Source organism: Gossypium raimondii, chromosome 1 (genome assembly GCF_025698545.1).
Source record: "Gossypium raimondii isolate GPD5lz chromosome 1, ASM2569854v1, whole genome shotgun sequence".
Lineage (NCBI taxonomy): Eukaryota > Viridiplantae > Streptophyta > Magnoliopsida > Malvales > Malvaceae > Gossypium > Gossypium raimondii.
The window spans coordinates 25692946-25765034 of NC_068565.1; the positions used below are offsets into that span (position 1 = coordinate 25692946).

The 72089-nt window shown below is 34.7% G+C and overlaps 1 protein-coding gene and 2 non-coding genes across 3 annotated transcripts; 1 reads left to right on the forward strand and 2 right to left on the reverse strand.

The window, feature by feature from the left end:
* Positions 1-17748: 17748 nt before the first annotated feature.
* Positions 17749-17855, reverse strand: LOC128033635 (small nucleolar RNA R71). The gene has a single exon (XR_008189626.1). It is a non-coding gene; the product is annotated as a small nucleolar RNA R71 (small nucleolar RNA).
* Positions 17856-21583: 3728 nt separating this feature from the next.
* LOC105786926 (uncharacterized) lies at positions 21584-22057 on the forward strand. Its single transcript, XM_012613394.1, has 2 exons — positions 21584-21817; positions 21872-22057. The coding sequence occupies exons 1-2, from the start codon at positions 21584-21586 to the stop codon at positions 22055-22057; spliced, it is 420 nt and encodes a 139-aa protein (XP_012468848.1).
* A 28546-nt stretch (positions 22058-50603) lies between these two features.
* Positions 50604-50710, reverse strand: LOC128032700 (small nucleolar RNA R71). The gene has a single exon (XR_008188977.1). It is a non-coding gene; the product is annotated as a small nucleolar RNA R71 (small nucleolar RNA).
* Between the last annotated feature and the right edge of the window lie 21379 nt (positions 50711-72089).

Here is a 72089-nt window from a genome sequence, read left to right on the forward strand (position 1 = left end):
GAGAAGGCTTAATTCCATGGGATGCTAAAAAAATCAACGAGCTGTATAACACTAATATGGATGTAGATGAACACTCCAAGTTTATTGAGGATATCACAGATGAAAAAGGGGACCTGTTGGTGAAGGATTTATGTGTCGAAGAAGCATTGTGGACGACTTCTCATCAAAAGAACTATATGATGCACCGCCGCTTCCTAACACTGCAAAGTCAAATCTGGGTTCATTTTGTCAACTGCAGGCTACTGCCCTTTACTCACAGCACCACAGTCAACCTTGATAGAATGTGCCTGATACATTCAATTGTCAAAGGTAGAAAAATTAATGTCGGCACAATACTCCTCTAGGAAATTATTGATTGCGCCACAAGGCAAACTGGAATTTTGGTTTTCCCATCATTGGTGATGCTACTGTGCTAGCTGAAAGATCATGCCCTGGGATGATGAAGAGGTATTGGAAAATAAAGGTCTTATCAATGAAGCATCTATTGAAAAAATGACTCGTGGCAAAGATACGCCGACAATGAAGAAGGCAGAGACAAGTAAGACAAGGAAGGTTAAAACCAAAACAAAAAGTAAGGGAACAAACTTGACTATAGAAACATCATTGCTACACAAAATGAAGGATATCGAGAAGTTGGCCAATTTTATCAACAATATTCAGATCAGGCTTATCGCTACAATAGAGGATATGGACAGATCACAAAATTTATTCTACGCTTATACTAGGGCCTATAACTACTCTATTGTAGCCATATTACGTCAGTTAAGCCCGACCCCACTCCTAGAATTTCCAGTGTTCCCACCTATTATCCGAGAGTATGAACCCCCTTCCGAGAGAGATGACCTAGGGGATCGAGACAGATCGTTGGAATCCCATGTCTTTGATGTTGAGAAAGAAGATGACTTAAGGGACGATGAGGAGTGTATGCAAAGGATTGATAGCTTGATCGAGGGTGACATCATTATTGGTCAAGAGGCATCTGCTATTGAGGAGGAAGTCGTTGTGGAAGAGGAAGATATCCGTGTTAAAGTTGTGAATGAGAAGGCTGAGGAAGAAAATATTGAGACAGAAGTTGCTAAGAAAGAATCTGTTGAGGACATTGTCAATGGATCCGAGTTTGTGGATGCAACTAATGATAATTTGGAGCGAGATGGAGCTAGACCGGTGGAAGCTACAGAGGTAACAAGTGAGAAGCACCAAAATTCATTGGCTATAGTGGTCTATACCGGACCACTCAAGGTGACCCATCCTAAATAAGAAGCAACCGATGATGTCGGGGTAGTGCTAGAAACTGAGGAGCGATTCGAAGACCATGCGAAGCCCAAAAAAGAAAAAGAGAAAGCGCTCCAAATACAAAAGGCGTAAGAAGGAGGAGAAAAAAGAGGAGGAAGAAGAAACATCATGCAGCCCCATTAATTGCCGACGAAAATTGAGTTAGCTTATTTTAAGTTTTAGTTGTAGCATTCATGCATTGCATGTAGTTGTAATTTTCATTTTGTTAGTGAACATTGTCATTGCATTTTTATTGTCATCGCATTTTCATGTTCGCGTATTGGGGATAATGCAAACTTTAAGTTTGGGGGAATGCATATGGGGTTTGGAAATACACCCACATTTCAAAATTTTTTGAAGCATTAAGGTTTATTTGTGGCTAATGCAAATGTGTTTGAAAATTTTTGTTACATTTGATGCTTAATTCTTAAATCATGTGAACTATTGGAACGACAAAAATGTGCAAGTGTACACAGTCGCAACAAGTAATAAAGTGACAAGTAAATTTCGAGTTATCGTACCTACAATGACTGTAAAAAGGAATATTTATGAAATTAATGTTAAAACACTTTGCTGATTGAAAATATTTTGCTTTAAAGATGATTAAAAACTAAGGGTTAAAAACGAAGTAAAAAAATTTAAAAATAAAAAGTTCTAATGCACGATTTCAAATAAGGTTTAATCAAGATGATATAATTGTGTTGGATTAATTACATTCCTTTAACTTATAATTATTAGACTTATGTTTATACTTTCTACGAACAAATTCAAGGCAACTCGGTAATTTGCTAACTATTGCTTATACATACTTATTAAATTAATCAATATCTTGAACATTTTCAATGTCAATCCAAACGATTAATCAATCTTCACAAGTATATAAAATATCAAGTGAGGTAACAGAGTATTTCTACCTTGAAATAGTTTAATCACATTAATCTTGCAAGTTATGCAAGACATATGTATCACCAAATACAATGATAAATTAACTTCACTACCTTAGAAGAATAAATATGCATTGATTAAGTATTGTGTTGATTAATTAAAATTTCAATACGATTTAATAATTAATTCATTAGTTATCTAACAATTAATATTGCAAGAATAACTTAGGCATGATTTTACTTAATCAAGCATCTTATCGAGGCCTATAACAGCACAAACACAATTTCAATAATTCAAGCAGGCAAAATATAATCAACTCAACACGGATTAAATTCAAGCTAGATTGATTAAAATAGGCATTTCAATAGCATAAATATTCATAAACATGTTTGTCAAGACAACAACAAAATTTAAAGAGATAGGGAACAAGAAGCAAATCTGGTGTTTCTCCGTGGCTTGACTAATTTCTCCGTTCTTCATTCTCCGTTGTCCTCGACTATCAAGGTGGCTTACGAACAGTTTAATTGCTGCTCAACAAGGGCTGATGAGGACCTCTTTCCCAAGAGAAGAAATTGTCACTTGAACAAAAGGGAAAATGGGAAGGAAAAGTTGAGAAAAGTGAGAGAGGAGAAGAGAGAAATGAGAGTGTGAGGGATGATTTGAATGATCAACAAGGGGTGGATTTTTAGCTGATTGTGGCTGCTAAAAATAGAAAAATTCATCAGCCAAAGAGACCCGCCTTGGCTGGCCATACACATGGCAAAGTTGAGAGATTCAACTTTGCTAAAAATAGCCTAGGGGAAATCCATAAAGCCACATTTTTTGGAGGGTTTGAATGCAAGGTTGAAAGTTCTTTAAGGGCTTCTTTGCAAGCTTATTTAGTCAGCTAAAATGATGATTTGGGTCAGCATATGGACGGTTCTAGGCAGCCCAATTGGTGGCTGGTTCGGTTCACTAGATTCGATTCAACCAATGCGGTTCAACTAGACCCTTTTTTCCATAATTAATTAATAATAATTTATTTAGCCCAAATTAAATTGGGAATAAATTAAAATTAATTCTATTATGAATTAACACACATTTTTGGACCATCTTAGACTGGAAATAAATTTACCTCGATGCTTCAAATTGTTTTTCAGTTTTATTCTTCGAGCATTGTCTGCCGAGCCAATTTTCGCCTTTTGTGAGAATCTGTCGAAAATAGTCAAAATTAATCAAAATTAATTAAAATTCATCATGTTCATATTTTTAACATAATTTAATTATTTTATAATATTTAATTATTTTTCGACAAGAATTTAACCGAAATAGCATGATTTTAAGTTAAAAATGGCATGTAAAAACACATAAATTTTCATGTTTCCAAATATCAATGAATGAGTCGAATAAATTTGACTGAATGTTGCATGTTCAATTCTTTGATAAATGGTTTAGGTTGCATTAGTAATGGATGACTAGTAGCATTCCTTGAATCTTGAATAAATCTGTTTTTTACAGTTACTCATATGTATATATAGTTATGAATAAGAGACACTCCAAAGTCGGTGAATTGTGAAATCTTAAAGAGGGAACACTCCAATGCAGGCGTTAGAAAAATGAATCTGGGCAAAGGCTGTCGCTGGACGAGTGTGTGCTGGTGCAATTACGTACTCCATGGGGGTTTGTTGCACTACATCGTTACTTCTCAGGAACAAGGGTACATTAATTCAACGATATCCCTTGTTCACAAAAAAAGAGACGTATATTGTAAAATAAATTTTGTATTGGTAGATAGAATTTAGGATTTGAAACATGATGCTGCTTTTGATGAAGATGCAATCTTGTTCATTCATACTTATGTATTCTCGATGCAATATTCTGTCATCTAAATGTGAATCATTCATTGGAATTTTAGGTGATTCAAGTTGCTAGAAAGATCACTTGCCTTAGTGAATTGTTGTGTACCCTTGCTAGTTTCTATTTTAGTTGAGGACAAGTAAAAACTCAAGTTTAGGGGTGTGATAGTACTAGGAAGAACACATGTTTTCTCCCTACTTATTGGTTAATTTGTTCCCATTTAGTTATCTTTAGCACATATTTTAGCATTTTCAGTTCAGTAATTTATATTTTATAACTTAGTGGATCATAGCTTATTTATCCTTAATTTTGTCATGTTTTGATACTAATGTTGCTACATGAGTATTTTCAGATTACACCCAAAATTGTTGTCGTACCTCACAATTGTCTGGATAAGAACAAAACTGCGTGAACTGTCCAGTCTGATACAACTAACCTGTACGTACAGAGGTAGCATGATTCTGATGAAAGGACACCTGGGCTATTTTGGAAAAAATATTCACATAAAAAGAAAGGGAGAGAGCTTTTGGGTATTATCATCTTCTTTAACCTATCCCTTGAAGCTTTCGGCTATGGTAGCTTAAGCTTCGACAGGTGAATCAACCTAAAAAGGATGCAGTAGCTCTTAACGAAGAGCCCTGAGTACGACACAAGAGGGAATAGATAGATTCAAGTTGATTTGTCTAGGAATAGTATTCTCCGCTTGTTTCATTTACTTTTCTTTTCTAAACGCTGGTGATTACTTTTTATTTCATGTTAGCATGGAAATACACATGCTTCTGGGTTAAATGTTATTTTATTCAATCTTACTTCTACTATTTAATCTTTGGGTTTGAATGTCTTTAGTATAGAAGTGTTATTGCAGACACTGAAACTGGAAGGTGTAGTGACAGTTCAAGCTAACAAGCATGACAACGGAGTTGCTTGAGGATTATAGGAATTTAATCCACTTGTTGTTAATAGTGTTCCATTGCCATCATTGGAAGGTGTGGCTAATGTGCATCTTTAAGTCTTTAATTAAATATAGAAGTTAAGCTTGGTAAGATATTCATTGCAATTTAATGCATCGACAATCACCTATCCTTTTATACCTTGTGAGCACTGAGCAGTCTATCGAATATTCACGTTGGGGATCCTAGTTTATCGGTATCATATTTTATCTTATTGTTTTCAAGTTATTGCTTTGACAACTACATTCACAATTTATCTCATTCCTATCTATTTATTGCACTGACAGTGATAGACAAAAGACAACCATCCTCGTGAGATCGATATCCAACAGACTCATATCTATCTACTATACTTGCATCAATAGTGTACGCTTGCACATTATTGCTATGACATTAAACAGCCGATCAGGTATAAAGTATGAATGCACATCATTTGTTGAAAGTATTACTGCTGAGGGTTTAAAGCAGGTATTGGAAGATCTATATATTGAGGGAACACGATGGACTATTTTCAGCCAAGAATGTTATATTGTCGATAGGGCTTTGTTGAAGCCCATTGGGAAAATTTGGTATCATTTTCTGAGAAGCCGACTAATGTCGTCTATGTACAATACCACTATTTTGAAAGAAAGAATGCTTTTTCTGCATTCTATTATAAAAGGGAGGAAGGTTAATGTTGGAAGGATCATTTTTCCAAACGTTCATCAATGTGCTAAGAAGAATGCGTTTAGCTTAAACTTCCCCTCACTGATTACTGCCCTATGTCGAATTGTCGAAGTCCCTCTCAATATGGAGGAGGATATCACCCCCTAAAAAGGATGGACTAACGAGGACCATCTTTGCCAATATCCAAGGCACTGATGTCACTAGGGCAACATAGTAGAGTTATGCCACCACTTCCTCTGATGCGCATACTCTAACGATAGCACCTCCAATTTCTCGTAACTCTCTTAAACAACAAATAGTGCACTCCCTAAAGCACATATAGTAAAAAGATGTCCCCTTTTTAAATCTAGTAGTTTTGTTTGGCTAAGGAGCTGGCATAAGCCCAGCAACAGCATCCTTGTAAAAGAATTTTACGAAGTAAATGCCAAAATTTCCTATCTTCCAAACCATCTTCCTACCATTTGATGATGCTACCGAGGCACCCACTCAAGTGCTACTAAAGTGCCCAATTAACTTGCTGCTGTGGCACCTACTCAAACTAATGCTGAAGAGCTCGAGAAGACAACATCCCTATCTCCTGAGAAGGAAGAAGAAGGAGAAAAAGATGATACTGCAACCACTACCACCAGCACCAAGGCTAAGGAACCTGCTTAACTGTCGCCACCAGCTCCCGTCATTACACAGGACTGTGACATTTATTTTTTGATCAATGAACTCACAGAAATTGACAAGGAAAGGGAAGAAACAACCCCAAAAAAGAGGAAGTGGCAATACAAGGTCAGTGCCCGAAAATCCACTCGTCGGACTAAATGAAGTATCTAGATGCTCGTCCAAGCCAACTAAGTTATTCTCTCTTTCATGCATTTTGCATTTCATTTCTTTTGTTGTAGCATTTGTTAAAAAAAATTATTTTGGTTTTTCTCTTATATATTTAGTCATGCATTGAGGACAATGCATCATTTAGGTTTGGGCGTGTGTTGTGCATTTAGGTTGCATTTTTCATTTGTATATATGATTGTTTTAGTATAATCATTTTACTTTAGTTGAATCTGCTTTGCCACGACAATGTAACTATTACGTATTGTTTGCCTATGAGGAGTAAAATTTATACTTATGATGTTTGATGATGAGCTTAGATTCTTCAATACACCTAGAACATGTGACAGTGGATTAGGTGAATTTAGCTTAGGATTGGTTGCTTGAAAATTAATTTCTAAAAATGAGATGTTCAATACGCAGTTTTTTTCGGGTTGTAGTAGGTATTTTTTAAATGAACTTAGGGAATTTTAAAACCAAATTCAGTAATTTTGCCTTGGCATTATTAAATTAAGGATGGTGGGCACTCTAATGTTTAGAATTTTCAAATAAGTCAACACCATTTTGTTTGCTCCATCATGTTGTTGACTAGAAAGGTTAGTTTAAGTAAGTGTGTGTAATAGAAAGTAAATAAATTAGGGGCACTCCACTATAGTTACAAGCTGAATAGATAAAGAGGTATTTGTTTGCTCCATCCATCTTCTAAGTCAAAAGCCTTAGCTTCTTCAAAAGTGATTTCTGTTTAAATTGTTACATGATAGAGTACTAGATAATTCGGTGTATGCTCCAATGTGATTATCAAGTGAAAGAATTTTGTGACATGCTAAATCCCCTAATATACTAATATATATTCAACTCAAAAAAAATAACGAATGTAAGTACGTTTATACAAGTATGCTTAGAGCAAGAATGACTTGAGTTTAGGTAACAAATGAACTGAGTAAGGAAAGAGATATTTGCTATGGCCAGAACATACATCAAACTTAGAAAATCTTGTTTTCGGGGAGAAATTTTATGCACTACCTTTTTTGAATCAAACCTTTGAAACAAAAGTAAATTTTTAAATGAGAAAAGATTGTAGGAAACACAAAAATATATAGACTTTTTAGCACATTTTGAGCTCTAATTCATGCAGTTTTGTAGTAAATTTTGTCAAAATTCACACTTTAATTATTAAATAATTAATTTTCACTTAAATTACTAACTTTTTGAATTTTAATTGTTTTTATAATAAATTTTCACAAATTTGGTTTATTTTTGACAGTTTTGCACAAAAGGTGAAAATTGGCTCGGCAGACACCTCGAAAGGCTTGAACCGTTGGGGAATTTTTGCTCAAGTGAACCAAGAGTAAGGCTGAATATTTTTCCAGCCAAGGATGGTCCAAATTATGATTATTTTTTGTGCTTTATATTTAATTTTTATCCAAAGTTAATTGGGTTAAAAATTAATATAAAGCCTGAAGGAGAAAGTGACCCAGTCTACTAAGCATATCAGATTGATCCAAAAAGAAAATTGGCAGGCTAAAATCATCTAACAAGCTGACCCAGTCACCTTAATTTTTTTGGTTTTTATGTTTGCAAAACATCCCTCAAAGTTTCCTTAAACTCCACTCAAGCCCCTCCACTTTTTGTGCCTTTGAAGATTTGCCCCAAGCTAAATTTAGCAAAGTTTGAAACATTCAAATTTAGTAGCCATTCACACCTATAAATACCCACCTTTTCTACCTCATTCAACACACCATTCATTTCCCACACCATCACTCTCTTTCACTTGTTTTTCTCTCTTCCATTCCCATCTTTGTTTTGCAATTTCCCTTTCCAATTTCCCTCTTGAAAAAAAGAGCCTTCTTCCACCTTGGAATAGCAACATTCAATTATTCATAGAGGCCTTGGTTCAACAGAAGGAGCAGAGAAGAAGAGGATCGCACTAGTCTAACTTCAAAGAAACACTGGATTTGCTTCCTAGTTCCATTCTCTTTAATTTTCTTATTTATGTTGTGATTATGAATATGAATGATTGTTGTGTTGTTATTCTTGTTCTAATTAAAATGACTGAAGTTTAATTCTGTTAGAATGAATGCATTTTGTCCCTTAAATTATTAAAATCATGTTTGTGTTGTTATAGGCCTTCGTAAATTTTTTAATTAAAGAAAACCTTGTTTATGTATACTTTCACCACAAAATGTAAGGTAATAAATGAATTAATTATTAAATATATTGAAATTGTAATTAATTGACAAACTATTTAATTGGTACATGTCTAATTTTCTAAGGTAGTGAGGTTAAATTAGTCACGGTATTAAATGATACATTAGTCTTTCATAATTTTCAAAGACTATTGTGATTAAACTATTCGAATATAGAAATATATTGTTACCTCACTTAATCTTATAAGTGCCTACGAAGGTTGATTAATTGTTTGAATTGGCATTGAGAAATTTTCAAGTGATTTGTTAATTTAGTACGTATGTATATGCAATAGTATGTGCCTACGAAGGTTGATTAATTGTTTGAATTGGCATTGAGAAATTTTCAAGTGATTTGTTAATTTAGTAAGTATGTATATGCAATAGTTAGCAAATTACCAAGTTGCCGTAAAAATATTCGTAACAACATGAGTTTAGTAATTCTAAGTTAAGAAACTTAATTGATCTAGCACAATTATGTCACATTGATTAAAACTCATCTTCTTGAAATCGTGCATTGAAATTTTTACTTTTTATTTTTATTACTTAGTTAATTTTTAGTTTTTAATCACTTCATCAAAACAACATATTTTTCTCATCACCAAAGTGTTTGATTTACATTTCATAAATATTTTTCTTTCACAGTCCCTTTGGGTACGACAACTCGACATTTACTTGTCACTTTCTTACTTATTAATGATTGCGAACAATCGCACATTTTCGTCGTTCCAAGTTTTTGGCGTCGTTGCCAGGGACATTTTTAAAAGTCATTATTTGTGAATTTGTTAATTTTGCATTTTGGTTTATTTTTTCTGTTCAATTTTAACTTAGTTAATTTTTCTGTGTTTATTTAGGTGTTTAAATTAATTTTTCTATGTTTATGAGTATTGATTGTAACGCCGCAAAATTTTAATTTTGGGTATTGTGAATGTGTGACACAAAATATCTGTTTACTTTAGTGGTTATGTGTTTTGAGTGTGTTTGGGAGGTCTCAAGTTCAAGCTAGGACTTGGGCAAATTTCGGTATTTTTATGAATAAGTCTACCTTTGGTCAATAGGCTTTTAAGTAAAAGTTGGCAAATAATTAATAGAATGAGCCTGATTGTCTAGTGGATAAGTGGAGTGTTGGTGTGAAGGAGGTCATGTGTTCGAATCTTGTCGTGGGCAATAGTTTTGCTCGTGCGTCCAGGAGAGTTTGAGATGGACTAAAAATCTGAGTAGTGGACTTAGTGGAGAGTTTGATGGAGAGAAATAAGGGATTGGGGTGGTTATCAAATATTATATTCATTTTTTTCCTTTTTTTCCTTTCCCCAAAATCCCTCCACACTCTTGCTATTTTTCTCTCCATTGCTATTGAATTTCTGCTCTCCTTCACCCTTCATCTTCTTGATTTTTCTTTTCCCAATCTGCCTCGTGTTACTCTACTTTTGTCTGCAATCATTCGGTAAGTTTTAGATAAGTTGTAACACCCCAAATTTTGGGCCTAGAAGAAATAAGTTTTGAATAAGGGAACATTTAGAAGATTGTGCATAAATATTTAGTTGTGCAAGAAAGTGACATAAATGAATGTCTGCTTCAATGGTTAAGTGATTTAGGAATGTTTGGAACTGTCTGAGAAGTTAGGGGTTCAAGTCTTGGCTTCTGTAGAATTTTTGGTTTTGCTCTTAATTGAATCTGGACAGTGGCGTGTAGGCCTTATAAATATTAGTGTCTATGACACAAAAAGAGCTTGTGGTCTAGTGGCAAGATGGTGTCTTGTGTAACTGTGAGGTTTGAGGTTCAAGTCCTGGGTTGCGTAATGGAGTATTTATTTTGCTGCTTGAGCCGTGTATCTGGTAGAGTTGGAGTGAAATACTGCCGAAGGAAGTTTGAACTGGTTATAGACGGAGTTGAGGAGAAATCGGGTGGAGTGATAAGGGGAGAGATTTGTGGAGAAAATCGAGGAGTTGTTGAGAGGAAGAGTTGTGCTGAAATCGGACTCTGGCTGTAACACCCCTAACCCGTATCCTTCTCCAGGATAGGGTTATAGAGCATTACCAGAGTTTACAAATTAATTTTGAGACAATTCATTTCATCAAGCATTCATATTTATAACCAATCAAAATCAAAAAATTTATGAGCTAAGATTAACCAATTTAACTTATACAAGTCATTATAACAAGAATCAAATCATCTAAAATTACCAATAGAACCAATGAATAATGTGATATATCTCCAACAAGCTTCCAACCCAATCGAGCTTCTGATAATCATTTCAAAACATCTAATAATTATACCTATTACCAATAATAATTTAATTCCAATAATAAAACACACACATATATAATATTCATTACCAAATAGCATTCACTCATATTAAAATTATACAAAATATAGTTCATACGAACTTACCAGGCTAAATTGCAGAAATAGTAAAATTCAGGGACATTTTGGAAAATTTCTATTTTTCTCGAATTTCCACCCAATCTTGATCTAAATTAATATTTCATTCAATTTACTAATTTAAATAATAAAACAATTCATTTCATGCAATTTGGTCACTTTTTGACATTTTTACAAATTTACCCTTAAAGTTTCACATTTGTTCAATTTAGTCCCAGAACCTAAAACATGTAATTTGGTCATTTTAGATGAAAACTCATGCTAGTTGAATAATCATATATTTTCCTCCTCCTCCTCTCCATTCCACATCCTTAATGTATATAATATGCTTATATGTAACATTATCTATAATTTCACCATTTATTTATATATTCATTCAAAGCTGTCCACTTGAGTCATAGTCACTAAATTATTTATATCTTGAGCTACAGAACTCCAAATTGAGATCTGTTAATTTTTATAAAACTAGACTCACATATCTTCTTAGCATAAAATTTTCAAAATTTTTGGTGTAGCCAATAAGTACAGTTTATTCTTCAAAGTCACCTATGTTCTGCTGTCTGACAGTTCCAACCCTTCTTCACTAAAACTTAATTATTTCCTTATCAAAAATTTGGATGATATCCTTGTTTATTTATATTGAAAATATAATCTTTAAGAAATTTAAACATATAAATTATAACCCATAATTATTTTGGTACAATTTTTTATGATTTTCCAAAGTCAGAACAGGGGAACAAGAAATCATTATGACCTTGTCTCACAAAATTTATTATATCTCACGATTTACAAATCCATTACTTACACAGTTTCTTCTATGAGAAACTAGTCTCAGTAAGCTTTAATTCCATATTTTTTTCATCCTCTAATTTCATTTCCACAATTTATGGTGATTTTTCAAAATTAACCTACTGCTGGTGTCCAAAACTGTTTTCGTGCAAAATGTTAATTACTAAGTTTATAACTTCCTTATTCCCTTTCTCTATAATATTTCCCATCACTTTTACTTATTTATCTTCACTAATATATCAAGAACATAAGACTTTATATAAGAAAACTCTACTATAACATCTTTTCCATGCTATTTCAATAATATCAAACTTAAAAATATATTGAAATCTCAATGTTCTTACCTTGTTCTATTGATTTCAATCTTTAACTTGATTTTCTCTCTCCTCCAGCTTCAATTTCTTGAATCCAACTTGATATTCTAGCTCCCTTTAGTCTCCTTGTTATCTTTCTCTCTTGATGGATATGGAAATTCTTTTGATTTCTAGGTGAAAATGGTAAGTTTTTGGAGGAAGGACCAAATTGTAAAGAAAGCAAAACTTTCCTTATTTCTCTCTTCTCCTCACGTTGGATGCATGGAAGATGATGGGTTGGTTGCTTTTCATCTTTCTTTCCACATATATATATACTAAACAAATTAATAATAAAATAATAAAATATCATTTAAAAATCAAATTAAAATATTAATAAACTAATATTTATTTATTTAATTAATCTAAAATATCACCAACATCAATGATTTCTCTCTGTTCTAATTGACCATTTTTCCCTTTATGTTCTTTTAAAATTTCATCCTTGAGTCATCACTTAATTTGGTAAAATTAAGATTTAGTCCCTCAAAACTCTTCACCTTTTCAATTTGGTCCTAATTCATCCATTTTCCTTGGTTTCTAGATTATTCTACCCTTACAATATTTGCACTATTGGTCCTTCAAATTTTTCATATTTACACTTAACCCCTTAAATTTTGAGTATTTACTCTTGGGCCACAAAACTTTTCTCACTTTTGCGATTTAATCCTTTCTTGAATTAATATATCATAATATACTTCTCAATGTTGACATAACTCAAAATTACCCTTTTTTATCACTTTATTTCCTTATTTTACTATATCAGGAATATTATCTTACTTTCTTACTGTAGGAATTTTTTTTTTCGGTATTACATTGGCACTCTAGGAATTTCGGCTAGGGGGATTGCTAGTGCCGAATTTGGCTTTTGACATTTTGTGCAATTGGAGTCTTGTGTTGTTTTCTCTACTTGTTTGGTTCTGGTCAATTCCATATTGCAGCTATTGTTTTTGCCAAGTTTCTTCTCGAGTTTGTACATTTTTCTATTCTATTTTCTCATTTCCTCTTCTCTCTGTTGGCTGAATAACCCTCCCTTCTCCCCTCTCCTTTTTGCTGCCAAACCTTCTTTTCTCTTTTCCCTTTCCATCTCCCTCTTGGCTGAATTTTGTTCCTCCCCTCCTCTTTTTCTTTGACTGAATGTTCTCCTCTCTCTCTCTGTTTTGATTCTTATTTGGTATTATTTTATTTTTCCTTTTGAACTGAGAACTATCTCATTTCTTTGTGTGGGGTTTAGTTGATTGTACTCTTCTGTCCGATCCCTTCCTGAGCTGATCTTCTTTTTTCCCTTATTGCAATTCCAGTGCTGCAAGTATTGTAGATTATTGGTAAGTAGTGAGGCGCCTCACTTTTCGTTTTAATCGGTTCCTTTCCAATCTTTATCTTTAAGCCGAATACCCCTCCTGGCCACTATTATGGCCTAGTTTAGTTTATGGAAGTCATTGTTGTCGTGCAGATTATCGTTGCAGTGTGTGATCACATTTGGGTTAGCGGTCTGGAACAGTAGGGTTGCCCTGAAACAAGCAAGGTAAAGATAGTGGTTTTTAGGTTCTGTCTTGTAAAAGAGGGTGTCTCACCTTAACAGTTAAAGGACTGATGTTGGATTATGTTGAATCTAGGTTGGGTACGTGGAGGTTGCGCTCTTCTCGTAATCAGGTGTGGAATCACACTCTCTTTCAACTGCAAATCGGTAAAAGCCGAAAAGCTGAAAAAGACAGCTCTGAGATCGTAAGGGTGTGCGAACGCTCGAGTGGTAAACCGAGGCCACAAAACCTGGTGTGCGACTGTAGAGGCCCCTATGAGCATTATCATTAGGCTGAAATAGGCCTCTAAAATTACCAAAATACCCTCAATGGGTAAAATTACTAAAATACCCCGATGGGTAAAATTATCGAAATACCCTCGATGGGTAAAATTACCGAAATACCCCTGAAAGGTAAAATGACCGAAATACCCTCGAAGGGTAAAGTTACCGAAATACCCCTATATGGTAAAATAACTGTTATACCCCTAGGAGATGAAATGATTTTTATGGCCTTATGCTATGTTTGACCGTTTTGCTTTATGATATTTATATGATTGTTACGAGTATGACATATTGCATATATGTATGATCTATGACATGACATACTGTATGGGGTTGGAATTCTGATATAGGGGAAGTATACTGTATTAGTGGCTTTGCCACAAATACTGTTATTGGTAGCTTTGCTACGTTACTGATATTGGCAGCTCTGCTGCATTACTGTTATTGGCAGCTTTTCTCCGTTACTATTACTGGTAGCTTTACTACGATATTGGTGTGCTGGCTGGGTCGGTCGATTTTATCCCCGCATGTTGTGTTGGTGGTACGGAATGGTGTGTTGGCTGGATTGGGGTGGGTTGCATTACTGCATTTGCACTATTACTGTATTGGGTTAAGGCGCACACTCTGTTACTGTATTGGGTTATGGCCCACACACTACTACTGTATAGGGATCAGGCCCAGACTAATTCTGGATGTTGTATGTTGATTGTTTGGTAGAGGTTACAAACTGAGTTTTAATAAACTCACCCTCTCTTTTAACTATGCAGGTAATCCTCAGCCATAGGCGGTTCGGTCCTGCGAGGGACTCGGAGGTGGCCACACAATCACTACTATTCACTTTAGCTTTTAATTTTATTCTAATTAATAAGTTATGTTTTGTTTTTGTAATAAGGCCTTTTATTTGGTTTTAAATTTTAATTGGGTTTTTACTTTCATATTTTTATACTAGTAGATATTTGAAAATGGATTTTCAAATTATTACTGTTTGCAAATACACGAGCTTTAAATATTAGAATTTTCAAAATGCTTCCGCACTTTAAATCAACTTAGTATAACAAAAAGCAGTTAACAAGGCAAGCATATGAAAAAGTGCTCTGTTTGATATTAATAAGAGGTTTCCAAAAATAAGAAACAAGTTTGTCAACAAGCCAAATTTTTTAGAGACACTTTAATGTGGCACACCAGATATGACCATAGCGTTTAGGCCGAGTTTGGGGTGTTACATAAGTGATTTATCTCCGTTTGTTAACTTTCTTCTGAAGTGTTTTGTTTATACCAATTAGGGGAGGATTCAAGGGCTCGTAATCACCAATCGAAGTCTTAGTTTGTGCGGGAATTACTGTTCATCAGTTGAAGGTAAGGTTTAGTCGCTTCTGGGTTAAAAACTTGATACGAGTTCAATTTCGGATCACATTATGTGAGATTAAATTAGTGTTACTTTTTCAATTATAGGCATTGGAGTGCTCGGAGACTGTTTTAGCATAAAATAAAACCAGGTGTGTAACCGAAATGTAGAAAATGGGATTCGATGAAAAGTCGAAATTGCTTGCTGTTTGGACAGCAGCAGTATGCTAATTTGAAAAATCACCATAAATTTTGGAAATCGAATTAGAGGATGAAAAAAATATGGAATTAAATCTTGTTGAGTTTAGTTTCTCATAAAAGAAACGGTGTAAGTAATGGAATTGTAAATTGTGAGAGATAATAAGTTTTGTGAGACAAGGTCAAAATGAATTTGGGTTCCCTTGTTTTGATTTGGAAAATCATCAAAACTTAGAGAAAAATAATTAGGGGTTAAAATTTACACGTTTAAATTATTAATTAGTCTATTTTCAATAGAAAGAAATGGTGACATCACCCAAATTTTTTACTAAGAGATAATTAATTTTTCGTAAAGAAATGTCGAAGCTGTCAAACAGCAGAATAGGGGTAAGATTGAAGATTTTACTGTACTTATTGGTTGAACCAAAAATTCTAAAAATTTTATGGTAGAAATTTATTTGAGTCTAGTTTCAAAGACATCAAGCGGACCTTAATTTGGAATTCTGTAGCTCAAGATATAAATAATTTAGTAACAGTGACCCAAGTAGACAGCTTTGAAGGAACATATAAGTAAATAGTGAAAACATATATGAATATATATCTAGCACGGGTTACATTAAAAATGGATCACGCGGCCAAGGATAATTTGGGCAAAGTGGGCCACACGTCCGTTTGGCCCCACACGGGCAGGCCACATGGGTGTGTGAGCCCATTTTTCTAAAAAGTTCTATAAGGTTGCACTAGTCACCCAAGTCGATTGTGGACCTACTGTAGGGTCGGTAAGCTTTACTTAGACCTCTATATGTGTGATCTGTCTATCTAATTTCTATACCGAGCATGACTTATGATTTTTGAATGTATGTACTATTAATTGCATAATGGCATGACATATTTTGCATGATTGCATTGCATCAGGGTGGGTTGATGATATTTGGAGGAAGTATCTAAAAGGATATTAAGCCTATTATCTGGCAGCTCAGCAGCAATCTTCTGATTATGTGCCGCATTTTGGTGCAACATGGTGTGTAGGGATGGACGAGTTGATTAAATCCCTACATGGTGTGTAGGGTTGGACGGAGATGGTAGGATTCTGATTTACTGTATCTATATTTTGTATCTGATATGGGCCAAGGCCCTAATGTATTTCTGAGGCTGTATCTAAACGGGCTAAGGCCCAGGCCCCAGACTGTATTTAACTGAATGCTATTGAATATCTGTAAGCATGTTTCCTGTGGGGATTACACACTAAGTTTGCAAAAACTCACCCATTTTCTGTTTAATCTGTACAGGTAATCCTCAGACTTGACGGGTCAGTGCAGCGGAGGACTCGACACTGGCCACACATAAATTTTAGACTGTTTTCCTTTAATGTCTAGAATTTATTACTTATTTGGGGTTTTTGATGTAACTTTTGGACTATGGACTAGTTGGCTTTAAATTTAGGACTTTATACTATTTTTATGGATTTTTTTAAAACTACAACTCAACAAAACACGAATTTTTCTAAAAACTAAGGTTTTCGTAAATAGAAACGAATTTCCCTAAATTAATTGGTTAGAAATACTTCCGCTAAGAGACAAGTTTTAAAGCAAATCAACTAGTACTTATTTTTCCGAATTAAATAAAAGCTAACTAACTGTAACAGTTTTAACTCGACAATCTTGTCTTCAAATCCCATTCCCTATGACATAGCCAGATCCGGTCATAACATCTAGGTCAGGTTTAGGGTGTTACATTGATTGAATTATCAATTTACTCCTCATAGATCCTAAAGTTGAAAGAACTTTTTGACAAAGAAGAAGACAAGCAACTCAAAGAAGGACCGAAGAGACTTTGAAAATCTGAATCAAAGAAATGGAGCAAATCATGCTCAAAATCCTATCCTTATTACAGATGATAGGGATAAAGCTCTAAGACAATATGTCATGCTAGTGTTTCATGAGCTTAATCTGAGTATTAGGAGACCAAAAATCGAGGCACAATAATTTGAGTTGAAGCTGGTCATGTTCTGGATGCTTTAGGCAGTGGGCTAATTCGGTGGAATGCCTACCGAAGATCCTCACCTTCACTTAAGATTATTTATGGAGGTGAACGAGTCTTTCAAATTAGCTTGAGTACCCAAAGATGCACTATGATTAAAGTTGTTCCCATATTCACTAAGGGATAGAGCTCGAGCTTGGTTGAAGTCATTGCCACCAGATTCCATTTCCATATGGCAACAGTTAGCAGAATGATTCCTTATGAAGTAGTTCCCACCTAGAAAGAATGCTAAGTTGAGGAACGAGATCACTACTTTCCAACAGATGGATGACGAGTCCTAGTATAAGGCATGAGAAAGGTTTAAAGAACTATTACAAAGATGCCCTCATCACAGAATCCTTCATTGCATCCAATTAGAGACGTTCTATAATGGTACCTTCAATGTCCTCAATGCTTAAAATCTTGACTACTAATGGGTTTAATAATTTCCCAGCTCAGCCACCGAGTCAATTTGAGACTGTAACCTGTGTTTATTGTGGAGAAGGGCACTTATTCAAAGAATGGCCATCAAACCCTGTATCTGTGTATTACAAGGGTAACCAAAACCAAAACTGGGGAAGACAAGGATTGCAATTCAATTTTTATAACCCATCTTGGCGAAACCACCCTAATTTTTCTTGTAGTAACAAAGGGGCTGGAACCAGTAATAGTTAAGCACAACCAAGACCAACCCAGCCACCTATTTTTACCCAAAAAGTTCAGAAATCAACTCAAGCTAAACCTTCCAATAGCTTAGAGAACCTATTGAAGGCATATATGGCAAAGAGTGACGCCACTTTAAGGAATTTGGAGAATCAAGTGGGTCAACTTGCTACTGAACTTAAGAACCGACAACAAGGTGCTCTGTTTAATGATACGAAAAATCTAAGAAATTTAGGGAAAGAGCATTGTAAAGCATTGATATTAAGGAGTGGAAAGACATTAGAGCCCAACGCTGTCGTAATTGAAGAAGAGCCAGCAGATACTTAACATTCAGTGGAAGTTCAACCAAATGTTGAAATTCTAGACCTGCAAAATCTGATAAGGTAACTTCTAACCGAATTAGTTCTGATAAACTAACAACTTGGTTAGATGTAAAATTGCCATAAAAGATGAATCAACCAGTTCAAGTTAAAAATCCTCCACCACCTTACCCTCAAAGACTTCAAAAGCAGAAATAGGAAGTCCAATTCAAGAAATTTTAAATGTACTCAAGCAACTTCATGTCAACATTCTATTCGTAGAAGTACTTAAGTAGATGCCTAATTACGTCAAATTCATGAAGGATATCCTGTCCAAGAAACTGAGACTTGGAGAATTTGAGAGGTAGCTCTAACAAAGGAATGCAGTGCATACCTTCAAAATAAACTACCTCCAAAGGTGAAGGACCCTAGATGTTTTACCATACCTTACCATACTGGAACAACTTATTGTGGTAAGACACTATGTGATTTGGGTGCAAGCATCAACTTGATGCCCATGTCCATATTTAATAAGTTGGGGATAGGTGATGTTAGACCTACTACGGTTATCCTTCAACTAGCAGATCGATCTTTAGCACATCTAGAAGGAAAAATTGATGATGCATTGGTATGTGTAGACAAATTTATTTTTCCTACTGACTTTGTTATTTTAGACTTTGAAGTAAATAAAGAGATGTCAATCATCTTAGGAAGGTATTTCCTAGCAACTGGAAGGACCCTTATTCATGTGTAGAAGGGAGAGCTTACTATGCATGTTCAAGATGATCAGGTAACTTTTAATGGTTTTAAGTCTATGCAATTCCCTGACATAGTTGATGATTGTTCTGTAGCATCTGAGTTAGAAGATTTAGCTGTAGAATTGGAACTCAACTCTGTTGAGGATCCATTGGAACAAGATGTCAGACCCTCTAAGTGATGAAGAGAGGGAGGAATACTTAGTTGTGTTAGAAGCTAATCAAAGGGGATTTAATCTGCAATCCCACTTGGAATCTTTGGAATTAGAAAGCAGAGATTTTGTTCAACAAAAAGTGTCGATCGAAGAGACACCTTAAAATATGTTTATTTAGGTAATGCTTTGACTTTTCCTGTGATTGTTTCAGTAGAGTTAACAGAAGAGCAAGAAGAGAAACTTATTTCAGTGTTGAAACAATTCAAGAAGGCTACCAAATGGACCATAGCTTATATTCATGGTATTAGCCAATCCATTTGCATGCATAAAATCATCCTAGAAGATGGCGAGCCAGGGATGATTAATGGAAAATGGAAACTAAATCTCATTATGAATGACATGGTAAAGAAAGAAATAATTAAGTGGCTAGCTGCAGGTATAATTTATCCTATCTAAAACAATTCATGGGTAAGTCTGGTCCAGTGTGTACGAAACAAAAGACGTATTATGGTCGTTGAGAACAAGAATAACAAATTTATACTGTCTCGAACAGTTACGGGATGGAGAATCTACATAGATTATAGAAAGTTGAACAAGGTGACTAGGATCTTTCTTGGACCAGATGCTAGATAGACTCGCAGTGAGAGACTATTACTGTTTTCTTCATAGTTACTCAGGGTACAATCATATCAAAGTAGCAACACGGGATCAACACAAAACAACACTCACATGTCTATATGGTACATTTGCATTTAGACGCATGCCATTTGGTTTATGTAACGCACCTGCTACATTTCAAAGATGTATGATGGCTATTTTTACTGACATGGTTGAGAAGTATTTGGAAGTTTTTATGGACAATTTTTTATTGTTTGGAAACACTTATGATGATTGCTTAGCCAATCTAGCCAAGGTACTAAGGCGGTGCGAAGAAACAAACCTCATACTCAACTGGGAAAAGTGTCATTTCATGGTACGAGAATGTATTGTTCAGGGCACTGAATAACGAGACATGAAATAAAGGTAGATAAAGAAAAAGTAGATGTTATCGAGAAAGTCCCACCTCAAACATCTAAAAGGGTGTTAGGAGTCTTTTGGGACATGTCGAATTCTATCAAATATTTACCAAGGACTTCTCCAAAATTACTAAACCCCTGTACAAATTACTGGAGAAGGACACGATATTCAACTTTGATGAAGAATGTTTGAAAGCGTTTAATGATCTGAAGAATCGGTTAATTTTGGCACCCATTATCGTCACACCGGATTGGGATTTGCCATTTGAGTTGATGTGTGACACAAGTGACTTCGCAATAGGAGCTGTGATGGGTCAGTGAAGGAACAAAGATTTTCATCCCATCTACTATGCAAGTCGAACTCTAACGGAAGCCTAATTAAATTATACGGTAACAGAGAAAGAGTTATTTGCTATTGTGTTTTCTTTTGACATGTTTCGATCTTATCTTGTAGGTACCAAAGTGACTATTTATACAGATCATTCCACAATTAAATGTTTACTTGCCAAGAAAGATGCCAAGCCGAGATTGATCCGATGGGTAATTCTACTCCAAGTTTTTAATCTAGAAATTCAACATCGAAAAGGGGTAAAAAAATCAAGTAGCAGATCAGTTATCTAGACTGGAACATTAAGAAGGAAATTCATCTTTTGTACCCATTAGTAGACATTTCCAAAAAAGAACATACTTAAGGTAAAACATGTTGATAATACCCCTTGGTGTGCTGATTTTGCTAAGCTTGTGGTTTGATGTCGATTGATAAGATGTATCAAGAAAAAAAAATTTCTTCACATTGTGAAGTACTATTTCTGGGAAGAGTCATACTTGTTCAAAAAGTGCGCAGATCAAATGACCAGGAGATGCGTGGAAAAAAAGTAAGGTACATAAGATTTTATATCATTGCTACACAACTCTGAATGGGGGACACTTTGGAGGTACACGCACTATAGCAAAAGTATTACAAGCTGGATTCTTTTGGCCAACGCTATTCAAAGATGCGTAAGCCTACGTAAAGAGTTGTGATCAATGCCAGAGGGTTGGAAATATCACCAACGGAAATGAGATGCACCGAACAAACATCATTGAGGTAAAATTATTCAGTGTTTGGGGTATTGACTTTCTTGGTTCATTCCCTCGGTCTTTTGGTCACAAGTATATATTGGTAGTAGTAGACTGCGTATCTAAGTAGGTTGGGGCCATGGCATATCCGACGAACGATGCCAAGGTTATGATGAAGTTTTTGCAGAAACATGTGTTCACATGGTTTGGAGCTCCTAGGGCTATCATTAGTGATGAGGGGTCCCATTTTTTGAACAAATGGTTGAAATGGTTACTCGACAAACATGAAGTGAAGCACAAGGTTGACATAGCTTACCATCTGCAGAAAAATGGCAAGTTGGCAAACAAGGAGATAAAAGGCATACACGAGAAGGTAGTTTTTCCAAACTGACAAGATTTGCCCACAAGACTGGATGAAGCTTTATAGGCCTACAGGACAGCATACAAGACACCTTTAGGGATGTCTCCCTATCGGTTGGTCTTTGGGAAAGCCTATCATTTGCCCTTGGAGTTAGAACATAAAGCTTATTGGGCTCTCCAAAAGCTCAGTTTGGATCTTAAGCTTCCCAAAGAGAAACATATGCTTCAACTTAACGAGTTAGAAGAATTCTGAACTTTCTCATATGAAAATGCCAATTTATTCAAGAAGAGATTAAAGAGATGGCATGACAAGCACATCTGAGTTTGAGAATTTGAAGCAGGTAAGCAAGTTTTGTTGTTCAATTCCAGATTATGGTTTTTTCCAAGTACGTTGATGTCACGTTGGTCCAATCCATTTACTATTCCCTGAGTTTTTCCATATGGAGTTGTTGAACTCCAAGGTAATGGAGGTAATTTTTGAGTTAATGCTCAGTGCTTGAAACATTACTAAGGGATAAAATTGAGTGGGATAAAGTCTTGCTCATTTTTTAGAAATCTTATTTTTTCTCGTTTTCTTTTAAATAAATGAGTTAGCGTATATTTTCAGGATTAGTATGTTAAAATAAATTCTGTTTAGGAGATTGGAACTTAAGCGGGACCTTTCCTGGGAATTGATTTTAACATAATCTTTCAAGAAATTATTCCCTAAATAACAAAATAATTTTAACTTTTCAAATAAAGGGTCAATTTTGATCAAAGTTTTAATTGCACTCAATTTTCAAATTTTCGTTAAGTTTAGGTACTTGATTGAATTATTTGAAAATTTTGGTTGTTCTTTATAAATACTAAAATTAGTTGTTTTTTTCTATAAATATTTAAAAAAAAAGCTAAAATAAATGTTTTAATTTCTTTGTAATAAATAAAATGATAATAACTAATATATAATAATATTTTATATAATGTATATTAATTATTATCAACTTTGCATAGGATTAGAATTATTCTATATTTTATTTAAAGATTTTTATTTCAATAAATAAAGTAATAGCAAATAATATATTAATATACCTTTTATTATTTATTATTTGTTATTAACTTTATATGACATTAGGACTTATACTAATTTATTATTATTATTTTTTAAGAATTTTAGTTGAATTCCCCTATAAGCACACCGTAAATACAACCTTTCCATACACCTTTTCTTCCATCACTCTTAAAACCATTCACCCTCAAAGCCATCTAGTGTCGTAGCTCCCATCGGTAATTTTCAAAGGCACCACCAGCAGCTGCACACACCCAGCAGCCACATTGCATGCACCTTGCCACCTGCTCCCTTGCACACACCATCGCTTGCACTTGCCCGCACATACAGCCCACACGTTCCCCAACTCACGCCAGCCCCTGCTAGCGCACTGCTGCTACTGATCCCGCAAGCCGCTACTACTCAAGCCCCTAGCCGATGCACAAGCTCCAGCCCTCGCACATCGCTACTAGCCTCAAGCCTTTGGGCACTACTTTGCTCCTCGCCTCAAGTCATGCACACCCCTAAATTAGCTGCACGCCCCTTGTCACCCTTACCCCACACCTTCTTCACAATTTTCCGTAAGCTCAAGCCACAATTCGACCACCCTTTCTCCACAAACATCGCACCTCCTAGATTCACCAACCAATCATCCTCCAACCACCCTCAATCATAACCTTTTGCTTTAAATTTTATTTATTTTATTGAGTCCTTAGTTTTTATACAAAGGTGGAAGGAAAAATTTTCTCCTAAATTTCAATTTTATTTAATTATTTAATTTTTCACATTATTTAATTATTAATATTTAATGCAAATTAAATTTTTGAGAAAATATTTGTTTTAATCTTATGTTCAGGTTAAATCATGCCGCGCAAAAGAACTCGTGCCTCTTCCAAGTTGAAAAATCATAAAAAAAATTCTACTGTGGAGAAGCCAAAGCTAGATATGACAGTATTTTTAAAAAACAACAAATGCTCCCAGAAAAGGGCTTTACCCTGAAAAAAAGAAATTACACTAATTTCATGGCGAGCATTAGAAAAGTTTCTGAAGCTTTAAATTGGTAAGTGTTTTGTGAGAAAAGCTCAAGTGAAGATGAAGAGTTAGTTCATGGATTTTATGCGAATTTGACCTCAAGTGAATTACCAGAAGTCTCTTTCCGAAGAATCAAGGTACTAATAAATTCAAGCATTGTTAATGAATTCTTTGAATTACCTAATTTTGAAGACAATGAATATTCTTCTTTAATGGAAAATATTCAGGTCCAAAAATTGCAAGAAATTTTCGAGGAACTTACAGTTCTAGGTTCTACGTGGACTGTGTCAAAGCATGAAACTCACACTTGTTGCAGAGAATATTTGACACCACTAGCGAATGTCTGGTTTTATTTCATTCGGTTCAGCCATATGCCTATGGGACCACAATTTCATTAAAGCGAATGGTCTTGATCTACTCAATTTTAATAGCAAAGACCACTGATGTGGGAAAAATCATTCTGAGAGAAATTCAAAATTGTGTCGCTAGACATTCTGGCCTAGCATACTTTCCCTTTACGATAACAATTTTGTGCTTGAAACCTAAAATTCTTGCAAACATAAAGAAGACAAGTTATAGACAAGTCACAATCACAGATTGAGACCTCTACTGAGTAGCCCGAGATTTTGTTCTGCCACAACGAGTTGAATCGAGCGAGGATCCCAAAGAAGAAGAAGAAGATCCCACAGAGATCAAACCAATGCAGTTAGCTGAAATTCTTGATAAGGAAAAACCAATTGAACCAATGACCGAACCTGACATGCGACCTCAATGTTCAAAACTCATTCACCTCACCCAGATCTTCATGATGAGCTCTCAAGGCTGATGGACCTAATGCAACATATGCTGTGGCCAGTGAGAAGCGTTTCTACGAAAATATTTTTATGCCTGAGTTTCCAAATTTTATATTTGAACCCTGGAGTCCAATATCAAAAAGGGAACGAGTGATTCATGCAAAAAAAATACGATGTAGCAAAAGATGAGTCTAATTCTAAGAAATCTGCAAATAAATAAAAATGGGGGATCTTTACTTTATTTTATATTCTTTCTTAGGATATTTAATGTTTGTAGGATTAGGTTCTTTTAGGATTTTATTTCTTGCATAATAAAATAAGAAGTGGAAATCATCAATAAAATTGAATAAATTTTAAAATAAGAAGTGTGGTGATAGATATGTACATGTCTAGGATTGGATTTGCCTTGGAAAAGCTTCGTATTAAAGTATTCAAACTTGACTCATCTCATTTTCCTAGGGTCCTACTTGGTGTACAATATCTATTCACTTCTATATTTTCATTCTTTCTATTATTTTTAACAATGGGGACATTGTTCATCTTAAGTAGGGGACAAAAAATTGAAATTTTTTTTCAAGATACATTATTCTTATAATTATGATTAAGTTATATTTTGTTCAAAAATTGATTTTTTGCTAATTGTGCCAACTTCCAAGTATAAATAAAGTTCTATTATCTTAATAATTGCTCTGTTAGCTAAATTATGACATAATGTTACTCTTAACAAAGTTTTCCAATCATATTTAATTCTTTAGAAGAGCTAGACATGCATGAAAGTTTAAGTCTCTAGAATTGACTTAGTAATTTCTGGAGGCGAAATCCTATGAAGCATGGAAATTTGAAAATGACTTAGGTAAACTTTTGTTTGGACCGTTTGAGCCTTTCAAGCCAACCTTAATGAATATTTATCCCTTGAAATCCAACTTTGAGACTATATGGCTGAATTTTATTTGAACATTTGCAATAATTAGCCATCACTTCTCTCATAATTATCTTTAAATTGTCCCAAACACTAGACTCAGCCTATCCAGAATATTCATTGAAAATAAGTTTGGGGGAGTTGAAAAGAAGTATCAAATGCTTAAAAAATTTGTAGTGCATATAGTAATATGCTTGAAAAAAGAGAGGGCATATGTACTCGAAAGAAATAGATGCACAAAAGAGCATGTGAAAGCAAAATGAGTTGGTGTATTGAAGATACTTATTCCGAAGGTGTGATGCAACCTGAGTTTAGGGTCTTTAGCTTAAATTTTTCTATCTTTTACCTACCCCTAGCCTAGTCACATTACAACCTATTTAAAAGACCGTTCAATTCATATTTTTTGTGCTGCCTACATTAGTGGAGAGAAATTGCTTAGTTCAATATAAGAAGACATAATTTAAACTTAGTGATTAAAGTTTAGTATTAAATAAATGAATAAAAATTAAGTGGTAAGAATTAGTATGTCTTTATTAAGAAAACATTTAGTGTATTCTTGCTAGAATGATAAAAATTGAGAATAATTCGAACAATATGTATACTTGAGTTGCATAATTACATATTCTTGTCCTTGAGCATAATTACACTAAACTCATAATTGAGGGGGAAATATATTCTAAAGTCATTTTTCAATCATGATTTCAAGCACTTCATCTTTACAATTTGTGCATTACTTAGGACGAGCAATGGATTAAATATAGGAGTTTGGAAAAACAAAAATATATAGACTTTTTCAGTACCTTTTGAGCTCTAATTCATGCAGCTTCATAGTAAATTTTGTCGAAATTCACACTTTAATTATAAAATAATTAATTTTCACTTAAATTATTAACATATTGAATTTTAAATTTTTTATAATAAAATTTCACAAATTTAATTTATTTTTGATAGTTTTGCGCAAAAGATGAAAATTGACTTGGCAGACACCTTGAAAGGCTTGAACCGTTGGAAAATTTTTTCATCAAGTGAACCAAGAGCAAGGCTGAATATTTTTCCAGCCAAGAAAGTTCCAAATTATGATTATTTTTTGTACGTCATATTTAATTTTATCCAAATTTAATTGGGTTAAAAATTAATATAAAGCCTAAAGGAGAAAGTAGCATTGTGTGCTAAGCATTAAAGATTGATCCAACAAGCAAATTTGTAGCCCAAAACAGTCCAACAAGCTAACACAATCATCTAAACTTTTTTTATTTTTATGCTTACAAAACAGCCCACAAATTTTTCGTAAACTCCATTCAAAGCCCTCCACTTTTTGTGCCTTTGAAGATTTACCCCAAGCTAAATTTAGCAAAGTTTGAAACAGTCAAACTTACTTGTTGTATGGTCGACTAAGGAAGAGTGTGTGGCTGCTAATTATTTTCTATTTTTAGTAGTCCTTCACACCTATAAATAACCACCTTTGCTACCTCATTCAACACACTAATCATTTTCCACACCTCTCTTTTTCACTTTTTTTCTCTCTTCCATTCCCTTATTTATTTTCCCATTTCCCTTACTGATTTCCCTCTTGAAAAAGAGCATTCTTCCACCTTGGAATAGCAAACATTTAATTATTTGTAGAGGCTTCGGTTCAACAAAATAAGCAGAGAAGAAGAAGAGTGCACTAGTCTAGCTTCAAAGAAACACTTAATTTGCTTCCTAGTTACCTTCTCTTTGATTTTCTTGTTTAAGTTGTGATTATGAATATGAATGATTGTTGTGTTGTTGTTCTTGTTCTAATTAAAATGGTTTCAATTTAATTCATGTTAGACTGATTGCATTTTGTCCATTTCAATTATTAAAATCATGTTTGTGTTGTTATAGCCCTTAGTAAGTTATTCAATTAAATAAAATCATGCTTATGTTATACTTGCATTATAAAATGTAACGTAACGTGATCTATGAAATAATTATTAAATGTATTGAAATTTGAAGTAATTGATTAAGTTATTCAATTGGTGCATGTTTAATCTTCTAAGGTAGTTAAAGGTTAATTTAGCGACGATATTAAACAATACATTAGCCTTGCATAACTTGCAAGATTATTGTGATTAAACTATTTGAATATAGAAATATATTGTTACCTCACTTAACCTTATATGTGCTTATGAAGATTGATTAATTGTTTAAATTGGCTTTGAGAAATGCTCAAGAGATTGGTTAATTTAGTATGTATGTGCAATAGTGAGCAAATTACCAAGTTGCCATGAAAAATATTAAGTAACAAAATGAACATGAGTTTAGTAGTTCTAATTTAAGGAATGTAATTGATCTAACACAATTTTGTCATATTGATTAAAACTCATCCTTTTGAAATCATGCATTGGAATTTTTAATTTTATTTTTATTAGTTAGTTAATTTTAGTTTTAAATCACTTCTTCAAAACAATCATATTTTTCTCATCACCAAAGTGTTTGTTTTACATTTCATAAATATTTTTCTTTCACAATCCCTGTGGGTACGATAACTCGACATTTTCTTGTCACTTTATTACTTGTTAACTATTGTGTACAATTTAATAGATTGACAATACAAGATGGGAATATGCACTGGCAATACTAATGCATACATGCGTTCATGCATATTTTGCTTGAGACAAGCAACAACTAAAGTTTAGGGTGTGATAACTCTCGAAAAGAGTTACATTTCATGCCGTTAGACCTAGCTAATTTCTTGTACTTAGGTACACTTTGTAGAATTTTAGGACATTTTATTTTTATCATTTGCATTAGGAGCTTGGACTATGTTTAATTGCAAGTGGAAGAGTTATGTTTGCTAGTTTGGCAGGTGCAGGATATGGAGAAAGAAATAAAGGACTAAATTTTTTTCGGGGCAAAAGGTTGGACTATTGACATCTTATGTGACGTGGCAGTTTAGGAAGATGATTGAGTCAACATTTAGCGCATACCAATTTCTGGCCAACTCTACTTGTACCAAAAAAATCTACCTAAAAAAGAAGAGAAGATATCGTGGGCTATTGGAGCTATTCTAGGAAGAAAAAGCCTATAAAAACCCGAAGGAGGAAGCCCTAAGCGTGAGGATTCGAAGACTACAATTTAGGGAAGCTACTGAGTAGAGACGAAAAAAAAAGAGACCGAAGGCAGTCCCTCTTAGCCATCACAGAACACTATGCTGTTGGATTGCGGATTGATTTGGCAACAGTCATCTTCCTAATTTCTTCCATTATTTCTTATTATGTTCTCTATGAATTAATTTGATCAAAACGATGTTGGGTGTTATTTTATACTTGACTTTTAATCGCCGACCAATGAGCTAAATCTCATAGGGTTGGGATACATGATGCAAACTTTTGTTTCTTTAACAATTGAAGCATTTGTTCAACTTAGCTTACTGTTTCATTCAATTTTTTTATCTCCCAAGTGTATGTGTATATTCTCTAGACATAGATGAATGTGCAGTATGCCTATAAAACTGAATCTAATTCTGAGAAGGTTAGATTAATTTGACCGTAATTGAATTATATAAGCAAGTACTCGATGGATACTTGTAGTAGACTCTAGACATAGAGCAACGATCATATGGAATGAAGACAGAACAATGCAGTGTACCATGATAAGGCCTATAGACACAGGCCAGGTAACATGAGACCTTGCACTCAAAAGAAGTAGGTCACATTAGGTCTGTTCTGAGCAGTAGATTAAGTATGATTTTGTTAAGACATTACTGAAGTAAGGGCAGATTCTTAGTAATTCCAACCTTCCAATCAACATCGTAGACCTTCAATCCGTTGTCACAACATCTTTGCCATAGCATTCTTAGTTATCTATTTATTCGCTTATAATTTATTGACATAATTATTCTCGTAATTGTCGTTACATTTTTACTCTTTCTTTGCCTTAGCATGTTCCAATATTAGTCAGTATATATTTCACACTCATCTCTATTCTTTTAATTTACCACTGTGTACTTAACTCGGTTTGCCATAACATTAATCATTATTATAACTTGACCATTTCTATAACTAATTTGATCCCTGAGGAGACAATCTCACTTATCACTTTATTATTTGATTCAATGTGTATACTTGCATAATTCGAATATCACATTCACACGTGACACTGCTAAGGCAGATATCATATTTGATAAATAATTCTGATACTCTCTAGTCATGATTATCTCGTTCCCATCTGAAGTCCTTAGGGTAACCTGTTTCATATCACAGTCAAGACTAACCCAATGCTCATTCGGCCAATACCTTACAGGAAATACCTTACATTGGACTTGCAACAGACATCTCTTATAAATTTTGTTCACATGCACAGATTTTCCTAAGGGACTAATGACAGTTACATCATTTACAATCTCCTCTACCTAAATTCTCAGTTTATTATTCATTTCACAAGACACATACAAATGGGTAGATCCAATATCAATTAATGCAAAATAAGGAATAGCATTAATTGTAAAAGTACTTACTATCGCGTCTATTACATCTCGATCCTCTTTGCGTTTAACCGCATACACAAGTGCTGGCTATCTCGTATCTGCCTGATTAACACGTGGCCTGGTCTTTGCTGCCTTTGACCAGTGTTTCCACCTTTATTATGACCCTGATCTCTCTAGGGCTGCTGCCCAACTCTCTAGTTTTGGCCTCTGTTCTATCTCGATGTTTGCATCTGATCATTAAGCTATGGACAGTCTTAGATCTTATGGTCCAGCGACCTACACTTCAAACATGCTCCCATGCTCTTCCAGTAGTCATCGAAATGCCTCTTGCCACAAGTGGCACAATTCTAAATTCTACCTCTAACTGCAGCAACATTCTGACGAGGTCGATCATCTCTAGCCTACTTAACTGGTCTCGGAGCCTGCGCATTAGGGCCCGATTCTCTCTTTGTAGGAACTCTTGCTTGCTCCTTCCATTCGCACTTTATACGCCTTGCTTCCTTACAAATTTTAGTTTTCTCCACCAAAGCTTCGAAAACCCTCTCTTGAAGCGGAGCCACTTGCATAATCAATTCTGACCTTAGCCCAAACTCAAATCAGGGGCACTTATCCTATTCATTTGTGACGATACACGAAGCATAACGGCTAAGCCTTAGGAACTTAGCCTCGTATTCTGTTACGGACATGTCACCCTGTCTAAGCTCAATGAATTCCAGTCCCCTGGCCTTTACGTACCTCGCGCACACATATTTCTTTTGGAAAGCCTCCAAAAAATATTCCCATGTCAATTGATCGGCTTGGGTACCTCCTATGATGGCCTGCCACCAGGGATAGGCCACATCATGTAGCAATGACACAATCCCCTTAAGCTTCTGTTCAAGGGTTCACTCCATATCATCTAAGATCCTTTTCGTAACCTCCAGTCAATATTCAGCTATGGTGGGGGTTGTCTTAGCAACTCCCCTAAACAACTCGTCCCTACTTGAACGAAGTCTCTCAGCAGTAGTACCACGACTATTAGCTCTATTTTGAGCACCCACCACTTACTCTAACACTCGTAGCATGGCTTACAATACAGCCTCGTTCACAAGCTCTTGTTGACTTTCCTCAATAGTGGGTGCACGTTCCACATTTTTTGCTACTATCTTAAGGGTTCGCACTTGGGATGCGGATGAGTCAACTTGGGTTCCCAGACCCTACTCTCTACAAGCTCTCATTCCTCAAGTTCTAACTCCGCGAGTACTTATTTTAAGTTTTATGAGTGTCTGTCAATAGAGATAAGTTATCACTTGAATATTTTTTTATCGAGGTTGTATTCTTTTAGTTAACACTTATCTCACTATTTATTGTCTTCACAATCTAGAGTTTTCAAAGTCTATAGTTTTCACAATTTATAGTCTATAGTTTTCACAGTCTATAGTTTTGAATCTAAAGAACAATTACCTCGTGTCGACTTCAGGAGTCTCAGATTTTTTTTCAATAATTTCAACATGTGGCATGGTTTTCCCCACAAACAACTTTATATAATGCATGAAGTTTTTTGAAAACACTTTACCTATAGTCCAAGTTTTGAACTAGGATCTGATACCACTAAAAGTAACCCCTCAAATCGACCCCTCAAATCGAGCGTAGACATTACGGCCCAATCTAAGCTATTACATAGGCCATAAGTATGGTGAAAACTTGAGTTGAAGTAAATTGGTTTATCCTTTGGAAAACACATGCTAGTAAATCTCTTAAATACCGGGTTTTTAATATAAATTTGAAAGAACTCTTGTTTAATATTTGTAAAACAAATTGATGAACCTATAATTCAAATTCAATAAATTGTGTTTGCAGAAAACAATTTTATTAGGAAAAATGTCAAATTATTTAATCCATAATATAAAAATCCATGCCAACTATCTAATGTTCAAAATTTAAAATCCCATCCCACAGTTCAATAGTATATTGCAAAATAAAATCCCAAATAAAAGTTATACATACCATAAAAGTCTAAAAGATAATAAAAATCCATAATCATGAAAACCATTTTTCGAGAGCAACCCCGATGACTGATTCTGAGTCCTAACCACGAGGATTATCTGAAACACACAAGTAATGAAGGTGAGCTTTAAAAGGTTCAGTGTGAAATCAACACAAATATATTTACATATGTATCAAAATATAATAATCAAACATCATAATATTCATGATTTATAACACTGATACTTATGCATAGACATATCAATGAATATTTAAAAATGATGCACATTTTATAGAAAATTCTTACCCCTCTCCGCTACACACCACATATTGAGTTTCCCAGAACTCGTTCATTCGTAACACCATTTGTGGGCAAGCCATCACTAATTTGCAGATAAACTGCCACTCATAACACTTTTGTGGACAAGCCACCACTGATATGCAGATATACTGCCACTGATAAATTTTGTGTACAAGTCACCACTGATTTGCAGATATACTGCCACTACTTCCACCTTTCACAAAATCCCACCCCATGCATGTGACATGGCAATTTCACTTTTAAACACATGTGAATAACTTTTAACACTTAGGCATGTGGACATGCTTACATAATCACATTTTGCTAGTCATCACTTTAATATGTTTAGTCATGCTTGTCACATAGGATCATAGATCTCAATATTCACATACTCGCATATATATATATATATATCACATACTTGAATCAAAAATATATCACATAAGCCGTCCAACACATGTCATAAGAATGATATTTACACATACATCATTATTATAACAATAATCATATCATATCAAATATCTCACGCGTTTCACATATTTGCCACAACCCTTATTAATGATTTTGCTTTAATCTAACTCGAAAGACATATCTAACAAATGAGTAATGTTTATTGATTAGGATCCTTTTGAAAATAATTTATCACTAACAGATCAATTACTAAATATCCTCACAAACACTTACCCTACGATTTTGAACTCTCAAAAAGATGATTTCCAATAGGACTCAAAGGTCTCCCCTATGATTAACGTTTGGTCCTTCAAGATTGAAATGAATAGTATTAATACGACAATAAATAAATAATAAAATATAATTGTCTTTATGACCAGTGTACCAATCATCCAAGGGATGAAATCACTAAGAGGGTGAGTTTACGATTAAAATAACCCATACTTAGAACTTGATTAAATAAGGATGGACAATGAATCGAAAGAGGAACAAGATTGGAAAGTTGAATGATCTAAGAGAATCGTTAGAGCAAAGAGAGACTGTAAGTTTAACCAATATGAGGAATGGTAAGGAAAATAGATAAGGAACAAAAGATAAGAAATTCGGTCACCGGAGGCGGCGGCGGTACGGAGTCGGTTCAGCTGTGATTGAAGGAAAGAAACTAGAGGAGTTCAGCACAAAGGGAAGGAGTAAGAAAATAAAAATGGAGGAGGAGAGGAACCAGTGGTGGCGCACGATGGTGGTCACGTCGCGACCAACAACGGTGATGGAAAAAAAGAGAGAGAGAAGGGGCAACGCAACAGTGGCTAACTGTGTGGCGATAGGTAGTGCTAGGGTTGGTCGTGGTGGAGAAAGGGAGCAAAAGAAGAAAAAGAGAGACAGTGGGGGTTAGGAAAAGGGAGAAAAATAGATGAGTATGTAAAAATGAAAAAAATGTGGAGGAGAAGGAGGTAGGGATGACAAAGGGGGTTGGGAGTGAGAGGAATTGTTTGGTCAACAATGACTAGGTTCAATGAACCTCTACCAAAGGCAAGTTATGAAGTTTTGGCAAGGGAGGGAGACATGGAGTGAAAAAGGGATCATGTACCCTCAACATAAGGTAAGCTTTGGGTTAATTTTCACCTTGATGACTTCTTAGGGTTGTCAGGCCCAGGGTTTGTTTCACGTTCTTCGTTTCCTAAATAGCTAATCTATTGAGTAACCCTATAAAATAGTTAAATGAGTCATCCATGTTGTGACATAGCAACCAATATTCGTTTAATATGCCTTCTAATGGTTTCTTGCACACTCACAATGTGTGTTAACTCACCCCTGGGCCTCATTCAACCCCAGAGGTCAATAAAAGACTTAATTTGCACATTTTATTAAATGTAAATAAAACTAAGAAACCTTAATTATAACATAACGAAAATGCCTGTATCCAAGCTCCTGAAATGTGAAAACTAGTTTAATATACTATACAGAATTACGACAGATCATCTGGCTTTATAAGTTTCCACTTTTCCATCTGCATTTCTTTTCTTCTCATAGATCCACTTACACCCTATGGGTTTTATCCCTATGGGTAAGTCTACAAGTTCTCACACTAAGTTGGAATACATATATTTCATCTAAGCATTCATTGCTATTTCCCAAAGCTTGGAATCAACACTCTGCACCATTTTGTCATATGCGAGTGGGTATTCATCTTCCTGTTCGACAAACTCATTACTAAAAACACTTTTTCCATACTAAAAGAACTCAAGCTTGCGAGAGACCCTCCCACTCTGATGAAGCACTTAATGTTGTTGATTGTTTGCATGTCTACTATTAGAAGTTGGTTCTGGAATTGTTTCAGTAGAGTTTTGTATATTTCCCAAAATTTCCTCGAGTACCTCTTTACCCCAAGGTTTAAAGTCATTCATGTAACTTTCTTCAAGGAAAGTAGCATTAGTTGACACTATAATATTTTGCACTTTTAGGTTATAAGACAAACCACCATTTGTTCCCTTTGGATATCCTACAAACATGCATAATTTTTCTCGTAAGTCAAACTTCCTCGCATCTTTATCCAATACGTGGTTTAGGCATCCCCAAATCCTTCGAAGTTTTAGACTTGGCTTCCTATCATGCCACAATTAGTATGGAGATTTCGATACTTCCTTCATTGGCACATCATCTAGAATATAGCAACTCATTTGTACCACATATCCCCAATAAGTCATTGGCAACTTCGAATAACTTAACATCGAACGTACCATGTCTAACAACATTCGATTTCTTCTCTCTGTCACGCCATTCTATTGTGGAGAACCCAACACGGTTCACTAGGATGGAATCCTATTCTTTATGAGGTACCCTAAGAACTCATCAGATAAATATTCCCTACCTCAGCCTGACCGAAGTGTCTTTATAGGTAAACCTAGTTGTTTCTCTACTTCCGCACAAAACTCTTTGAATTTATCAAAGGTTTCACTCTTATAGTGCTTCAGATATACATACCATATCTAGAATAGTCATCAATAAAGGTTACATAATACTTATAACCAGCTCTTGCACAACACTTGTGGGGATCACGTGCGTTAGTGTGTACAAGTTCTAAGGGTTTACCAACCCTTGTTCCTTTTGCATTACAAGATCGTTTAGTCATCTTACCTTCCGATCAAGATTCACATTGTTGAAGATTAATTACAAGATCGTTTAGTCATCTTTCACAAGTCTAGTAATTCTTTCTCGGTTAATATGAACAAGTCTCAAATGCCAAAGGTACACATTATTAGAGTGAGAATTTTTAAGTATTTTATTTGATATTCTACTCTCAAATAGTGTGTACATATTTGGTTTGACCAAATGGAGCTTATTTCACATCCATCCATTACAAATAAGATTGCAATTTCTAAATATTGCACTTCCATTATTAAAAGTCACGGTCAAGCCATCATTATATAAACATGCAATAGAAATTAAGTTTCTTTTGAAACTTGGTACATAGAAAACACCTCTTAAAACAATCTTCCTAAAATTATCCAAATAAAGATGTAGATCTCCCACTACTTTAGCTGCCGCACTTATCTCGTTCTCGGTTCGCAATGATAAGCTCTTATATTTAATATCTTTCATCTCCTCGAACCCCTATAGAGAAATACAAACATGATTGGTGGCTCCCGAATCAATGACTCAGTGGTCTATTGAATCCTCCACTAATCAAGTTTCTATCATCAAGAGATTCATAACTTTTCCTTTGGTCACAAGTATTCCTTCCACTCTTTACAGTTTACCTTGAACTGCCCTTTCTTACTATAGAAGAAGCATTTATACTTAGATAAGTCTTTAGGCCTTCTGGTTCTCTTCCTTTCCACTTGTGGTAGCCCAAAGACCTTAGCCTTGTCTTTCTTAGTGTGCTTTCCCTTCCCTTTTGAGGAAAAAGCGACTGTTGTGTTTGCTTCTACTCTTCAAACTGACTGACCACCATTAAACATCAACTCACAGGATTGTAACTCCTTCATGAGTTGTGTAAGCATCAGGTTCTTGTTCCCAAGGTTATATACGACCCGAAAGCCTGTAAAGTACTTGGGAAAGCTGAGTGCTCTGGTCCAAATTGGCCTCAGTATCCATGACCTCGGCAAAGTATCATATCAGAGTGATCATATGATCTTTGACAAAAATGTCAAGTTTTTTTTGGGCATTCATCAAGCTAATTATAACAGACTCCCAAACAAAGGAAGCCTGGCCTCCGAACATGTCTTCTAGGTTATTTAAAATCAATTTGGCAGTCTTACAACTCTCTAGTTGCTTATATAGTGTGTTGGCCACGCTTGCCAGCATATAGCAATGAGCTATCTCATCAAAACTCTCCCAGCATTTTCTAGCCTCGGCTTGAGTGGCCGGTGGACACTTATTATCAAGAATTGTTTTAAGTTTATCAAAGCTTAGGACAATTACCAGGTTCCTTTCTAATTCCTAATAGTTATTTTCATTCAGTTTGTTTTCAATGAGTATGTTTAATAATGACGTTGGTGTCATTTTTGAACTGAAAGTAAAACATTCATATACTAATATATTTGTATTAAGCAAATGTTTGAAAACATTTAGCAGCATTACGATATGCATTAAGTCGATGCATGTGTCTTACATTAAACCTTGAAAACATTTGTAAGTCATTGTAATGATAATTGCTACACCTATTGAATCAAGACACCTTGGGTTGATCATGATCAACTAGTAAGAACATGGATTTCCATCCAATTAGTTCATGAACCTAATTCCTTAGGCATTCACACCTACTAATAATTGTGTAATGTCTTGCCATCATTATAACTTAAGTATAGTTCCTTGGGGAGTTACTTAACTAGATGATCTTGATGTATAACTACCAACTCGACACCTATCGCATGATGATACCTACCACAAAGGTCGATCCAACTATTATATGCTCATAAAAAATTTTGCTTACTTTCAAAAAGTCTCATCAGTGAAATCCGCATAGCAACGTCTACATTGGGGCAGGTTCATTTTATGCCATCACAAGAGACCATTGATGGAGGTTATAGCTCTTGTTTAGGGATCTTCTCCCACTCAATATTTTAAAAACATTCAAGTTTTTTAATATTTGGTTTCAATCATGAATGATCAATAAATGCATGACAAGTACATATGGCATTCTTCCCTAAACTATATGGCATGCTTATCTCATATATGCATGACAAGTCATGGTAATTTCATAATATTCATATTTATCAACAATTTTGATTCACCACAATTTTTCTTTTTAAGGAAAAAGGTGAAGAAGTGAATGTGAACCTGCACTAGGTAAGGTCCCAAGAAAGGGAGGTGAGTCGTATTCAACCGCTTAAAAACCAAGTCTTTCCTTACTAGATCCAATCCTAGACATGCACCTTCCCATTACCACACTTCTTATCTTTAATTGGTCAATTGTGAATCATCTCATACATATATATATTATCAAATAAAATTGTCAGCCACGATTTTCATGGTTCTATTTCTAAAAAATAAATGAAAAACAAGATTACACAGTTTTCCACCACAAGGCATTCCTTAGATCATCGACCGTCATCACTCCATCTTCTCCTTATCATGGACTGCTTTTCAAAAAAATTACATTTATGTCCCATGTCCATTTTCGATTCACAAAAATTCTAAAAAAAAATAGTTCTACGTGGAAATGGTAGTCCACAGTCTATCTTATAAGAACCACAACCTTGAAAAAATAATAATTATATAAAAAATATATAATATCACATTCATTCACATACATTGCCCTAAACATGCAAATAATTACAAGAATGCCATATCTTATCAATTATTAATCAAACAAGATGAAGAGAGAGGTTCGATCTTAGTTTACACCATAAACATAGCACAACCTACCTCTTATACTAATTGTTGGAAAAATCCGTATGGGAACGATTTTCTTACAATGCGAAAAATTAAAATTTTGAAAATCGACTCAGTTTTTTATATTTATAGCAATAAATCTTAGACCAAAATTGTACTTGTGTTTTCAGATAATCAAATCCTTAATGTTTTTCGGCTTTCAATCAAACAATCTTCTCCACTATTCTCGTACCATAAGCTGCTTAGAGTGCGGGCTCGAAGAAATTGAATTGAAACACAACAATAGAAAAAGTTTTATTTTCCTTTTAGGGTGAAAATGAAAAGTCTCTCTTCTTTAATAGAAACCGGTAGAATTGTTATTTTGGAAAAATATATTTAATAGTTGAGAATAAATTCTCTCTATTTTTCGGTAGAGTAACAATCTCTCAAAGTTGTGTTAATGGCTCTACTGGTGCCATCTATTCATAAAGAGAGATGGTAGAACCCTTGCGGAATTGTACATGTTTATTTCAAATAGAAAAACAACTTCCTAGTCCAACTAGGAGGAGAAGAGGAGTTAATAAGGTGTGTTTCCCATCATATGTATTATGAAGTGGATTCGAGTCTCTCATTGTATTAGGCCCAATTATATGTGTTTTCTAAACTTTTAACCCAATACTTTATAATTTAATCCAACCAAATACATATTTTTCTATTTTTCAAAATAAACATTAAATTTCCAATTAAATAATTTTCTTATCCTAATTTTACCCTTGATAAAATTATGACAATTTTACCCCTGTTAAAATTTCAAGAAAATATGTTTAATAATTCACAACTCAACATGTTCACTATGACTGAATGGTTTACTTTCATTTTTGGTCTTCAAAATAGCTCAAAAACATGAACTCAATCTTTTGATCATTCTTAAGTTATCTATATAGAATTGAAAATGAATAATTCTCATTTCCATTTTTGAAACCTTCATTCATTTCTAAATGATTCTATTTTTCCTATTCATTTTATTCACTTCTATTTAAACTTACAATTCATTTATGGTTTCAACGAGCTACGGGGGACCGATTGGACATATGTAATTATGGCTCAAATTATTTATAATTAAGTTATGGCTTTTTGCCTATTAATTGCAAAATCATTTAGTCATGAAGTCATTCCACTATAGTATTGTGACTGAGCTCTCCCTAACGACATAAAATTATGAAAGCAACTACTCAGTGCTCGTCCAATGACATTGTCATAAGTATGTTACCCTCATTGGATGTCCTTGATCTCTTTGGGATAATATTCGTTCTCCCAATATAATCCTATTTTATTTCATGGTAACCATTACATCTTTCTTCGTAAAAAGTCAATCACTATCACATAATGATCAAGTCATCTATCACAAAGACAAACAACCCGTGGCCATGTTTACTTTTTACCAACCATGTAATGCTTATGAGAGGATATCATTTACCCATGTCTCAGCTCTGAATTCCACTCCTGTGAATGATGCTATATACTTCAAAAGTCATACAATCAATGCACCAGCTTTTGGTTCCTTATCTATTTTAACACAGGATTTTACTTACATCAAAGTGTATGAGTCACGCATACATAGTCTGTCATCCACTCACGATTTAGGTATGTCACACTATGAATATCACAAGTGAATAAATCCATTAACGGATTTAGGATCTATTCTACTTGAGTTTAACTCGATGTATTGTCAGTCTAGTCAATCACATCTCTGTCTTTACCTTTTGGTAGTTATCCGCTCCAATGCCCAAGATAGAGCATCTCCCCAATTGGACTTGATAGAAGACATATTAGTCTTTCAATCGATTTTATCATTTTCGATTAGACTAAGGACATGTTTAGGTTCGTCTACTAATATAAGTTATCTTTATATATTACGATCTGACAACATAATATCACTTAATATTAGTTAAACATTAGACAACCAGTGAACAACATTTGCTTCTATTTTGCTTTGCATGCAAAAACCATGTGAGGACAGTATACAAAGTACTAATGTAATTTCTGACTATTTTTATTAGTCAATCTATTCGAAAAATTACAAGTGTACTTAGATGAAAATACTACATTCGAGGCACTAGATCCAACACCTTAGTAAGCATCCCTCATGATTTCTTGCTTCAAATTTTCCTCGTCAAAAACATTCAACCTTCGTAAAAAATGTAGTTCTCTTTCATTTCACAGGCTGAAGCTTATTACCTTGCCAAACTTTATACGTTCCTTATTCTTTTCACATCGCCCATCCTTGAGTTGGGATTCCAGTGTTTGCCAAAGGAAAATGAGCCGCGCCCTTAACTTGGTGAGAAGTGTCCCATCATCTGCCAAACAGACTATTGCTCTTAGGGAAGTAAGAGTTGAAGTAGTTTTCCTACTTAATGCATTAGCCACCATATTTGTTTTTCCCATATGGTACTCAATAGTTAAGTCATAATCCTTTAACAACTCTATCGATCGTCACCGGCGTAGGTTCAGCTTCGTTTAAGTGGTCGTATATTTTAAACTTTTATGGTTTAAAAATATCTAATACTTCTCCCTAGAGAGATAGTGTTTTCAAATCTTCAAAGCCAATACAACGACACTCAGGTCCAGATCATAAGTTGGGTAATTCTTCTCATGAGGCTTGAGCTGGAGTGATGCATAAGAAATCATCTTTCCTTTCTACATGAGCACACACCCCAATCCATTTAGAGAAGCATTTGTAAACACCATGTATATTGTTCTCGATTTTATTTGACTCAACAGTAGGGCTTCGATTAATGCCTTCTTCAGCTCATCGAAACTCTATTGACACTTATTAGACCAGTAAAACTTCTCATATTTTCTCAGCAATCATGGAGAACCCTTTCATGAACCTTCCATAGTATCCCACAGAACCAAGGAAATTGTGTACTTCTGTAATGCTCTTTGGTAGATTCCATTCTAGTACAGTCAGGATCTTCTCAGGATCTACTTTAATTCCATTCACCGAGATAACATGTCCAAAGAAGTGAACTTCTTTCAGCAAGCCTCACACTTGTTGAACCTAGTGTATAGTTTGTTTTCTCGGAGTACATTCAAAACTAGCCACAAGTACTCCTTATGATCCACCTCACTCTTCAAATAAACTAAAATATCATCGATGAAGACAACCACACAACGATTGAGGTAGGGCTAGAATACTCTGTTCATCAAATCCATGAACACTACTAGTTCATTAGTCAAGCCAAAAAGCATTACTAGGAATTCATAATGCCCATAACGTGTGCAAAAAATAGTCTTAGGAATATCATCCCCCTTTATCTTGACTTGATAATACCCCGATCATAGATAAATTTTTGAGAACACTCTAAATGAACTTAACTAATCAAACAAGTCTTCAATCTTGGGTAGCGGATACTTATTCTTAATAGTCACCTTATCCAACTGCCTATAATCAATACACAGTCGAAGAGTCTCATCCTTCTTCTTAACAAACAATATTGGCGCACCCCAAGGCGAAACACTTGGTCTGATAAACCCATTATCTAACAGTTTTTGCAGTTGAGTCTTCAAATCCTTCAAGTCAACTGATGTCATTCTATATGATGCACTCAATATAGGAGCAAAATAAAGAAAAGAAAGATGATAAATAAGTTTTCATCATCTTTCTCTTTCTAATCTACGGTTGTACCATAAAGGAAAGCTTAGGGTCTTCATTTTCAACTTTGTTTCTTCATTTGGTTAGTAATTTTTAACCTATTTCTTATAATTTTTTTTATTTTTAGAACCTCAGGAGCTTGATTTAGCTAACCCAGGGGCTACTTTGTAAAACTATTAAAGTTTGTGATATGATCTTGTATTCATTGAATGAATCAAATCGCTTGTTCCCCGATTGTAAAATTAAGTAGTAAAGGGTTCGTTTAACAAAAAGGTTGTTTTTAAAGATAGATAGGTTTTACAAAGAAAAACATGTAAAATTGATATGTTTGATGGATGGATGGATGGATATTGAACTTAACAGCTGAAGAATGAACCAATATTAAAGAATAAAAACCCAATTCTTAAATGAGCTCTTAAAGTGAAAATGGTAGAAGGATAGAACCGTGACCCATTATCTATTGAAGATAGGAACTAGCCGGTATAGGTTGAATGCCACACTCGTTGGAGTGATAAGTTCAAGAACAGAAACAAATTGACGCCACTAGACGAGCTAGATAAATTAATTTGAGTCACAAGAGAACAATGAGAGTTTAACAACTCACAAATAGTTTATAGCTCATAAAATGATCAAAAGTTCTTGCTACAAGTTACAAGTCAACTATTTATAGGCTGCTAAGTGATCAGCCGGATAGACAACATACAATCAAATTAAATGAAGTTGGGATTCTACTGATTCAGCTGATTAATTCCTTGAAGAATTCGAGATATGATAGTTGCCATCAGCTTTGACAATTGAAGTACCCTAGTAGTCAATTCAGTGGACTTAGGAGTTAAGCTGAATAAGCAAGGAGCTTGATCGAGCAAGAGTATTTATGAGCTTAAGTAAATGCCTCATTGGTTCACCAAATGTTAATGCAGCTTGTGAATGCATCTTATGGCGTCTGAAAAGTCCTTGGTGTGAACATATGGACTTGGATGATCCCTTGGGTATGAACATCAGGAGTTGGACAGTCCATTGGGTGTGAACAAAATAGCTGGCTGATCAGTTCAAGTGAGGCTTAATTGTTGCCATGACTTTTCATGAATAGTCACTTGGAAGAGTGTACCCAGCAGCTCCAGTAAACACAAATGTTCAGGTGCATGTTTCTTCATAAATGAGCTCCAATGAATCTGAAACTATGCTTGTATGTCCAGCCGCCTATGTGATAAACCTGAAAAACAAATTCAAGACTCAATTAAAAGTAGTATTAAGACAGACTAAACACATAATTTAATTTGTATTAAGCGAAGACAATTAAAATGTCTTACTTAAGATCGGATATAAAGACATATATTAATGATATCCAAACTAATACTTAATGAAAAACAAGAATTAATAATGTTCGAACTATTAATGATGTTTAACTAAAATAACTAAAATAGCTTAAGTCTTATTCCAGCATCTAAATTAGCTAACTAAAATTGAAATTGGTTTGAAGCAAGTTGCATGGAGCGCATGCCGAGCATTCCCACACTCGATCAATGAATCCAGCTACAGTTTCTCTCCAAACTTAATCAACGAGGCCCGAGATAGCTTCCTTGAATTTATTGGCTCGAGCACAAGTGATTGGCCCTATTGGCAACTCAATTGGTTTGCAAGAAAATTTGGTTGCATCCTTGGACGAGATCGCATCATCCCCCCTCTTCAAAGTGATTTGTTCCCAAATCTTCACTTACATCATAAGGAGAAAGGTCAGACACGTTAAAACTAGCACTTATATTATACTCACCTAGAAGGTCCAGCTTGTATGAGTTGTCATTGATTCGTTCTAGCATTTCGAAAGGACCATCGCCTCTAGGTAGTAAATTAGATCTCCTTTGCGCGGGAAACCTTTCCTTTTACATATAATCCAGACCCAATCTCTAGGCTCAAAAAATACTCATTTACATCCCTTATTTGGTTTTTACGCATACTTCTCGATTCTCTTTTCTATATTTTCCCTCACCTTTTGATGTAATTGTTTCACGTACTTAGCCTTTCATTTTCCATCTACATACACAAGCTGATTAGCAGATAAGGGAATTAAGTCAAGAGGGGTTAAGGGATTAAACCTGTAAATAACTTGAAATGGAGAATGCTTTGTGGCTGAATGAACAGATCGGTTATAAGCGAATTCAATGTGTGGCAAACATTCTTTTCATGTCTTCAGATTCTTCCTAATGATTGCTCTCAGCAAGGTTGATAGGACTCAGTTCACCACTTCAGTTTGACCATCAGTTTGTGGGTGGCACGTTGTAGAAAATAGCAACTTAGTACCAAGTCTTCCCCACAGGGTTCTCCAAAAATGGCTAAGGAACTTAGCATCTCGATCCGACACAATAGTTCTTGGAACGCCATGAAGTCGTACTACTTTCCTAAAAAATAAATTTGCTACATTCAAAGTATCGTCAGTTTTATGGCAAGCAATAAAATGAGCCATTTTTTAGAATCGGTCAACAACTACAAAAATTTAATCTTTCCCGTTCTTAGTTCTAGGGAGTCCTAATACAAAATCCATGGATATACCAACCCAAGGTTCTTCAGGAATGGGCAGAGGTTTGTACAATCCATGGGGCTTGATGTGTGACTTAGCCTTCCTGCAAGCAATACAACGTTCACATATTAACATTATGTTTCATCTTTGGCCAAGAGAAAAGCTCGTGGAGCATGGCCAAGGTTTTGGTCACTCCAAAATGACCCATAAGGCCTCCACTATGTGCCTCATTCACTAATATTTCCCGAGCGGATCCTTGAGGTATGCATAGCTTGCCTTCATGAAACAGATATCCATGATGGCTATAAAATTTCTCAAAACCTCCATTTTCGTAAGCTTTATACACTTCACCAAAATAAATATTAGTTTCATACAATTCTTTTAGATAGGCAAACCCAAGCAATTTACAGTCTAAATTATTATGAAGCACGTACCTTCTCGACAATGCATCAGCTACAATGTTCTTCTTACCTTTCTTGTACTTGATCATATAAGGAAATGACTCAAGAAACTCTACCCACTTGGCAAGCCTCTTGTTCAGTTTGTTTTACCCCTTAAGGTGCTTTAAAGTTTCATGGTCAGTTTGAATAACAAACTCTTTGGGCCACAAGTAGTGCTGCCAAGTTTCCAATGCTCGAATTGGTGCCTACATTTTGTTGTCATACGTCGAATAGTTAAGGGTGGCTCTGTTAAGTTTCTCACTGAAACAGGCTATGGGGCGCCCATTTTGAGTTAACACCGCTTCGATCCCTATTCCTAAAGCATCACATTCAATCTCGAAATTTTTTTTAAAATCAGGTAAAGATAATAAAGGAGCATTCGTCAAATAGTCTTTAATTAGCATGAATGCTTTCTCTTGTTCCTCACCCCATCGGAAATTAAAATTTTTCTTAATAATCCTCGTCAAAGGAGCAGCCAAGGTACTGAAATTAGGAACAAACCTTCTATAGAAACTAGCTAAGCTATGGAAACTCCTTACTTGGCTAATGCTTGTAGGTCGTGACCATTCTCGAATTGCCTTTACCTTTTCTTGATTGACTTCAAGACCTTCAGAGCTAACCACGAACCTTAGGAAAACTACTTTGTTATTACAAAATGAACACTTTTTAAGATTAGCAAACAAAGTTTCCTTTCGTAACATCTCCAAAATAGATTTCAAATGTTGCACATAATCTTCCAACGATTTACTATAAACCAAGACATCATCAAAGTAAACCAAACAAAATTTCCCAATAAATGATCGAAGGATATGATTCATTAAACGCATGAAGGTACTCGGTGCGTTAGTTAGGCCGAAAGGCATAACCAATCACTCGTACAAGCCATGTTTGGTTTTGAATGTCATTTTTCACTCATCTCCTTCCCTCATTCGGATCTGGTGATAGCCACTCTTGAGGTCTATCTTGGAGAATAGTTAAGCTCCAGTTAGCTCCTCCAACATGTCATCTAAACATCGAATCGGATGTCGATATTTGATGGTGATCTTGTTGATGGCTCGGCAGTCCACACACATGCACCACGGACCATCCTTTTTAAGCACCAAGAGTACAGGCACAGCACACGGACCTATACTCTCTCAGACATATCCCTTTTCCAGCAATTCAGTTACTTGCCTTTGCAGCTCCTTGGTTTCCTCGGGATTACTTCGATAGGCTGGTCTGTTTGGAATTGTGGCTCTGGGTACAAAGTCGATTTGATGCTCGATTCCTCAAATAGGTGGAAATCCACTTGGTATATCCTCTGAGAATACATCGTTGAATTCTCACAACAAATTCACGATAGAAGAAGGCAGGGTATCAATTAATTCGTTAGTTCCCATCAAACTTTCTTTGTACATAAGTACAAACATGGGCTGTTTCAGTAATAACGATTTTCGAATCCCTTTCTCTTTCGCATAAAAATTCCATTTTCTAGAATCACGCTCTCTTTTTCTTTCTTTTTCTTCTCGTGTTTTCATTTCACACTCTTCTTTCTCACTCATTTTTAACTCTTTTTTCCTTTCTTTTCTTTTTGATTTCCTTTCTTTTCCTTTCTCACTTTTTTCTCTTGATCATTTGCTCTCAACTTTTCAACAGAAGTTTTCAATCTAAGTTGATCTTCGTACACTTGCTTTAGCGTAAGTGGTGCTAAAGTTACATTCTTTCTTAGATGTTTAAATGTATATATGTTGGTGTAACCATCAAGGATTACTTGTCGGCCAAATTGCCACAGTCTTCCTAGCAGCAAATTGTCGGCGTGCATTGGAACCACATCACACACAACCTCGTCACTATACTTGCTAATGGAGAAGGCAACGACAGCTTGCTTGGTTACCTTGAGTTCTCCTACATCGTTAAGCCATTGCAACTTGTAAGGATGCGGATGCTTGGTGGTTGTTAGGCCAAGTTTTTCCACCATCATGCTACTAGCAACATTTGTACAGCTACCGCCATCGATTATTACGCTACAAACCTTGCCTTGGACATGGCATCGCGTGTGAAATATGTTTTCATGTTGCTGCTTGTTCTCCGTGCTTTGGAGGCTTAAGCTTTGCTTGATGACCAAGACTTCACCTTCAACAGCATATTCCAAGTCTTCTTCTTCATTGGTTAATGCATCGGGCTCTTCTTTTTGTTCCATCTTAGACTCAATCTCCCCATCATCCCTTACAAACATCATGCTTTGATTGGGACATTGACTGGCAATATGACCCCTTCCAAGGCATCAAAAGCACTTAATGTCCCGGGTCCTATTTGATACAGCCTCAATTTTACCTTTGTTGGATTCTCCACTTAGCTTGTTAGGCTTGGTGGCTCCAACAATCTCCTTATTTCAAAAAGTGGATTCCTTCTTGCTGACACCTTGTCCCCACTTTGAGGCAGTAGTAGAGTTGGCGTAAGGTCGGGTGGCACCTTTTCTTTTTAGTTGATTTTCTACTTTAATCACCATGTGCACCATGTCAATGATCTCAACATAATGTTGCAACTCCACTATGTTGGCAATTTCTCTATTTGAACTACCAAGGAATCTCGCCATGGTAGCCTCTCGGTCCTCTTCGACATCAGCTCGGATCATGGCTGCTTCTACTTCTTTATAGTAATCTTCTATGCTCCAATTCTCTTGGTTAAGGTTTTGCAATTTCTGGTACAGCTCGCGGTGGTAATTGGTTGGAATGAACCTTTTTCTCATTATGGCCTTCATTTTGGCCCAAGTTAACACTAGTCGTTCACCATTCCTCCTTCGGCTCATGGTAAGCTGATTCCACCAAATGATGGCATAATAACAAAATTCTATTACGACGAGCTTACCCATCTTACCCTCTGAGTAGTTGTGACATTCGAACACAAGTTCAATCTTCTTCTCCCACTCTAAGTACGCCTCGAGATTGGTTTTCCATTGGAATGGCGGGATTGCCATCTTAATGTTTTCAAGATCATCATCCACGCGTTCTCACTCCCTTGGCCCTCAATTCCATTGGCCTCAGCATCTCACTTCGACTGGAGGCTTGGTTGCTCTCCGCTTCACTAGGCTCATAAAGATTGTCTTGATTTTACCAAGGTCGGGCTCACTCTCTCCTTGGGTTTGGAGGAGTATGCTTATGCTGGGAACTTTCTTCGAGTTGGTCCAATTGCTCTTACATCGGCTCTAACCGTTGTTGTAGCAACCAGTCCATTTCTCGAATGAGAGCTTGGTATGCCAAGTCAAACACACCACCACCAGAGACGTTCCTCACGGGGCGCAAACCACCACCTTCGGCAACGTTTGATACACCACACCACCACCAGTGAAGTTCCTCACGGGGCACAAACCACCACCTTCGGCAACGTTTGATACACCACCACCAGCGATATTTGTAAACGAAAAAATATATAGGAATTTTCCTATCTAATTATCAGTTTTTTTTTACTTAAATTCGTTGTTAAAACTAAGTAATTGTTTAATAAATTAATGAAATATGTGAAAATATAAAATTAAGACATAGAAATTATTAAAATGTGATTTTATGCTTTATTATATAGTTTTCATGCAATAAATGACTTATTTTATATTAATTTGAATATATTATATTTTTAAGACATAAAGTGGGCCATGTATGATTAAATTAAATAATAAAATATAAAATTATATTTAATAATTCATTTTAAAATATATCATTAATAATTTGGGTTTTCATTAATTAATTAAATTGGATAAATTTTATTCTTTAGTCCTCTAATTTTTTGATTTGTTCTGGATAGGTCTGATAGCTTTGTTGGATTACAAAACCGTTCAAATTGGACACCAAGACAACCCAATATCCAACTACATATGGCTGTCCATTTAAACCATTCTTTGGTTTAATTACACAAGGTTCTTACAGTGTTGAAGAAATTAGAGATTTGCCTGAAGATTTACAATTGACCGAGTCTCAGTCTTGAGTTGTGTGGCATCGAAAATTGCTTAAAACTCAAGCAAAAAAATCATGTCAAAAGCCACTAAACATGGCCAATCACAATTTGAAGAGATTTGAAGAGGTTAACATCCACTATTTTTAGCAACTTATCCCCCTCTCCTCACCTATAAATAAGACCCTCTCATTCCTTCATTCATCATTTCTCAAGCATCCCTCAATCATTCCTCATTCATTCTTATCATTCATCATTCTCTCTTTTCTCCAAATTCTCCTAGCCTTTTCCATTCCCACGCCTAGCATCATCTCTTCATAGAGATTTTAGCAATTAAGCCTCTTAAAGAACCCTTGGTCGGACACCTTGTAGAGCCATCAGCAAAGGAGCAAAACAAAGGAACGAAGGAGCCTCGTCAGTCAGAGTCTTGGGTGACAGCCACTCTGAAATGGGTTTAATCTTCTTCTTTTTTAATTTAATATAAAGATGTTTGCTATATGTTATTTGTTCTTGTTTACAAAAATGTTAGCTTAATTTTATTTAAGCTAGGATGATTTCTTTGATTAAATAATATTTATTTGATTCATGCTTATAATGTTTGTGCCTAAATCAATCATGTTTTCAATTAAAATCAAGTCTGTATTTTGTTCATACGTGATTGAAATGCACCTGAATTAGCTAAGCGATCCTGACCAGACGACGTCTAATGGACACATAATTGAAATGTGCACGCTCAATTTAGATCTTGACCCATTTAAATTGGAGGTTGCATAACAACTCTGACCAAGCTCTGTTATCTGCATAGTTTTTAGATTTGTGTGATTAAATTGTTTCAAACCTGACACGTTACCCCACATGAATGCTAAGAAACCTTTAGTAAATAAGGATCAGTAAAATGTGTATTTACTAAGCAAAGGATTCCGAAAGGACCTAATATGGTTTCCAAACTCATGAAAGATTGAGTTGCCATGGAATGTTTTCCCGAATGTTATTAAGCATATTGACAATAAATTGAGTTTAATTAAAGTAATTGTCCTAGTTTTTTTATGTTATAATTGTTGCAAATTGTGTTTAATTTTACTAAAATCTATTTCATTCATATAGTTGCATACTTAGGATAATTTACATTAGGGATCATTGCATTTAGTTTAATATATTTTAATCACCACTTCTCAATTATATTGTGTTTTTATTTACCAAATTGTTAATATGATTTTACAAATTAAGTCACTTAGCACAAATACAATCCCTGTAGAGACGATAACTCGATACTTACTTACTACTTGATAAAGACCGTGTACACTTGCACAAACTTACGCGTTACATGTTTTTGGCACCGTTGCCGGGGGTTGTCAATAGTTGCCATAGTCATTTTTTTCATGAAATTATTTATTTTCAATTTGATTTATTTCTAACATTACTAACTTATTCTTTTTAATTTTTGTGATTTTCTTTTCAGGTATTTATGAGCATAGATCGAATTACTGATTTACTCCCTGTAGACCCTGAAATTGAGTGAACTTTTAGACAAAGAAGACGTGAACGAACAGCTCAAAGACAAGTTGAGATGGACCTTGGAAATCAGAATCAAGACCAAGGTAATGAAGTCGATCATGTACGAAATCCTATCGTTATTGCCGATGATAGAGATTGATGCATTAGACAATATTCTGTGCCACTTTTCAGTGAGTTCAACCTAGGAATTGGAAGGCCAAATATTGAGGTAACCCAGTTTGAATTGAAACCAGTGATGTTTCAAATGCGACAAACGATGGGCCAATTTAGTGGTATGCCCACGAAAGATCCACATCTCCACCTTTGATTATTTATCGAGGTGAGTGATTCATTCAAGATAGCCAGTATGACTGAAGACGCACTGAGGTTGAAGTTGTTTCCGTACTCGTTACGAGATCGAGCACGAGCATGGTTCAATTTATTGCCACCAAGTTCTATATCTACATGGAAAGAATTAGCAGAGAAATTTTTGGTTAAGTATTTCCCACCTAGTAAAAACGCTAAGTTAAGTAACGAGATCACAACTTTCCAACAATTGGATGACGAGTCTTTGTATGAGGCTTGGGAGTGATTCAAGGAGTTACTTCGTAAGTTTCCTCATCATGGGACTCCTCATTGTATCCAGTTAGAGACATTCTACAATGGTCTCAATGCATATACAAGATTGATGGTAGATGCTTCCCCGAATGGTGCAATTTTGTCTAAGTCTTATAATGAGGCTTATGAGATCATCGAAAGGATTGCGAGTAATAACTATCAAAGGCCAAAAAATTGAATAGCTTCAAGAAGACGTGTAGCCGGAGCTCATGAAGTTTGCACCCTCACTTTGTTATCAGCTCAGGTATCGTCTATTTCCTCTATGATAAAATAGTTAACCACTAATAGTACTGATAATTCTGCAGCTCAGCCACCAAGTCCGTTTGAAGTAGTTTCCTATGTGTACTATGGGGAAGGTCATTCTTTTGAAAATTGTCCATCAAATCTTGAGTCAGTGTACTATGTGGGGAACCAAATCAAAATAGGAGTGGACAATGACCCCAGTCCAACTTCTACAATCCTTCATGGCATAATCGTCCTAACCTTTCTTGAAGCAACCAAGGAAATGGACCGAACAATAACTTATTATAGCAAAGACCCAACCAATCTCAAGGGTTTAATCAGCAAGCTCCAAAACCACCTCAAGCTAAGGCATCAAACAGTTTGGAGAACTTGTTGAAAGCGTACATGGCAAAGAATGACGCTTTGATCCAAAGCCAAGCAGCAACATTGAAAAATTTGGAAAACCAAATGGCTCAGTTAGCTACGGAGCTACGTAATAGACCGTAAGGAACCTTGCCGAACGATACTGAGAATCCAAGAAATTTAGGTAAAGAACATATCAAGGAAATGGCATTGTGAAGTGGTAAAATTCTAGAACCCCGATTAATTGATGTCCAAGATAAGCCCGTTGAGAAGAGTCAACCAGCTGTTGAAGTTCCTACACCAAAGGAATCAGAATCTGCAAAGTCCGATAAGGTAAACCCTGACTTAGTGAATTCAGATATCTTAACATCTTCTTTGGATGCAAATTTACCTACTTAGAAAAGTTGTCTAGTTCAACCGAAAGTTCCATCACCTCCATATCCGCAAAGATTGCAGCAAAACAAGCAGAAATAGGAGAAGTTTTTGGATGTTCTGGAACAGTTACACATCAATATTTCGTTGGTGGAGGCTTGAGAACAAATGTCGAATTATGTGAGGTTTATGAAGGATATACTATCCAAGAAGAAACGACTGAGTGAGTATAAGACTGTTGTCTTGACAAAGGAGTACAGTGCATTCCTGTAGAGCAAATTGCCACCGAAATTGAAAGACCCAAGAAGCTTTACTATACCCTATAACATTGGTGAATCTTACTGTGGTGAAGCTTTGTGTGACTTAGGAGCGAGTATCAACTTGATGCCTAAGTCTATTTTCAAGATGTTAGGGATAGGTGAAGTAAGACCTACAACTGTGACACTTCAGCTAGCGGATCGATCTTTAGCATATCCTAAAAGAAAGATCGAGGATATTTTGGTAAGCGTCGATAATTTTTTTCCTCTTGATTTCATTGTCTTAGATTTTGAAGCAAATAAAGAAGTGTCGATATCCTTAGGAGACCTTTCTTAGCCACGGGAAGAACATTAATTGATGTGCAGAAAGGAGAACTCACCATGCGAGTTCAAAACGATCAGGTAACCTTTAATATTCTTAAAGTGATGAAATTTCCCGATTCAATAGAGGAGTGTTCAGTTATGGAAGAGATAGAAACATTGGTTTCTATGGAAAGCAATTTTGAAGAAGATCCATTGGAGAAAGCCTTAAATCTTGACCCTTTAGAGGACGAAGAAGGTGAAGAAAACATGGCTTTGATGGAAGCCAATCCAGGAAATTTTATTCAATCCATACGGTTTGAACCATTGGAGTTGGAAGTAAGAGAATTTGTGCAACCCAAGTTGTCAATTGAAGAACCACCTAAACTCAAACTAAAGGTACTTCCTTCCCATTTGAAATACATTTATTTAGGTGATTGTTCTACTTTGCCTGTGATTATTTCAGTGGAACTGACGAAAGATCAAGGGGAGCAACTAATTGTTATTCTAAAGAAATTTAAGAAAGCAATTGATTGGACCTAGCTAATATTCGAGGTGTAAGCCCTTCTTTTTGCATGCATAAAATCATTTTAGAAGAAGGCGAAAGAGCTCAAATTGATGGAAAAAGGAGGCTCAATCCTATTATGAAAGAAGTTGTGAGAAAGGAAGTGATCAAATGGTTAGATGCAGGAATCATCTATCCTATTTCAAATAGTTCGTGGGTAAGTCCGGTGCAGTGTGTGCCGAAGAAAGGTGGAATCACGATTGTTGGAAATGAGCGTAACGAGTTAATTCCAATAAGAACTGTTACCGGTTAGAGAATCTGTATTGATTACAGAAAGTTGAACAAAGCCACTCGGAGGACCATTTTTCGTTGCCTTTTATGGATCAGATGTTAGATCGACTGGCAGTTAATGAATTCTATTTCTTTTTAGATGGCTATTCAGGATATAACCAAATAGTTGTAGCTGAGGAGGACCAACATAAAACAACCTTTACTTTTCCATACGGTACATTTGCTTTTAGGTGAATGCCTTTTGGTTTATGCAATGCACATGTAACTTTTCAACGATGCATGATGGAAATATTTACTGATATGGTTGAAAATTTTGTTGAGGTTTTCATGGATGATTTTCCTATTTTTTGTAACACTTATGATATCTGTTTGAGTAATTTGGCTAAGGTATTGAAGAGATGCGAAGAGACGAATCTTGTCCTTAATTGGGAAAAATGTAGTTTTATGGTCAAGGAAGGGATTGTCTTAGGTCATAAGATCTCAAAAAAAAGGAATTGAAGTCGATAAAGCAAAGGTGGACGTAATTGAAAGATTAGCGGCCCCAATGAATGTCAAACGAATTAGAAGTTTCTTAGGCCATGCCGGTTTTTATCGAAAGTTTATCAAAGATTTCTAGAAAATTTCTAAACCATTGTGTTTGTTGATAGAGAAAGATACAGTGTTGGATTTCAACAAAGCATGTTTGGAAGCTTTTGAAGAGTTAAAGAAACGGTTAATTTCAACTCAATAATCATTACACCTGATTGGAACTCACCTTTTGAGTTGATGTGCGATACAAGTGACTATGTCGTTGGAGCTGTGGTGGGTCAAAGAAGAAATAAAATGTTTCACCCTTTTTACTATGCAAGTAGAACTTTGACGGGAGCCCAACGCAATTATACGGTAACCGAAAAGGAACTCTTCACTATAGTTTTTTCTTTTGACAAATAGCTGATCATCTGTAGAGGTTGGAGCAAGATGAGGTAACTCAGTCATGTGTGCCTATCAACGAGAATTTCCCAGATGAACACTTATTTAAGGTAAATCGAATTCATGAAATACCCTAGTTTGTTGATTTTTCCAATTACCTTGCATGTGGAATAATTCCTCGAGAAATGACATACCAACAACAGAAAAAATTCCTTTATGGTAGTCGGTATTATCTTTTGGAGGATCCATTTTTGTTTAAACAATGTGCAGATCTGAAAGTGTGTAGCTGACAGCGAGATTGCTGAGATCTTGTATCATTGCCATTCATCTCCAAGTGGGGAACACTTTGGTGGTTCACATACTGTAGCAAAGTTTGTGCAAGCAGGTTCCTTTTGGCCTACACTATTTAAAGATACTTATCCTAAAAATCCCTAAATATCCCTTTTGTGCCGTCAACCTCAAATCTCGAAAGAAACCCTAGTTCTCTTCCCTTTTTACCGAAATTCCCTTTTGTCGTCGCAAGATTTTTGCCGTAGCAAGTTCTACCCACTTTGTTGATTTCCCTTTTCTCTATTGTGCTGAAACTTTGCTGAATTTTTGGGAAAAGATACCATGTCTCGAAAAAAACCAGATCTTCAAAGACTACTCTTGAAAACCCGATTTTGATCGATGAAAAAGTGAAAGAGAGATTTGATTCAATCTTCTAGCATCAACCTATGATGCCGGAAAAAGGTTTTGACTTGAAGAGTAATGATTTGATGGTTGTTCCTATACCGATTAGAAAGAAAATCAATGCTCTCAAGTGGGGACAATTTTGTGATGCTCGTTCACTTCCCAATGATGAACTAGTTCGAGAATTCTATGCTAGTTTAACTACACAAGATGCTACTGAAGTCATTGTTCGAAAGAAAAAGGTATCTCTTACTTCTAAGTCCATAAATGATTTGTTTAATTTACCTGATGTTGAAAAAGATGAGTACTACCCTATAATAAACAATATCAATTGGGATTTTCTTCAACAATTGCTTGATGTTGTGACCAATCCGGGATCCCAATAGATTATAAGAAAGTATGGGAGCCGTTCTTGTCAAAGAGAATACTTAAAACGAGTAGCAAAGGTATGGTTTTATTTCGTTCGCTACAGTTTTATGCCTATCTCACATAGTTCCACCATCGCGATGGAACGGATGCTTTTGTTATATGCAATTTTGACAGAAAAGTCCATTAATGTTGGGAAAATTATCATCAAAGAGATTCAAAATTGTGCTAAAAAGAAGGCAGGAATTGCTTATTTCCCATTATTAATCACTTCACTGTACTTAAAGGCCCGTGTTAAAACACAAGCAAATCTGAAGGGGCTATATATTCAAGGATGCATTACAAATTATGATCTTGAAATATTAGTAGAGAGGGTGCATGAACTGAATCAAGGCGAGCAAGAAGAGCCAACTGAGCTGGATACAGAGGAGTCAACAAATGGAATTGAAACTGAAGCTAATTTAGTCACAGACGCTAAAGAAGAAGAATCTAATAAGGAACCGAACATTCCTGAACCAAGGATTGAGCCAGAAGAAGAACCAGTCAAGCTAAGTGTTGAACCTGAATATACAACTCCCACGCCGACTTCTGCAAGTACTTTAAGGAAATTGGAGTTGTCATTTTGATGGATATGTGCAAGTTCATGCACAATCAACAACAAACTTACTAGAAATATGCAAAAATTAGAGATGACTCAATTCAAAATACTTTTAAGAATATCTCTAATACTTTTGTTCCTGAGTTCCCAGATGCTATCTTTGAGACATGGACGGAAGATACTGATGATGCAAGTAAAGATAGAGCTAAAGAAGACAAGGGGAATAAGTCAGAAAAATAAAAAGGGGATTCTTGTCCTGTTATTTATTTAATTATTTTTAGGTCTTTAGGAATTTATTTTTTTCGTAATTAGGATTTAATTTCTACAGAATAAAACATAGCAAGCATGAACAAACTTAACGCTTCTTTAGAAAGAATAAGACTAAGTGATGTGGTAATGGGAATGAACATGTCTAGGATTGGGTTATTAGGAAAGACTTGGTATTTAAGCAGTCTTAATGACTCACCTCTCTTTCTTTACAACCCTACCTGGTTTTTCAGTCTTCATTCATTACTTTGTTTCTACAATGAGGACATTGCTTCTTTTTAAAGGGGGTAAGGCAAATAAAGTACTCAAACTTTTAAATTTTTTTCAAGTATGCTTCAATTATTTCTTTCATAAGTATGTTTTAATAAATGAATGTTTAGAGATTTTTTTTACTGAGATAGTTTGTATGCAAGTATGAATGATCATTTTATCTAAGTGAAAGTATGTTATCATGAAGAATGGAATGCTTGTATGATCTTAGCTTTAGTAATGTTTGCCATGAAAACTTAGTTTCTTTCGAGATTAGAAATGCATGAAGGTTTATATATTTAGTATTGACTTAGTAACTTTCTTGAGGCGAAATCCTAGGGGACATAAAAATCTAAAATGATATAGGCACTATTTCTTTGGATCGTTTGAGCCTTTTCAAGCCAACCCTATGATATTAGACCCTTGAAACTATAATTTTTAGCTTAAAGGCCTGTTTTTTCAATGAACCTACATTATAAGCCAGCTACCATCTTTTTAAAATTATCCTGATTTTGTGCACCTATCTTAACTAAAGTTGTTTTGGGAATTAACATTTGAGGAAATTTTCATAAAGATGTATGTGCTCATGCTTAAAAAAAGAGAGCGAAGAAAAGTTCGCTCAGTCTTCAAAAAGGAAAAATGTATGAGCTTGAGTACAAAATAACTTTAGGGGTGTTCCAAAGGTTCACTTAAAGAAAAAGGTTGTATTACGAGAACACCAAGAAAAAGTTAAAGGTTAAGATTTTTAAAATCGAAATGTCCCATCTCTTAAAATCCCTACCTTTAACTGAGCCCCATTACAACCTTATAAAAGACCTATTGATTTGATGACTATGTCACCTACATTAGTGGAAAGGAAGTCCTAAGTTCAACATATGAAGATCATAAATAAGCCTTGTGATTGTTTGCTTGATTGATAGGAAATTATGTTGAATGATGAATGTTATCTATGGCTGAGACATACATGCAAACTATGATTCATGTTGGCATATTTTGAAGCTTAGTATAATCTTAAGGAATGTTTGCATATGAATTACTTGTTAATAAAGAAGATCGATAAGAATGAAGTTATTACTGCATGATTATGGGACAAAGATTGATTCTGCTTACACAATTAGCAATTTTGCCTTAGCAAGACCTTTTGCTATGCATAAACATTACTTGGGACGAGCAATGATTGAAGTTTGGGGGTGTGTAAACTGAAAATATATAGAATTTTTCCTATGTAATTTATCAATTTTTTTACCTAAATTCGTTGTTAAAACTAAGTAATTGTTTAATAAATTAATGAAATATGTGAAAATATGAAATTAGGACATAAAAATTATTAAAATGTGATTTCATGCTTTATTATATTGTTTTCATGCAATAAATGGCTTATTTTATATTAATTTGAATATATTATATTTTTTAAGACATAAAGTGGGCCATGTATGATTAAATTAAATAATAAAATATAAAACTATATTTAATAATTCATTTTAAAATATTTCATTAATAATTTGGGTTTTAATTAATTAATTAAATTGGATAACTTTTATTCTTTGGTCCTCTAACTTGTTGATTTGTTCTGGATAAGTCTGATAGCTTTGCTGGATTACAAAACCGTCCAAATTGGAGACCAAGTCAACCCAATATTCGACTACACATGGCTGTCTATTTAAACCATTCTTTGGTTTAATTACACAAGGTCCTTACAGTGTTGAAGAAATTAGAGATTTGCCCAAAGATTTACGATTGTTCGACTCTCAATCCTGAGTTGTGTAACACCTCAAACTCAGCCTAGGCGTTATGGTCGTATCTAGTAATGTCACACGATAGTGTTTTTGAAACCTCGTTATTACGATGAAAACATTCTATGTTATTATCTTGAGTAAACCTTTGTTAGAACTTAGGAAGTCGTCTTTATTGATTTAAAACATTTGTTTTGAAACATCCCTCATTGCGGAAGCTGTAATAAAATAGTCTAAGTGATCATGCGTTTAGAAAATACTTTAACTTTTTGAAAACTGAATTTCATACGACCAGCAGGTATAAATCCATAAAGTAAAATAAATAAATAAAAACCAAAATTTTAAAGCCAAAGTCCCAAATGGTTTTTAAATTACAACCTAAATAACCAATCGTAAATTGAAAACCATGAAGTCCAAAAATTATTGTGGTCACCACTGAGTCCTCTATCGCACCGATTCATCTAAGTTTAGGGATTACCTGTGCACATTAAACAAAAAGGGTGAGTTTACGTAAACTCAGTGTGTAATCCCGCAAAAACAAACAAACAATCAGTATTCACAGTGCACAGTTGAACAGTCTTGGGCCTAAGCCCTTTTCAGTATCAGTGACAATTTGGGCCTTAGCCCATCTCAGTACAGTGTTAAAAATGCAATAGGGGCTTAGCCCATCATAGTATCAGTAGTGGTAACAGTTAGGCAATAGCAGAATCCTTCCCAACCAGCCTCTATACACCATCTCCGTCCAACCCTACACTCCATGTGGGGATATAATAAAACCACCCATCCCTACACTCCAAGTAGTACTGAATGTGGCACAAAACAGTAGTTTGTAGCTAAATTGCCAGTAAATTAGGCTTAAATCCTTTCAGTACATTTCCTCCGAATAACAACCCCAAGCCCAATACATCACAACATACCATGGATGATATGCTATTATGCAATTTCAGTACATATATTTAGTTCAGATATTAACATGCTCAATACAAATATCATTCAGTCAATTTCACACATTTAGGGGTCTAAGTAGCACTTGCCGACCTTACAGTAAGTTTACAGTCAACTTGGGCGACCCGTGCAACCTTAGAAACATTTCGGTAAAAATGAGCCCACACACCCGTGTGTGCCCGTGTGGCACACTCGACCCAAATTGGCCTTGGCCGTGCGATCCATTTTTAATGTAACTCATGCTAGCTAAACATTGATATATGTTTTCACTAATTACTTATATGATCATTCAGACTTGTCTACTTGAGTCATTGTCACTAAATTATTTATATCTTAAGCTACAGAATTCCAAATTAAGATCTGCTTGAAGTTTTCGAAACTAGACTCAAATACCTTTCTAGCATAAAATTTTCAGAAATTATAGCTTATCAAATAAGTATAGTAAAATCTTCAAAGTTATCATTATTCTGTTGTTTGACAGCTTCAACATTTCCTTACTAAAAAAATATTTATCTCTTAGTACGAAATTTGGATGATGTTTTTGTTTGTTTCTCTTGAAAATAAACTCATTAAGGATTTAAACTTATAAATTTAAGTCCTTAATTATTTTTTCTACAATTTTTGATGACTTTCCAAAGTCAGAACAGGGGAACCCGAAACCCTTTGTTAATTGCCTAATCGAAACACGATAACTAAGGGGGAAAATTCCACTTACCGAAACAGATGAAGTCAAAAGTTGCACCCAAAGAGATGGTTCACAAAAAAATACAGAAATGAAAAGAGAGGGGAAAGAGAAGAAACAAGATTCAGCCAAAGGGGAACAAAAACCAAAAGTGAGCAAGAAGGTAGAAGACACGGCAGAGAAACAAAAGTCTAACGTCAGAATATTTGTTGGGAAAAAAAGAAAATAGAAAACTGATAAGAAGAAAATTTTATTTTGATAACTTCTCCCCAAATATCTCCTAAAAACATTCTCTATTAACCCACTAAAACACAACTACTCAGCAGTCTAGTTTAATTTGAACTCCACCATGCCACACGCCTTAAACAAAAAATAATTCCCCTGCTTGCGCAAGGACTCGAACACAGGACGTTCTACATACTACCACTCTGCTTAACCACTAGACCAGAAGGCCCATTCTGATAAATTTTTACCAACAATCAAATAAAAGCCTACTGAACAAAAGTAAGGCCTAATTCATTCAAAATACCAAAATTTGCCCAAGCGAAGGCTTGTACCTGGGACCTCGCAAACACTCCTAGAACACATAACCACTAAAGCTGACAGATATTTGTGTCATATTTTCACAATAACGAAATTAGAAATTTTGGGGCGTAAAAGTTGTGTGGCATCTAAAATTGCTTAAAAATCAACCAAAAAAATCAAGTCAAAATCCATTAAGCATGCCCGGCCACAATTTGAGGAGATTTGAAGAGGTTAACATCCACTATTTTTAGCAAACTATCCCCCTCTCCTTTCCTATAAATAAGAACCTCTCATTCATTCATTCATCATCCCTCAAGCATCCCTCAATCATTCCTCATTCATTTTTATCATTCATCATTCTCTCTTTTCTATAAATTCTCTTAGCCTTTTCCATTTACACGCCTAGCATCATCTCTTCATAAAGATTTTAGCAATTAAGCCACTTAAAGAACCCTTGGAGCGCCATCAGCAATGGAGTAAAGCAAAGGAATGAAAGAGCCTCGTCAGTCAGAGTCTTGGGTGACAGCCACTTTGAATTAGGTTTAATCTTACTTTTCCTTAATTTAATATAAAGATGTTTGCTATGTGTTCTTTATTCTTGTTTACAACAATGTTAGCTTATTTTTATTTAAACTAGGATGATTGCTTTGATTAAATAATATTTATTTGATTCATGCTTATAATGTTTGTGCCTCAATCGATCATGTTTTCAATTAAAATTAAGTCTATATTTCGTTCATACGTGACTGAAATGCACTTGAATTAGCTGAGCGATCCTGACCAGACGACGACTAATGGACACATAATTGAAATATGCATGCTCAATTTAGATCCTGACCCGATTAAATTGGAGGTTGTTTAACAACACTGACCAAGCTCTGTTATCTGCATAGTTTTTAGATTTGTGTGATTAAATTGTTTCAAACCTGACACGTCCCTGTTACCTCACACGAATGCTAAGAAACCCTTAGTAAATAATGATCAGTAAAATGCATATTTACTAGGTAAAGGATTCCAAAAGGACCTAATATGGTTTCCAAACTCATAAAAGATCGAGTTGCCATGGAATGTTTTTCTGAATGTTATTAAGCATGTTGATATAAATTGAGTTTAATTAAAGTAATTGTCCTAATTTATTTATCTCGTAATTGTTGCAAATTGTGTTTAATTTTACTAAAATCTATTTCACTCATATAGTTGCATACTTAGGATAATTTGCATTAGGGATCATTGCATTGAGTCTAATATATTTTAATCACCACTTCTCAACTATATTGTGTTTTTATTTACCAAATTGTTAATATAATTTTACAAATTAAGTGACTTAGCACAAATACAATCCTTGTGGAGACGATAACTCAGTACTTACTTATTACTTGATAACGACTGTGTACACATGCACAAACCTACGCATTACAGTATTCCTTTCAGGACTACGTGACATAATGTTTAATCCTCACTACAAATCTCACCAATTCTTTAAAAAAGAAATAAATTTGTGCACTCCGCTCGTGTTTACATTCATGATTGGATTTTATCACTTTAATAATCTCTCCTCTCTTGCATTTTACCACTTCTTTTCGTTTCTCGAAGTTCTTTGGTGACTACCTTAGGCCTAGCAGCAAGTCTTGGTAAAGTCGGCTTCAAAGGGATGTAAAGGTAGAATTCGATGTTGGGTAACAAGGTAGTCTTGAAAGAAAAAAAAAACAAGATTAATGGGAGTGTGGCTGAAAACGTTTTGGGTAAGAAAATTTCAAATTCGGGAAATAACACTTCTCAAGCTAGTGTTCTTTTTGTTTCTAACTTGCAAATCTGAAACTCCCCTTTTTATAATTTTCAATTTTGTATTTGCAACAGACTTATATTTTTTTCTCGAAGACTTTTTTTTATAATCTTCAACCCCGAGAGTAGTAAACGATAATGCTTACTTAATTTTTTACTAGCTCTAATACCAAATAACGCGATCTCGTATTCATTGGTTGAATTGAATCGCTTGTTTCCCGATCATAAAATTAAGTAGTAAAGGGTTCGTTTAACAAAAGGGATGTTCTTAAAGATAGATAGGTTTTACAAAGAAAAATATGGAAAGTTGATATGTTTGATGGATGGGTGGATGGACGTTGAACTTAACAACTAAAGAATGAACCAATATTAAAGAATAAAGACCCAATTCTTAAATGATCTCTTAAGGTGAAAATGGTAGAAGGATAGAACCGTGACCCACTATCTATTGAAGATAGGAACCAGTCAGTATAGGTAGAACGCCACACTCGTTGGAGTGATAAGTTTAAGAAAATAAACAAAATGACGCCACCTAGACGAGCTAGATAAGTCAATTTGTGTCACAAGAGAACAAGGAGAGTTTAACAACTCACAAATAGTTTATAGTTCATAAAATGATCAAAATTTCTTGCTACAAGTTACAAGTCAACTACTTATAGGCTGCTAAGTGATCAATCGAATAGACAAGATACAATCAAATGATTCTATTGATTCAGCTAATTAATTCCTTGAAGAATTCGAGATATGATAGTTTCCATCAGCATTGACAATTGAAGTTCCCAAGTAGTCAATTCAATAGACTTAGGAGTTGAGCTGAATAAGCAAGGAGCTTGATCGGTCAAGAGTATTTATGAGCTTAAGTAAATGCCTCCTTGGTTCACCGAATGTTAATGCAGCTTTTGAATGCATCTTGTGGCGTCTGAAATGTCCTTGGTGTGAACATATGTACTTGGATGGTCCCTTGGGTGTGAACATCAGGAGTTGGACAGTCCCTTGGGTGTGAACAAAATAGTTAGTTGATCAGTTCAAGTGCGGCTTAATTGTTGCCATGAGTTTTCATGAATAGTCACTTGGAAGAGTGTACCCAGCAGCTCCAGTATACATGAATGGTCGGGTACATGTTCCTTCATAAATGAGCTCTAATGAATCTGAAATTATGCATGTATTTCCAGCTGCCTATGTGATAAACCTGAAAAAAATTAAAGACTCGATGAAATGAAGTATTAAGACAAACTAAAAACATAATTTAATTTGTATTAAGCTAAGACACAATTAAAATGTCTGACTTAAGACCAAATATAAAGACATATATTAATGATATCCAAACTAATACTTAATGAAAGACAAGAATTAATAATGTTTGAATTAGCTAACTAAAATTGAAATTGGTTTGAAGCAAGTTGCATGGAGCGCATGCCGAGCATTCCCACACTCAATCAATGAATGCGGCCACATCTTCTCCCCAAACATGATCAACGAGGCCCGAGATAGCTTCTTTGAATTTCTTGGCTCAAGCACGAGAGATTGGCCCCGTTGGCAACTTGATTGGTTCACAAGCAGATTTGGTTGAATCCTTGGACGAGATCGTATCAGTTTTTTAAGCTTACTATGTTGTTTTCTTAATGTTTTTGTGGTTATTTGGTTAGTTTTGAAGCTTAGATATGTTAATGGACTAGTTTGTATAGTAAAAGTTGTTGGTTGTGAAATTAGGGACTAAAATTCAATAAGTTCAAAATATGTGTGAATATTATGATTTTTTTTTGTTCTATAAGATTGTTGGAGGACTTAATTGAGACTAATTTCGAAATTGAAGCTCAAATATAAAGTTATATTAGTTTCAGATTTATGGACTAAATCATGATAATTACAAATTTTGGAGATTTGTTGTATAATAAAAAATTAACTATTCTATGTTGTTATATATATATATTTGGATTGGTTAATTAAATCAAATTTTACTTTAGATCAAGAATTTCAACAATTGGAGGACGTACGAGGAAAAGAAAAATTATCGACTAGTCCTTGATAGTTAAATCGCTACGGTTTCGGCAGGTAAGTTTATACAGTATAGTTTAAATTATTTATGCTCATGTATTATATTTTATTTATTAGTATTGATTGATGGTGAATCAAGAATTTTTATATAATTTCTGAAAAATCCCGATAAAATTAGTAAAAATCTCATATACGAGGTTATGAGTTCTTGCCCAAGTTCTGAGCTCCTGCATGTGTTACGGACTCGAGAATACAGTTTTAAGTTCTGACCTCCAGTATATGTTGCAGATTCGAGAACACCGGAATATTAAGTCTTGGCCAAGCTATTCATTGTGTAGGTTTAACCCTAATGGGTAACCATGCACTATTATTTCCGCCTATATACAGAGTTCTTTTACGAAGTTTCATCAGGTAGAATTGTCACTGAAGTTCTGGAGGTATGCCATTTGAAATTGGCTAAGTGACGAAGATGTTTTGGTGATGAGATCTAGCTTGGTTGATGGACATGAAATTGATTATGGTATTTCATGTGATTGAATTAAGTCTTATTTATTATTGATGTAATTTAAATTTTGATAGGTATATTTTTTTTCATTGTGATAATATATGTGTTAAGGAATTGAGGTAAGTGAATGTTTATATTGTATAAGCTTACTATGTATTTTATATACTTACTTATGTTAATACATTTTTGTAGATTTTGGACATCCAGAACGTGTCAATCGGATCAATGAGAAGCTCACACCTATTTTTCACTTGATTCAATAGACTTTTGAAGTTTGAAAGTTGGTTACTTGTGGCATGTATATAGGATGTTTACTTTGCAAGTTCATGATCATGTTTTGTTACTTTGGTTGTGAAAAAGATTATAAATAACCTTGATTTATTAAGTGCTCGGTACCTATTTGATACTTAGTAAGTTGATGATGTTTTCCAAGATTTGAATGGCATTATGTGTATGTTTATGTAACACCCCTTACCCAAAACCGTTGCCGAAGTCGAGCACGAGGCAATACCTGACTTAACTTACTGGTTCGGAGCATAAAAAAATTTGCTTTTAAAAAAAATTAATTTGCTCACATTAATTCAATATGTCCCAAAAAGGACCCTTGAGACCTTAAAACATGCAATGGAAACGGTTTGGGTCTAAATCGGAAACATTAAAAATTTTCTGAATACTTAAACAAATCAAAATAATTTATTTCACTACTCACAATAAAACTGTCCACTTGTGTAATAGTCACTAATTTAATTATAACTCAAGTTACAAAACTCAAAATTTATATCTACAAATTTTCCCTAAAACTAGGCTCATATATCTTCTCATCATAAAATTTCCAAAATTTTTAGGTTATCCAAATAGTACAGTTTATTCGTTACAGTCTCCCTTGTTTCACTGTCTGATGGTTCTGACCTCTATTCACTAAAAATCAATTATCTCATTATACAGGATTCATATGGTGCTTCTTCTTGTTTCTATTGAAAATACTCACTAAGGAATCTAGAAATATAAATTATGACTCATAATTCTTTCTGTACAATTTTTAATGATTTTCTAAATTCAGAACAGGGGACTTCAATAACCATTCTGACCCTATCTCACTAAAATTCAAATATCTCATAATATATAACTCCTTTCCCTACAAGTTTCTTTCATATGAAAATAGACTCGATAAGATTTAATTTTATATCTCATTCACTCTCTAATTCTATTTCTACTATCCTTGGTGATTTTTCAAAATCACATCAATGCTGCTGTCCAAAATCTGTTCCATTGCAAATTATTACTCTTTTATAATTTCTTTGTATTAACTATCATTTAGGCATACATAACACCAAAATATGTTCTTAATTAGCCATTTTAATAGCTAATCATTATTGAGTATTTACATGCTATTCATTAGCCATATCATAAGGAAACACACAGAAAATGATTAAGTCCCAATACATGCCATAACTTAATCATTCGAATCATAAAATACCAAGATGATCTGTTGATAGTGTGAAACGATCTCCGACGCCCTTACGATCCCTGAATTAGCTTGGCGATGATACTATAAAAAATAGAAAATAAAGGGAGTAAGTGTATAGCTTAGTAAGTTTACAAGCAAATAAATAACAACATTTATCATAAATAATTATACTCATAAATCATCATCAGGTATCATGGTCTTTGCTTCTTCTTTACTTACTCTCTTATTTGTTTACTTACTTGCTTACTTAAATAACTCCTGACTATAACTTCTCCTCCCTTATTGAAATTTCTTTCTCAACTAATAATTGAAATATTATTAACCCTTATAACTCACCTGAACCTATTTATTATGCTTTTACATAAACTTTCATGTAACATAGTCTACTTGATGGCCCATTGAACCACTTGGAATACTAAGGATACTTTGGTCTCCTGTCTGATAATAACATGCCAAAGCCATGTCCTAGATATTGTCTTACATGGGATGTTTCCTGTACTGCCAATGCCGTATCCTAGATATGGTCTTACATGGGAGTTCTCATATCGGTGCCAACGCCATGTCCCAGACATGGTCTTACGTGGGACCTCTCATAACCCCAATCATGTGAATGCCATGTCCCAGACATGGTCTTACATGGGATCTCATCCCCTAGTGTCATGACATTTGTATCAGATACATTCCTAATGTTTCAACAGGACTTTTTAACACTAATTCTCTATCATCTCATACTTGAGTCAACATTAAATAATTTCATGAAATAAATACATAATTGCTGGAAAATTAACATCATTAAAAATAATTATTGAAATATTGCATTTATTTACCGTAAACTTACCTTGGTACAAAATACGATCAATTCTAGCAACTTAGTCCTCAACCTTTTTCTTTCCCCGGTCTAACTCCAGATTTCATTCCTCTTGATCTATAATAGCAAATTTAGCTTATTTAATACTCACATTCATCAAAATAATCCTTAACTCGAACTTTGGCAAAATTATGATCTTGCCCCTAAATTTTTGCATATTTACACTTTTTCCCCAAAGCTTGGGAATTAAACTTCATCCCTTATTCTTTTGTTTTATGACATGCTGAACATCTTTCCCTTCTATGGCAACATTAAATTCCCACTCTAACATTTACTTATGAACATTAGGTATTTTTACCAATTATGTCGTTTTACTCGTTTTCGCTTAAAATCGCCAAGTAAAAGTTGTTTAACATAATTTCAAGCTTTATATTCTACCATAAAAAATTAAAATAAAACATTTCACCTATGGGTATTTTTCCAAATATAAACCCTAACATGATTTAATGGTAGAATAAGCTAAATCGAGCTACGAAGACTCCAAAAACGTAAAAAAAACATTAAAAACGGGGATTGGGTGCACTTACTATGAGCTTGAGAAAATGAAAAAAACCCTAGCTATGGTGTCCTTGAAGTTTTGGCCCTATGGAAGAAGATGAGCACATTTTGCCATCTTTTTCCCTTTTAATTCTTTTTATTACCAAATGACTAAAATGCCCTTCATTAAAACTTTAGTTATTTTTATCTACGCATGCCCATTTTTGTCCATGAAAATCTAATGGTCTAATTACCATTTGAGGACCTCTACTTCAATTATGTACTTTAATTAAATCATTTATCATCTAAAACTCATATTTACCCACTTTTGCAATTAAACCCTAACATGCAATTCAGACATGCAATCGATGAAATATCTTATCGGTATTCTAAGACATGCATCCAATCAATCGGTAAATCACAAAATTAATCACAATAAACTTTTCTATCTCAGATTCGTGGTTTCGCAACCACTGTTCCATTTAGGCCCTATTTCGGGATGTTACATTTCTCCCCCCTTTAGGGATTTTCGTCCTCTAAAATCTTACCTGTGAAGAGATTTGGGTATTGTTTTCGCATAGCCTCTTCGGGCTCCCATGTAGCCTCGTCTACCCCTTGCCTATTCCATAATACTTTCACAAGTGCAATACTTTTGTTCCATAGTTACATGGCCTCTCGAGCTACAATCTTTACCGGTTGTTCACCGTAAGTCATATCTACCTCTGTCTGAAAAATCACATGTGACGGATCTGAACGATAACGGCATAACATAGACACATGGAATACATCATGAATCTTCTATAACTCAATCGGCAAAGCTAACCGATATGCTAAGGGCCCAATTCTTTTAGTCACCTCGAACGGTCTAATAAAACGTGGACTTAGTTTGCCTTTCTTGCCAAATCTAAGAATTTTCTTCCGCGAGGATACTTTCAAAATACCCTGTTACCAACCTAAAACTCAATCTCTTTTCTTTTCAAATTTGCATAGGATTTCTGTCTATCTGAAGCTGCTTTAAAGCAATCTCTAATGACTTTTACTTTCTCTTCTGTTTCTTTGACTAGATCAACCCTGTAAATCAAATTTTCCTTACAAGTGATGTCTCCAGATCTTCAACGTAAATACAATTGTAGCTAGATCTAAATCGTGCGTCGGGCAGTTTTTCTCATGTGGCTTTAACTGTCTGAAAGCATATGCTATTACTTTACCTTTCTGCATAAGTACACAGCCCAATCTATTCAATGATGCATCACTGTAAATAACAAATTCTTTACCCGATTCTGGCTGTACTAAAACAGGAGCTTCAGTTAACAATGCCTTTAACTTGTCAAAACTATGCTGACACTTCTCAGTCCATTCAAACTTGACATCTTTCTGCAACAACCTTGTCAATGGGGTAGCTATCATGGAAAATCCCTTTACAAATCGTCTGTAATAACAAGCTAATCCAAGAAAACTTCTAACATCTGACACATTTTTGGGTGGTTTCCACTCAAAAATTGCTGAAATTTTACTCGGATCAACTTTAATACCATCACCTGAGACAATGTGTCCAAGAAATCCGGCTTCTCAAAGCCAAAACTCACTTTTGCTAAACTTGGCATACAACTGATTATCTCCCAAAATCTGTAAAACTGTTCTCAAATGTTCGGCATGTTTAATCTCATTAGGAGAGTAAATTAGAATATCATCAATAAAAATAACTACAAACTTGTGCAAGTACGATCGAAAGATTCGGTTCATTAAATCCATGAATATGACAACTTAGTCCTCAACCTTTTTCTTTCCTCGGTCTAACTTCGGATTACGTTCCTCTTGATCTATAATAGAAAATTTAGCTTATTTAATACTCACATTCATTAAAACAGTCATTGACTCGAACTTTGGCAAAATTACGATCTTGCCCCTAAATTTTGCAAATTTACACTTTTGCCCCAAAGCTCGGGAATTAAACTTCATCCCTCATTCTTATGTTTTATGACATGTTGAACATCTTTCCCTTCTATGGCAACATTAAATTCCCACTCTAACATTTACTTATGAACATTAGGTATTCTTACCGATTATGTCGTTTTACTCGTTTTCACTTAAAATCGCCTAGCAAAAGTTATTTAACATAATTTAAAGCTTCATATTCTACCATAAAACATCAAAATAAACACATTTCACCTATGGGTATTTTTCCAAATATAAACCCTAACATGATTTAATGGTAGAATAAGATAAATCGAGCTACGAAGACTCAAAAAACGTAAAAAAAATATTAAAAAACGGGGCTTGGATGCACTTACTATGAGCTTGAGAAAATGAAAAACCCTAGCTATGGTGTCCTTGAAGTTTCGACCCTATGGAAGAAGATGAGCACATTTTGCCATCTTTTTCCCTTTTAATTCTTTTTATTACCAAATGACGAAAATGCCCTTCATTAAAACTTTAGTTATTTTTATCTATGCATACCCATTTTTGTCCATGAAAATCTAATGGTCTAATTACCATTTAAGGACCTCTACTTCAATTATGTACTTCAATTAAATCCTTTATCATCTAAAACTCATATTTACCCACTTTTGCAATTAAACCCTAATATGCAATTCAGACATGCAATCGATGAAATTTCTTATCAGTATTCTAACACATGCATCCAATCAATCGGTAAATCATAAAAATTAATCACAATAAACTTTTCTATCTCAGATTCATGGTTTCGTAACCACCGTTCCATTTCAGCCCTATTTCGAGATGTTACAGTTTAGGTATTAGCATGACTTGATAATTAATTTTTGTAATTGTTAATGTTTGGAATGATTGGCTTGAATGGTATGAAATGTTTATAGGCATGGTTGAATGAAATATGCTTAAATTGTGAAAATATGTCCTCATGTTTTAGGTCACTTATTGAACTTTTCTTGTTGATATCTTAGTTAAGGAAATTATGATTGTTTGAATTTGTTTAAACATGAAAAATCTTGGCATATAGTTGTTATTTCATAAATGAATTGTGATGCCAATTGTAACATATTGGTCATGCACTTAGATTGAGTGAATTAAGGTGAATTTCGTATGTTTTGGTGTCTTATATCATGTTGTTCAAGGGTCTAATCCATTGGCTTGTGGCTTAAGGGATCATTGGTCAAATTTGGCTTATTGTTAAAGGTATTTTAGGCACACACAGCCTATGGCATAGTTTGCCTCACGGTCGTGTGCCATACACGACGAGCGCAGGCCACAGTCGTGTCGTATGTTGAATTTAGGTGCACGGGCATGTGGCTTTGCGCCACACTACCATTATCTATCATTTCAAATTGAGACTCGATATTTATCTCTAGATTTTAGGGTAAGTTACATGAAGCCCTAGGCACAAAACTGAATTCAGTACAACATTTCATCCTCAAAGTGACGAACAATCAAACCGGTGATTCAGATACTTGAAGACATGTTGCGATGTTGTATTATTGAATTTGAAGACAGCTGGGAGAAATTTTTATCGTTAGTTGAGTTTTCATATAATAACAACTATTAGTCAAGTATCAAAATGGCACCATATGAAGCTCTATATGTTCGTAAGTGCAAAACTATACTTTGTTGGTCAGAGTTGAGTGATAGAAAATTGTCAAGGACAAATTTGATTTGTAAAATCAAAGAACAAGTCTGAGCTATATGAGATTGTTTGAAAACTGTTTTAGATCGATAAAAATCTTATGCTGATTTAAAAATAAAATATATTAAATTTCATATCGATGATAAAGTATTTTTGAAATTTTCACCCTAGAAGAGAGTCTTGCTTTTCGACAGAAAAGGGAAACTCGATTCGAGATTTATAGGGTCGTATGAAATTTTAGAAAGGGTTCGTCTGGTGGCCTATCGATTAGCTTTGCCCCCAAAACTCGAAAGGATTCATAATGTCTTTCACGTATCTATACTACATCCTTATAAATCTTATACTTTTCACATAATATCTCCCGACAAAATAGAGTTACAACCTAATTTGATGTATAGTGAAGAATGAGTAAAAATTCTAGCTTGGGAAGTAAAAGAATTACGAAAAATATTAGTATATTTAGTAAAGGTATTATGGCATCGTCATGGTATGGAAGAGGCTACGTGGAAGCCGGGAGGAACCACGACATCATAGTACCCTAACATTTTCTTAGGTAAAAATTTCGATGACGAAATTTCTAAAGTGGGAGAGTTGTAATAGCTATTTTTTTAGTGGTGTCGAAAATGGTGGTTTCAGAATCCCACTTCCGATACTCAAGTCTATAAATATTAATATTTAATATTTACGTGAGGTTAGTATTAACGTTTATTAAATTTTGGTCCCTTACTTTTTTCAAATTGGTAGTTAATTAAGGTACAAGTGCTAAATTGTAAAAGTTTATCGCTATAGATTTTTACATAGTTGAAGGAAAAAAAGAGCAATTGAACCATTTTTAATGTGAAAAACGGTAGTGGATGACAATTAGCATCCACAAAATTTGTTAATTATGCTTAAAGATTGTTTAATTAAGATTTTATTAATTAATTAAGATTAATTAATTTAATTATAAGTATAAAAGACAAAAAATTAAAGAAAAAATAAACCATTTTCATTAATCTTCTTCTCTATCACTGAAACAAGAAAGAAAAATAGGGTTTCAAGAAATTCAACTTTCGGTCCCTCAAATTTGTAAGATTTAAAGTTCTTTTCTTATATTTTTTATGTTTTTGAGGTCGTGGGAGCTTGATTTAATTAGCCCATATGCCAATTTGCAAAATTGTTAAAGTTTCTAAAAGTTTTCATTGATTCTTTCTTGAAGAAATTGGTATTAAATTGTTAAATTTTAAGCTTAGAAGTGAAAAAAGACTAGATTATAAAGTTTAATTGCTAGTTTTTGAACATATGGACTAAAGTGTATAGATTTCTAATTTAATGTGAATTTTTGTATTTTTTATAGTAGAGGGTCCTAAAAGGATGTAATTGAGATTAGTTTCGAAATTAAAGCTCAAATTTAAAAGTTATAGCAATTTCGGTTTTATGGACTACATTAAATAAAATACAAA

Excerpts from the sequence above, each read along its gene's own strand:
- LOC105786926 (XM_012613394.1), top strand. The coding sequence starts at position 21,584 with ATGGCATATCCGACGAACGATGCCAAGGTTATGATGAAGTTTTTGCAG. Across the intron at positions 21,818-21,871 it reads TAAAAGGCATACACGAGAAG|GCCTACAGGACAGCATACAA; the intron begins GTAGTTTTTCCA and ends GAAGCTTTATAG.